At 44.4% G+C, this 72,089-nt stretch overlaps 2 protein-coding genes and 1 long non-coding RNA gene across 6 annotated transcripts; 2 read left to right on the plus strand and 1 right to left on the minus strand.

Moving 5' to 3' along the window:
* The first annotated feature begins 27,012 nt into the window (after positions 1-27,012).
* On the plus strand, positions 27,013-29,730 carry LOC123113987 (uncharacterized). 3 transcript variants are annotated; one of them, XR_006456353.1, is made up of 3 exons: positions 27,013-27,383; positions 27,562-27,707; positions 28,962-29,730. XR_006456353.1 is itself a non-coding variant. In XM_044535334.1 (2 exons), exons 1-2 carry the CDS (start codon positions 27,156-27,158, stop codon positions 29,463-29,465), a joined length of 732 nt encoding a protein of 243 aa, XP_044391269.1. In that variant the 5' UTR covers positions 27,013-27,155; the 3' UTR covers positions 29,466-29,730. The 3 variants fall into 3 exon arrangements, 2 of the variants coding, with proteins under 2 accessions (XP_044391269.1, XP_044391270.1); XM_044535334.1 differs by lacking the exon at positions 27,562-27,707; XM_044535335.1 differs by lacking the exons at positions 27,013-27,383; positions 27,562-27,707 and adding an exon at positions 27,718-28,246.
* A 2,125-nt stretch (positions 29,731-31,855) lies between these two features.
* LOC123117502 (uncharacterized) lies at positions 31,856-36,464 on the plus strand. 2 transcript variants are annotated; one of them, XR_006457390.1, is made up of 7 exons: positions 31,856-32,183; positions 34,089-34,291; positions 34,365-34,436; positions 34,697-34,774; positions 35,424-35,486; positions 35,959-36,004; positions 36,102-36,464. It is a non-coding gene; the product is annotated as an uncharacterized lncRNA (long non-coding RNA). The 2 variants fall into 2 exon arrangements; XR_006457391.1 differs by having other exon boundaries at positions 31,876-32,908.
* A 2,747-nt stretch (positions 36,465-39,211) lies between these two features.
* LOC123115205 (uncharacterized) lies at positions 39,212-45,723 on the minus strand. The gene is made up of 4 exons (XM_044536434.1): positions 45,284-45,723; positions 45,102-45,177; positions 40,554-40,637; positions 39,212-39,729 (listed from the first exon to the last, which is right to left on the minus strand). Exons 1-3 carry the CDS (start codon positions 45,721-45,723, stop codon positions 40,572-40,574), a joined length of 582 nt encoding a protein of 193 aa, XP_044392369.1. The 3' UTR covers positions 39,212-39,729; positions 40,554-40,571.
* Between the last annotated feature and the right edge of the window lie 26,366 nt (positions 45,724-72,089).

Genomic DNA, 72,089 nt, shown 5'->3' on the forward strand with positions numbered 1-72,089 from the left:
TGGCCGATAAATCAACTGCCATACCCATTGGTATTTGTGAGGATGTGCCTGTCATAGTTGCAAATGTTACTATCTTGACGGACTTTGTTATTCTTGATATACCCGAGGACACGACAGTATGTCGATCATCCTTGGTAGACCATTTTTGAATACTGCAGGGGCTGTTATTGATTGCCACAAGGGCAATGTCACTTTTCATGTTAATGGTAATGAGCATATGGTACACTTTTCAAAGAAACAACCTCAAGTGAATAGTATCAACTCTATTGGAAAATTTTCAACAATTACTATTGGAGGTTTTGAATTCCCTCTCACTACTGTCAAAAAGAAATATGATATTCTTATTGTTGGGGACATGCATATCCCCGTTGAGGTAACTTAGTGTTATACCGAGATTCTCCGGTTTCATGTCATTCGGAAGAAGTTTGTTAATAAGACTTGATCAACCTTGTTAATGGATTCCTTTTGACGGGCATGAGATGGATGAATTTAGTAAACACAACTCTCTGTACCCACTTTTTACTTTCTGTTATTTAGAATAAAAAAAACTATTTGCCCTTCTATTTTCTGAATTATCCGTGCAATAAAAAATGACCAGAAAATAAAAGTTCTCCAAATGCCCTGAAAATTTAGTATGATTTTTTCTGCAATTTTAAGAATTTTTGGCACTGAACACACCTCAAGGGGGGGGGGGTGCACCAGTGGGCCACAAGCTCACAAGGCACGCCCACCCCCTAGGCGCGCCTAGTAGGCTTGTGGGTCCCACATGGGTGCCCCTCACTTATCCCAGCACCCATTCACTTTGTCTTCCTCCAGAAAAAATCCCACCATTGCTCAAACCCATGTTCTTGCTCATTTTGCTGCCATTTTTTATCTCCTTGCTCAAAAGCTCCATCCGCAAAACTATTTTGGGGGATTGTTCACCCGTATGTGACTCCTCCAATGGTCCTATTAGTTTTTTTTCTAGTGCTTTATTTATTTCAATTTTTTGCTGCTGTGGTTACCTTGTTCTTGAGCTTGCATGTCAAATTTATATGGTCCAAAATAGTTTTGTTGCATGATATAGCCTCTAGACACTTGTGGGAGTAGTTGCTATTAGTTTTATTGAGTTTGGTTCACTTTTATTTTGAGCGACTAAAATTTTTAGAAATTTTTCAGAGGCAGAAAAATGTTTAGGAAAATATACCAAGGTGGTTCCTCGAAGAAGAAAGCCCCAAGGCTTGCGATATGCGAGCTAGACCTTGAACCACTGAGGGAGGCTCTAGTGCGGCCTTGTGAATGGTCGTCGGATCATTTCATGACTGATGCAAGTTTTAAGGAGGAATTTGATGCATATATACAAAATGCCGGCCTTGAGGACTTCGTGTCAGATAAGTGTTGGCAGTACTATCACCTCACGGATTTCTTTGTACGGAGATTCGAGTTTACATCCAAGCGTAATACACATTCTATTTTATTTAATTTATATGATAAATCATTTCGAATGGACCTTGAAGACTTTAATGAAATATGCAAAATCCCGCAATGGGGCATTCATAGTGAACCCCTTAAATCTGATCGCACTGATTTCCTTGCTAGCATCACTAGGGGAGAAACTAGAAATGTCACACAAGCTACTATAGGGAGCATTCACTTCCCTGCTATACATTATTTTGCTCTCTTTATAGGTAGATGCATTAATGGTAAACATGATCATAGCCACCTATGTGCATCAGATCTTAGTGTCCTCAAGAGAGCGGTAATGGGTGATAAACGATATAACTTGGGGGCTATTATTACAAGGAGGTTACACAATAATGTAAAGATGGAGATTTCTTTGGTGGGATTTATGCCACCCGGTTAGCTAATTATCTTGGGGTACCCATACGAGAAAATGACATTGATTTACCACCTTCTTACCTTGATAATGATGCTATGGTACGTTACCAGTTTCTTGAGAGCAGCGAATAGCCCCTCCATTACCATCTAATCTTTGACAGGGAGCGCATATTCTATTTTACGCTTCCCGCTCCTGCCTTCTTTAACTTTCAGGTAAAACAGAGATACTTCATAACCAGAGAGGAGGCAGAGGAGTATAAGAGAGCATGGGAGGCCGCTCGCCTCCATGAGGCATCCCTCCAAGTGGTAGCTACCGCAACTCAGTACAACCCCAACTACGACTTTGGATACCCGCAAGGCTAGCCGTGGCCCTAGACCAACTTAGGCCAAAAGGCTAAGCTTGGGGGAGTACATATTTCTCACCGACATTACATTCATGATCACACACTCATTCTAGTTGTTGGTGTTCATACTTTTTCATTGTATTATCCATGTTAGTTTATTTCTCTTGCTTTCTTCTTGTGTGTTTCAAAAACTTTGAGAAAATCCAAAAAAATTATCTCTTGTTTCTTTTTAGTTTTCCTTTCTAGTTTAATTATTAGTAGTATTAGAATAAAATCCAAAAAGGTTTCTCATTCTTCTTTTGCTTGTTGGGAGCTTTCCCGTGTAAATAGTTTTTCTCGTTTTTGGTTTACTTTCTTCAGAAAAACAAAAAAAACTCCAAAAATATTTCAGTGTGTTTCTTTGAAATTCTTTTCCTTTTCTTTGGGTTGTGAGGAGAAGACAACGATGAAAATGTTGAGTGGCTCTCATATGCATTATTGTTGATCTAACAAAGAGCCCTTATTACCTTTGTCTTCTCCTCTGAATAAAATGTTTGCAGATTCCGACTTAGTCCAATGTGCGTCCACTCTTATTATTATTCACATCATTTAGTCGTGCAAGTGAAAGGCAATAATGACGATATTTGATGAAATGGTTGAGGTGAAGAAAAGCTGGTATGAACTCGACCAATTTTGTTTTTGTAAATATGATTAGCTCATTGTTCCTGATTCAGCCCATTATGAATGAAACATGTTTGCAATGACAATTAGGGATTATAGTTACTCATGCCATGCTTAATTAGCTAGGAGTGGATAATGGTTTGTCTTGTGTACCAATATGCATTTTAAAATGGTTATGATGTAGTATGATAGGATTGTATCCTCTTCTGAATGATTCAAGTGGCTTGACTGGACACATGTTCACACATGCAGTTGAATCAAAAATAACATAGCCTCCACGATATTTATGTTCATGGTTATTTATATCCTACTCATGCTTGCATTCAATGTTGATTAATCTCAATGCATGTTTATGCCTATTATCGCTCTCTAGTTGGTCGCTCCTCAATCTTTTGCTAGCCTTCACTTGTACAAAGGGGGAATACTGCTTGTGCATCCACTTCCTTAAACCCAAAGTTGTACCATATGAGTCCACCATACCTACCTATATGCGGTATTTACCTACCGTTCCAAGTAAATTTGCATGTGCCAAGCTCTAAACCTTCAAATGATAATCGATTTTGTATGCCCGAATCGCTCATGTAGTGACTGGGGGCTGTCAGTATCTTCCATGCTAGGTGGGTTATCTCATGATGAGTGTTTGTTCACTTGTCATTCATGGGAAAGTGGCTAGTAATCAAGATGCCTAGTTCCATGCTCAAAATCAAATAAAAATATAATAATGAAACAAAACTCCCCCAGGACTGTTGTTGGTATGGACAACACCCGTGAATTCGGCTAGCTGTGGAGTGTTATTGTTGGTGGAGGGGGAGTCAAAACTTTACCATTCTGTTTGGGAACCGCCTATAATGTATCTAGCATGGAAGATAGTGAGATCACTTGGTTGTTATGTTGACAATGAAAACATACTGCTCAAATCATATTCATCTCTGTTTTAAAAGCTTCGAGCTCTAGCACCTCTGCAAATCCATGCTTCCCTCTGTGAAGGGCCTCCCTATTTACTCTTATTGTTGAGTCATCATCCTCTTATAAAAAGCACCAGTTAGAGAGCACCACTGTCATTTATATGCTTTGTTATTAATTGATGTTGAGTATGACTGTCACTCGTTCTCTTTTGCCATGAATTATAATGTCTAGTCAGTCCTTGATCTTCAGAGGTACTCTGCATTTATGTTTTGCTGTCGCAGAAAGGGCTAGCAACATACCATTTTGTCATATTATACCATGATTGTTTTGAGAAAAGTGTTGTCATCAGAGATTTATTATTATTACTTGCTAGTCGATTATGCCGTTGATATTAGTAAATGTGAGACCTAAATGCCATTGTGAATATGGTTAGTTCATAATCTTTTGCTGAAAAAGTAAATATTGGCGATACATATTTGCAACAAAAAGATCAAATAGAGTTTGTAAAAGTTTCTTTGTCACTTTCAGTTTGTCAACTGAATTACTTGAGGACAAGCAATGGGTTAAGGTTGGGGGAGTAACATACCGACGATCGAATCTCGGGCAAGTAACATACCGATGACAAAGGGAACAACGTATGTTGTTATGCGGTTTGACCGATAAAGATCTTCGTAGAATATGTAGGAGCCAATATGGGCATCCAGGTTCCGCTATTGGTTATTGACCAGAGAGATGTCTCGGTCATGTCTACATAGTTCTCGAACCCGTAGGGTCCGCACGCTTAACGTTCGTTGACGATATAGTATTATATGAGTTATGTATGTTGGTAACCGAATGTTGTTCGGAGTCCCGAATGAGATCACGAACATGACTAGGAACTCCGGAATGGTCCGGAGATGAAGTTTAATATATGGGATAATGTTGTTTGGTCTCCGGAAGGGTTCCGGAATTCACCGGAAGGGGTTCCGGATGTTTCCCGAAATGTTTGGGTACAAGAACACGTTATTTGGGCCAAAGGGGAAAGCCCACAAGGTTTTTGGAAAGTGCAAAAGGAAGTTTTGCAGAGTCCAGGGGCCATACGCCAGGGTCCCTGGCGTCTGGGTCCAGACGCCGGGAACCCTGGCGTCTGGCCCTGGAGTCCGAGAAGGACTCTTGCCTTTCGGGTGAAACCGACTTTGTGGAGGCTTTTACTCCAAGTTTCGACCCCAAGGCTCAACAGATAAATAGAGGGGCAGGGCTAGCACCAAAGATACATCAAGAAACACCAAGCCGTGTGCCAGCAACCCCGTCCCCTCTAGTTTATCCTCCGTCATAGTTTCCGTAGTGCTTAGGCGAAGCCCTGCGGAGATTGTTCTTCACCAACACCGTCACCACGCCGTCGTGCTGCCGGAACTCATCTACTACTTCGCCTGTCTTGCTGGATCGAGAAGGCGAGGATGTCATCGAGCTGAACATGTGCAGAACTCAGAGGTGCCGTGCATTCGGTACTTGGATCGGTCGGATCGTGAAGATGTACGACTATATCAACCGCGTTGATAAATGCTTCCGCTTAGCGATCTTCAAGGGTATGAAGATACACTCTCCCTCTCGTTGCTATGCATCACCATGATCTTGCGTGTGCGTAGGAAAATTTTGAAATTACTACGTTCCCCAACATGCAAGGCCTCCTGCCCCGCCTGCCGTCACCGTTGCTGACCCGGAAGTCATTGCTGCCGCGGCCATAGAGTTTTGCCCAGGTTGCGTGCCAGCCATGAAGATCCCGACTCTGTTTAGCGGCTCAAAGGGGTCCCGAATACTGTTGCCATCGGAATAGCCCCCAAGCCCACCATCTTGCAGTTGATACAATGAATCAGTCTCGCTCGTGGACAACTCACCATCAGAGTAGATGCCGTCTCACCGCCAGACATAGATCCTTCAGAAAATTCCCCTCCATGGATGCATCCCACAAAGGCATGCTTCACGCTAGGCTGAGCTCGGGCGGGTCTCGCACGCTGAGTCGTCTTGATGATGTCGGTGCAGATGTCCAGCCCAGGGACCGACTCGCCGATCTTGCTGATGAAGATGTGGATTCCGCCGAAGGGGACCCGGTACCCGTACTCAATTCAGTCGGCCTCGGGGCCCCAGCCTACATCGTCAATGTAGTGTTTGCCGCGATGACTCTTGGTCATCTGGCCCACAATGTATCCCTTGAGCCCTTCGAAGCTGCCCTTTAATAACTCAAATCCACCATGCGTTGGCCCCACGGTGGGCGCCAACTCTCATGGAAAGGTCACGGCAGATGTCCTAGCAGAAGGACTTAGTCGTGGAGGCATCGCAACTAGGATGCTTAAAGGGGTTAAAACAAGACAAAGGACATGGGAGTTTATACTGGTTTGGCCCCTTGCGGTGAAGGTAAAGGCCTAATCCAGTTTGAGGTGGTATTTCTTAGGTCTCGATTACTAGGGAGCGAATTCGCTTGACCTAGCTTTTGATCTGATGCTACTTGTCCTGAACCATCGCCAGGTCGTCCCTTTATATGCAGAGGTTGACGCCCAGCGGCTCACAGAGTCCCGGCTGGCTCATAAATAGTGTCCGGCTCGGTGACTATCTATTCTTGCCTTACAATACAAGTCATACATATATGGCGGTTTATCTCTACAGGCCTTGAGCCGCCTTTGGGACTTGGGCCCTTAACTGAACCGCCATCTTCAAATATCGTCTTGGGCTTCATATGATGAATCACCATAGGTATAACCTGGCACCTCCTGGGCGGGTCATACCTGGTAGTTATATCCCCAACAACCCTCCTTAGGAGAAATGCATCGTAGAAACACCCCTGTGACACTGCATCGGTGTAGCTCACCATTGACAATAGTCATTGACTTAGATCTCTGGGTTATTTGCCTGGCCAAAGTTTCATCATCAGGTAACTCGCCCTGGGTCATATAAGCCAAATATGGAACAGTCCAATTAGGAATAACATGGAGAGCCACCACCAATTATGCCTCCGGGTCGGGAACTGCAAGATCCTCCTCCATGGGTAACTTAACTGATGGATTATGCAAAACATCGAGGAAAACATTAGGGGGTACCGGCTTATGCTGAGACCCCAGCCGGCTTAAAGCATTAGCAGCATCATTTTTCCTGCGATCCACATGCTCCACTTGATAACCTTTGAAATGACCAGCAATAGTATCAACCTCTCGGCGATAAGCCACCATGAGTGGATCCTTTGAATCCCAAGTTCCTGACACTTGCTGAGCCACCAAGTATGAGTCGCCAAAACACCTCACCCGACTTAGATTCATTTCTCTAGCCATCCAAAGACCATGGAGTAAGGCTTCATACTCAGCTGCATTGTTAGTACAAGGGAACATCAACCTTAAAACGTAACAAAATTTATCACCTCATGGGGAAGTCAATATAACTCCAGCCCCCGAGCCTTCCAATTGCCTGGGTCCATCAAAATGAATAGTCCAATATGTGCTATCCGGCTTATCCTCAGGCATCTGCAATTCCATCTAGTCATTGATAAAATCCACAAGTGCTTGGGATTTTATAGCTGTCCGAGGCATATACTTCAAACCATGGGGTCCAAGCTCAATGGCCCACTTGGCTACCCGACCTGTGGCTTCTCTATTTTGAATAATATCCCCTAAAGGGGTAGAACTAACCACAGTGATGGGATGACCAAGGAAATATTGTTTCAGCTAACTGCTAGCCATGAACACGCCATAAACCGGCTTCTGCCAATGTGGGTATCTGTGCTTAGATTCAATAAGCATCTCACTGACATAATAAACTGGCCATTGAACCAGATATTCCTTGCCCGACTCTTTCCATTCCACCACGACGGCCACACTGAAAACTCTATTGTTAGCAGCCACATATAAAAGCAAGGGCTCATTCTTAATAGGGGCTGCAAGAACCAGTGGTTCAGCCAGCTATCTCTTAAGCGCCACAAACGCCTCATTAGCAGCATCACTCTAGACAAAGTTATCTGTCTTCTTCATCATTTGATACAAAGGGATAGCCTTCTCTCCTAGGCGGCTTATAAACCGGCTCAAAGCCGAAATACGACCCGCCAAACACTGGACGTCATTCATACATGCTGGCTTAGCCAAAGAAGTGATAGCCTTGATTTTCTCCGGGTTAGCTTCAATGCCTCTCTCAGAAACCAGGAAGCCCAATAGTTTACCCGATGGCACGCCAAAGACACACTTGGCTGGGTTAAGCATCATCTTATAGACCCGGAGATTGTCAAAGGTCTCTTTCAAATCATCTATCAAAGTCTCTTTCTTCCTGGATTTCACAACAATATCATCCACATAGGCGTGAACATTGCGTCCGATCTGGTTGGAGGCAATTCTGAATGCACCGCTGATAAGTCGCCTGGGCACTCTTGAGCCCAAAAGGCATAGGCACATAGCAGAATGCTCCAAAGGGAGTGATGAAAGCCGTCTTCTCCTGGTCCTTAACTGCCATCTTGATCTGATGATAACCAGAGTAAGCATCCAGAAAACTCAAACGCTCACAACCCGCCGTAGCATCAATAATCTGATCAATACGAGGGAGAGAAAAAGAGTCAGCCGGACAGGCCTTATTAAGATCTGTATAATCCATAGACATACGGCAGGTGCCTTTTTCTTAAGTACCAGCACCGGGTTAGCCAACCACTCATGATGAAAAACTTCAATGATGAACCCAACCGCCAAGAGCCGGGCCACCTCTTCACCAATGGCCTTACACCTCTCTTCATTAAAACGATGAGGAAACTGCTTGACCGGCTTAAACTTTGGATCAATATTGAGAGTGTGCTCAGCGAGTTCCCTCGGTACTCCCAACATGTCAGAAGGTTCCATGCAAAGATGTCCCGGTTCTCACGGATGAACTCGATGAGCGCGCTTTCCTATTTTGGATCCATATTAGCACTGATGCTGAACTGCTTGGATGAGTCGCCAGGAACAAAATCAATAATCTTAGTAACGTAAACTCTTTGGATTCACTTCAGCGATCCTCAAGATCGAAGATGAGAAGATTTGTTGAACCAGTTTTCAAGACCGATGACCGAAGACGAAGAACAGTTTGGAAGAATCAAGGAGCGTCCCCAACTTGAAGACCGGTTCAGGGGCTACTGATAGTGTCCTGAACTAGGAGGTACTCACCACGTCGTCTCCTGACCAGCTGGATCGGGCTGAGGACCCCCATGGCGATTCACTAATGGGCCACTTTAAGTAGCCCATGCTGCATACAAGGAAGACTCCACAAGACTTGGCGCTCAAGCCAAGGACTCTCCTAAAAACCCTAGGCCTTTGGTGTGTTATATAAACCGAGGCCAGGCTAGTCAATAGATCAACTTATATTCATTAGAACAATCTCGTGGTAGATACATGCACTCTGTACTATCCCCCCATATGAATACAGTCAAAAGTAGGATGTAGGGTATTATCTCTTCGAGAGAGCCTGAACCTGTGTAAAACCCTGTGTCCATGTTACCATCTCACCAAGACGCTTAGCTTAGGACCCCTACTACGAGATACGCCGGATATAGAACCGACATCGTGCTTAATTATGAAAAAACACTTGTCGTCATTCTGTACCGTTTCAACATCGAAGGTCTCCTGGAGCTTAATACTGAAGAACCAACCTTCTACGAGGTGAGGCCTGTCGCACAGACCCCGGTCATCGCCGCACCAGTCCCACTCCGGGAGCCTATTTTCGTCGTCAGACATTTCCTATGTTCATAATTCAAAGATTAAACTTGTACAATTCAATATATGTACTACAAAAACTAAATTAGATCATTATTATTCATCACAGGTTGACTATCGGTCTGTCAAGTCTATTCTTAAAAACTCTCAGCTCACGTGGAGTCCCGACAGACTTAAAGTCAACCCGAAATGTCATTTATTTATCTTTCTACAAAATCTGGACCACTCGATATTTCCTACATATTCTAGCACAAGTCATTTAAAAAATCACAGAAAAAAGATCTAACATGACCTTTGCTAAAAATGACATATATCGAGCACCTGAAATTTGTCGGAATGGAAATAAATCAACACTCTGGCAAAACATAGGCCACTGTGAGGTGTTCCATGCAAACATAGGCCACTTGGGCAAGCACTAGTACTACAGAACACTACATATCACGTGTCTAAATCTCCATCATATTTGAAAGACCTATATTAAAAAAATCTATTCCATGAAAATTGTCACAACTACTCATGTAGCTACTACTCTACTGCAACTATCAAAACATCTACATCATCATCGACATAGGGATTTGGTTGGTCTCACCTCGAGGTCGGAGGGGGTCGATGACGGGGACGACGGCGGGGAAGATGTAGGGGCTCCTTGATTTCTCCAAAAACAAAATATAAACAAAAACATTGTTATCCTCATCTTATATATGACTTAGTGAAACCCTATAAGCTATCAACTAAACCTTATTATGTTGATTCAAAAGACCTACATTTACTAAAAATTTGTAAACCTAGTTCTAACCCTAAAAATTTGTACTGCCCATCTATCCATCCATTTTTCTAAACCTAGTTCTAACCCTAAAAATCTGTAAAACCTAGTTCTAACCCTAAAAACTGAATAGACATATACATTTACTAAAAATACACTAGTTCTAGCCCTAACATCTATCCATCCATCCATCTATCTATATATCCATCAATATAACCATCCATCCATATATCCATCCATTTGTCTATCTATGTAATATATCAAAACGTCTACATCATCATCTATTCAAAATGTTCTATACCTAAAACATCTACATCATCATCCACTATTACTATTTTTTACTAAACCCTAAAAATATGCTGTAAGTTCAGAATATAACAAGTACATGACTTTTTTTCAAATTCTACCAACTACAAATTTCCATTACTAAATTTCTAATCAAAAGACCTAAGATTTAGTATTCTATTCAAAACACCTAAAATAATCAAAAAACCTACATTTACTCAAATGGCCAAAAAAATTATTCTATTAAAAAACATATATTCTACAATGTCTACATTCTAAAACCTACATTTAAATTACCTACATTCTACAAGAACAGAGAGAAGGGAGGGAGGGAGGAGGGGTAGGAAGGAGGGAGGGAGGAGGGGGAGGAATGAGGGAGGAGGCTGGAAGGAGGGGGAGGGAGGAGGAGGGAGATAGGAGGAGCTACCCCGGTGGCGGTGATGGGGGCGGCGGGGGGAGGGGGGCGATAGTGGCGGGATGGACCAGGGAGCTAGGGAGGGAGGGGGCGACCGCTGCAGGATGGAGGAGGGAGCTAGGAAGGGAGGGGGCGATGGCAGCAGCAGCTGGCGGCAATGCGGCAGCGGCGGCGACGATGGGACATGCGGGGGAGTGTGAGAGTGGAGTGGAGAGGGGAGAGTGAGGGGCGGGTGGAGAAGATATGATGGCTTTAGCAGTAGCTTGCGTTAGGATAAAGCGGCAATAGCGCCTTATGAGAAAACACGCTACTACTAAGGCTAAGCATGTAAAAAAATAAAAAATACATTGGTCATCAATGGTCTTTTTGTGTAGAATCTAAATTGTCAGTATGAATCCTCACCGGTTTAGGAACCGGTGAAGATTCATATTGCGACCACAAATCCTACATATAGAGTTCAATGAAGACCAAGTGGTTGTGATGGTTTGAGAAGTAACACATTTAAGGTGGTAAACACCCTGTCCGCGAAGCGAGGCGGGACTAAACTTAGTTGCAAGGAGTGGACTAAACTTAGCAGCAGCGAGGGTTGGCGAAAAGCGCTACTGCTAAGTTCAATAGCAGTAGCGTGGTTACGAAAACGGCGCTACTACTATAGCTAGTCTGGCGGCAACGTCGTGGCAATTGTAGTAGTAGCGTTGTTTCCTCCTGACGCGCTACTGCTATGTGGGTATCAGTAGTGCGGTTTGTTTTCCCGCGCTACTGCTAAGTAGCAGTAGCACCTTATTTTAAACCGCACGGCTGGTAAAATTCTGTGTATAAAGTTTTCCCTAGTAGTGATACTATATTTGCTAGGGAGCGCGTTGGGGGCATGTCTAGCTATGACATGTTTGTGCTGCAGGAAGCACTTAACCCCCATGCGGTTGCTAAACCGAACTTAGCAGTTTTTCTTATGATTCACTTTCGGCGGCAGGCCAGACGACCGTCGGGACATATTCAAGTTGGTGGTCTTGTTACTCGTATCGCTGAGCGCTACCACTTGGACCTGGGGAGACTTAAGCACATCACCGACCGACCCACTGAGCTTAATTGGGGATTTATGATTAACTGTCATTTTATTGGTCCCAATTGGATTCATGGAGGGGACCACTCTTATAAGCTAAAGTTCCTTTGTAGCTCAGGCTACATGGAACCTCTTATCTTCAGCCCTCCAACATTGTTTTGAGATCCGTACTCTTCAACTAACTTACAGAAAGAAGATCTCTCTTTTTTGTTTCTCTTATAAGTGCCTCATGCCCGGCGGTGAGACTGTGACTGTTTGCTTGTCGTTGCCGCAAGCCCTTTCTGTGCCCACTCACAACATGTGGGTACTCACTATCGACGAGCTTAACGAGTTTAGAAAGGCAGCAGTCTAAGGTACCTTCCTCTCCTAATCCTCCATTCACTCCCAAGCCTCCTACCAAGATTTTTCATGATGGGGAGGGTGAGTGTGAAGAGGAGGAAGTCTTGATAAGGCGCATGGGATCATGTGCTCTCTTAAAGGGAAGAATCTCACAATCTTTCATTGTCTCATGGATATTATGGGTAAGCACACAAAGACCATCGAGGAGCTCGAAACCCTTCTTGTTGAGGAAAAGGAGATAAATGATCTCCTTGAGTGGAATGTCCAAATGGGGAAGCACATGATGGTTCCTTATGCATAACTATCAATCTAATGATAAGGAATACATGACTTGGATTCTTTGAAAAAGACAACTAAAACTTGAGCTAACTATTTCCAAGTGCAAAGTCGAAGTAGCTTATGCTTTTCTCTAAGATTTTGTGATCTTTGGCATGTCTTTCAAAGCTAAGACGGGGGGCTCATCAAACTTAAAGAGAGTCATGAGAAACTTGAACTTACTCATTTTGTAACTCATTTACAGCTGATATTGCGGTCCGGTTATATGTTTTATTCGATTTTAGTAAATGAAATTGGGGAGAAACCCTTGATACAAAAAAATCACACACGGGAAAACCATAAGCTCAACACACATTTACAAAGTAGAACATGAGTTTTGCTAGTGCCTTCAAGTTGTTGTTTGCTTTGCTACAGTTGGAAAAAGGTGCACAAGTGATGGTAAGATGAGATGACAAAGCAATGAAGGGAGAAAAGAATGAAGTGGATTGGAAGGAGAGGTGAGGAGAAACATGCTTACCTTTATCACCCACGAATGAGAGAAAAATGGTCAAAGTGATGCACATTGGGCGAAGAGGTAAGAAGCGGGGTTTTTCTTTTCCGAAGGAGGTTAAAAATCCCGACAATGCATCATTATGATGCACACAACTATTTTATGAATTATTAAGTAGAGCATAGAATAAAGGCAACCACCGTCAAGCCATTACAAGATATGAAATAAATACCTATGACTAAGTCGATTTCTAACACAAAAATGCCTTAAAGAAGATATGAACATCATCGCGCTATCGTCGCCAAGTCTAGCCAGAGACAACATTGACAAGGATTTCCATCCTAGTTGCCAAGATCGATCAATGAAGCAACACAACAACAAGTCAACAAAACCTTCAATAAGGTAACAATGCAAATTCATCACCTTTCAGTTCGACCAATAAAGGTGGGCCAAATACATCGATGCGCGTGCACATGCATCAACCCCCCCCCCCCCCCCCCCCCCCCCCCGCGATCTCCTTGTTGTGGCCATCGAGGGTCGCCACCCCTGCCGCAATGACCCAAGTTCAGGTTGGGATGACATCATGTTCAACGCACATTTTGAATTAATAAAACTATTTGATTGGTATATGTATCTATATTCGGGTTTGCTAATTCTCATCTAGATGAGAATCAAAAAAGTCTTATCTAACTCCTGCATCATTTGATTAATTAAACAAAAAAACCTACACAAATCTTCATGTAAAAATCAAATGGTGTAGAAGTTAGATGGGACTTGATTAATTCTCATGTAGAACGAGAGCTAGCCACTCCAATCCATATTTTTTTCATCCGGTGGCAACGCACTGCCATTTAACTAGAGCATTTACCTCAATTAATTATCATATTCTTAAATGGACGGTGCTGAAACTCAGCTTGGCGGTGACAGAGCAACAAGGTCGTGGTCCTTGGTCTAAAAGCTAAAGAAATGCTTAACTTCTCCTGGGTGCATTCCACGTCAAACGACCCCGGAGGATATTGACTAGCACAGTAGATGAACCCACTTCGCAAAGCCCTATATATAGCTTGCACGGCCGAAGCCGAACGAGTATCACACCGGGCAACTAAGCGCGTGACCGTCTACGAGTCATTGTGCGAACGTAAGTATACGTACATACACGCTGACCACGACCACGACCGACCGCCAGCCCACCGATCATCATGGCGATGCCCCCTCCTCCTCCGCCTCCTTTTCATCCTGCGACGGCCGGCGGCAAGCCTGAACGGAAGACGGTGGAGCGCAACCGTCGCAACCAGATGAACGCGCTGTACTACCGCCTGGACACGCTCGTCCGCGCCGGCGGCGCCGCCCCTTCTCCCGCAGTTCGTGCACATTTTACATCGATTGACCTCATATGTATATGTGTTTATATATACGCACCACGCGCATGCACGGACTCATGATGTTTATGTATGTACAGCCGGCGGCGGCGACGAGACCTGACAGGCTCGGGGAGGCGGCGGCATACATAAGCCAGACGGCGGAGCGGGTGGAGAGGCTCAAAGATAGGAAGCGCGAGCTGACCGCGGCCAGGGCGGCATCGACGACCGAGCTGGGCTCCGGCTCTGGTTCCTCGTCGGGGGCGGCGACCGTCGTCGTGGAGGTTCAACATCTTGGCTCGGGTCTGCACGGAATCCTCGTCACCGGTGCCCCTCCCAGCGACGGCTCGATGTTCCACCGTGCCGTGCGCGCGGTGGAGGAGGCCGGCGGCGAGGTGCAGAACGCACACTTCTCCGTGGTCGGCGCTAGGGCCGTGTACACCATCCACACGCTGGTGAGCTCGCGCCGTTAACCATTAGACATTTTGGGTTACAATATGTCCTTCAAATGAATACAATCTAGCGTCATGATATCTTTAACGAATATCGATCTTGTAGGTTGGAGAGCAGCAGGGCAGCATCGAGAGGGTGGTGCAAAGGCTCAAGGAAACAGTACGTTGACGCTAAGATCCCGTCGTGAACGAGAAAATTCTCCTTAATCCCAGACAGAAACTAAACTATTTCGTGTGAAACTGATGACAAATTTGTGTGTTGCATTGTAGTGCTACTACAGTAGTAACGCTAGTCGGCCAGCATGCATGCATGCATACATAGCGCGTGCAATTCTTCTTGAGAAATTAGCGTGTTGGCTATCAGTCAACGCGGCATGCATTGGTTTACATAGCTCAAGATGTGTTACAAAACCAGTAGCCCTATGCAGATTGCAGATGATCTACGAATATATGTGTGGTTTCTTATTGTTCACGCTATTGAAAAAATTGTACTCTTACATCGAGTCTAATAAAGAAGATATATGTATGTATATGCTATATCTCATGTCTTACTTTTGTTGACTGTTTTGATCTACGACATGTTGCAGGCCTTCGTAGGGCCGTCTCCAATAATTTGGAGCCCTAAGACGAAATATAAATTGGGGCCTAAAATTTGACGAGTCAACTAAAATTCATGTGCCTGCTCGATATAGATGGATGTGTTGTTCTTATCCTTGAGCAGCCAAGTGAATGAAGTGCCAAGTGGCATGCTTTGCAGTTCTCGAACCTAGAGAAGTAGAGATGCGGAACTTTGTACTTCAGCGGGTTAGGGTTAGAACGTGGAGACCGTGGTGGTAGCCAGATTGGGATGGGGATGTGGTTAGGGAAATTGGTGGAAGCACGAGTGAGTTGGACCAGGTGGCTCCAAGATGTTTTGAGGGTTTTTAAGGGGAAAACCGACATGGGATGGAGGTGGGTGAGGCAGAAGAAGTGATCATGGAGAGGGCTTGAGTGAAATGCTCAAGAGCGAGACAATTTTTTTACCCCTAATGTTCTACGGTATAATTTTCGTAAAAGTATAAAAGTATAATTTGCAAGTAGAGTACATCAAACTCCAGTTTTCTCTGACTTGAGAAACATCAAATAGAAATGGAATCAAATGAATTCAAGGATGCAATCCACTCACTGAGATAGTCAACATTCTTTGCCTTTGTCCTATGCTTGACCAGCAGAAGATTCTGTTTGTGTCTATGCTTCTAAGACATAATTCCTGGCACTTCATTTTTAAGAATCTTTCCATTCTATTCCATCCAAATATTCCAGCAACCCGTGATGATAATATCTAAAGCAATCTACTTGGGAAAAGTCTGATGCAGTAACACAACTTCATCAAAGAATAAGATTCCCCTGTGTCTATTTGGAGAGATTGAATGCCAACAAGATTGAGCAAAGGTACAGTCCCAAAGAAGATGACAAATTAAATGATCTCCTCTATGTTTTCATTACAAAGCACACATTCAAAAGAATCCATGTGAAAGGATTTCCTATTAAGTAGACCCTTGGTGTTGAATCTATCATACAATGACAACCAGAAAAAAATTGTGTTTGATCCTGCTTGCACACTTCTAGAGCCAATTAAAGAGAAAGCAAACACTAGATTGACCCATGATGTGCCTTTACATTTTCCCAGAGGAGTATACATTTGTTTTCTAGTTGTATGACCAAGTATTAGCAGTTGTAGAGAAATTGGCCTGAATGAGTGTCTGCTCAAGCTATTAAACTGTAGAAAAAGCTTGTTTTGAAAGTGGCCCTCTGACATTTTTCAGTGATATTCTGATCAACTAGCATTGTTGCCAAGGAGACTTTTTTTTATTAATGGCAAAAGAGTGAAGCTCTGGGAATTGTTGAGCAAATGGAGGTCCATTGCAACTATCTTCCCAAAATAATACTAATTGTCCAGTGCCAACAATGCAATGTGCCACTTCCTTGTATAGTGGAATGAGCTTTAAGTGTGATTGCCACTAAAATGAACCCTCCAGTTTTCCATGAGGAGGGGTTAATGGATAAATATGATTCCCAAATTAGACTAACCCAAGGAAGATTCTCTTTGCTGTGAGACTTGTGCAGATTTTTAAGGAACAAAGCTTTATTTTGTTTGGCAATGTACAAAACTCCTAAGCCCCCATGTTTTTAGGTTTGCGAACAATCTCGTAGGCAATCAGAGTTGGTCTAGTTTCTTCAGATCCAAGTTTCCTACACAAACGCCTGAAATACTTGTTGATCTGGTCCAATACTCCCAAAAGGAGTGGCAAGACAACACATGAAATATGTAGGCAAAGACGAGAAGGCAGTCTCGATGGGTTGTAATCTGCAATCGTATAAGATTAGAGTTGAGCATCCTGAAATTCTTCTCTCAATTATCTGCATCGTAGCATTGAAGTCCTCAATTCTGAGCTTGCTTGTGATGAGAGCCAGTCCCAAGTAGGTAAAAGGGAAGGATCCCAACTCACAACCAATAGTGGTTATAATGAATTCGATCTTCCCAGGAGCAACATTAATGGGAATTAACACAGATTTGATATAACTGACCTTAAGTCCACTTTGAGCAGTGTGCAGTAGGAGGTATTTGACTTGGAGCAGTTGCATATCTTCAGCAGGCAAGGCCAATTCATCTACATATTGGATGGCAGGGGAATCATAGCATGAATCAACTTGGAGTGGAGCACATATGATGTTGTTTCGCATGGCTTCATTAATAATTGACTGTAGAAAATCAGCAAACGGGACAAAGAGTAAATGAGAGAGGATATCCCTCCTCACTCCCCTTTACAGTGGAATTGTATTCCTAAAATCCCATTTAGTAGAACAACACAGGTACCAGACTCAAAGATCACTTTAATCCAGCAACTCCATCTTTTCCCAAATACTCTAGTCTCCAAAATGTCTAAGATGAGGTCATGCTCAATGAGATCAAATGTTTCAAAATCCAGTTTAAGAATGATAATCTCCTTCTTGGACTGATAGCATCGGTTAAGGTATTCAAAAGCCCAAGTCAAGCAATCTTGAACCGATCTAGACTTTTAAAAAACCATATCGATTGACATGAACCAAACCGAGAATGATTTTCTAGAGCCTATTTGCCAAAAGCTTGGTTATAATCTTAATAGTGTAGTTTAGCAGGGAGGCCTGAAATCACTTGGAAGCATTGGGTTATCCTTCTTTGGGATCAAGGTGATGAAGGATGTGTTGATACTTTGAAGAATAATATTACCTTGGAAGAAATCCTGAACTAGATTATAAAAATCTTCAGAAATGATATTCCAGCAAGACTTGATGAAGGCTCCATTGAAACCATCAGGGCCTGGTGCTCTTTCTAAACGAAGTTGGTCCACCACAATATCAATCTCTTCTTTAGAAAAATGAGCTTCCAAATCTTGAAATCCATCACAACTCTCAAGCAAAGTGCTAAGATCAAAAGCTTCATAAATCTGAGTTGCGTTACTTAGTCTCTGCTTGAATGGCCTCCAAAGAGCAACAACTTTTGCATGATGATCAGTAACTTCTTTTCCTAGTACGTCTAGCAGGGTGGAAATATGATTTGCTCTGTATTTCATGATTGCTTTGGCTTGGGAAAACTTGGTATTTTCATCCCATAATTTCTATCATCTAATAGTAGCTCTCTGTTTCCAATAAGTTCTTTGATAAGATAGTAACTTGGGATAGTGCTCCCTAATAATGTTTCAGCTATTCCATTCCTCATTTGTCCGTACTCTGAATTCCTCAATTAGATCAAGCATAAAATAACTTCATTGCAAGCCTTAATAGTAGCAGCAAGGTTGAAAAAAGTTCTTGGACCAAATGTGTAGACCTTTCCTAAGTCTCTTGAATGTTGTAGTAATTCTTTCAGCACTATCTTTCTCATTTATATTTTGATTCCAAATTCCTTGAACTACGTCTTTGAAATCATTGTGCTCCAACAAAAAATTCTCGTATCTAAGAAGCATGGATCAAGAGAAAAACATAGGTAATCTCATTCATTTTTTAAGATCAAGATAATTGACTGGTCACCCACTCACTCATTCCCGGCCAAGGAGTGGAGACCTTGGAAATCGTTGCATGCGTGTAACAATGTGTTAGCAAAACTACAAAAAAAGAAGACAATGCGTGAGAGAGGGATGTTTTTAGAAGAAAATTTATGGCACCCATGTCTCTGAAATGGAGATTTCGCAAGGCCTATCTCGCGTCTCTAAAGATACTAAGCTCTCTAAAAAAAGGAGCTATCTGATTGATTGGGATTGTAGGGAGTGCTAGGGCCACATTGTCAGCCGATGAGGTGGCTTGTTCACCGCTGAGTCCACCTTCCATTCCACATTTCAAAGAGGAGAAATGGTGCAAATTATTGATACATGCAGCCAACAAGCTCATAAACTCTACTATGAAGTTAAAGGTTATACAATAGAAACACTGATACGCCAGTTAACTGCAATTCTTTTCAGTTTTATAGTCAAGTAGATCCAAGCCGTTGGATGTTGGATGGAAACAAACAGATGAATGTCTTTTTTCTTCCTCTGAAACGTTTTCTGAACAGATGACGAACAACGCACCCTCTTTCTCCCCTAAACATTTTCTCTCCCTTGCCTTGCTCGGGCGGGCTCCTGAAACCACTTAAATTTATTTTAGACTTTTTGGTGATGTCCGTTCAGTGGGAGGAGACATTCCCCTCGACAACAAAATGCCTATAATGATTTCATCAATCTCAAGATGTTATGCTGGCTCAGTATCTCGGATGTGCTCATAGGGTGTCCATGCGTGTTTTCAAGTGGTGAGTGTATGTGCATGTTGTGAGCATCTGCGATTGTACTGTGTTAAAAAATACGCCAAACTATTGTGTTGTGCTATGTTGTATCTCTCTCTGGTATATGTATCTGTTGTGTTGTATCTCTCTCTCTCTCTCTGGTATATGAAATGAGCTTGCGTATTCGCGAAAAAAATATGCAAAACTCATGCACGTTTGATGCTTCACATCCGCTAGATGATCTCATCCTTTTGTCTCTAAGATCAAGCAGAGTCTCCGAGCGATATATAGGATATAAGATTAGATCATTTGAAAAATCCTCCGTTTCTTACAGTGACTAAACGGAGATAGCAATAATACACTGCGCTGGCCGGCATGTCTAAACGCCTATAATTAATTATTAACCGGAGGTTTTGATGCTTAAGCATTTAACTATTTCGTGATAGTAACATCCGTGATAATACACACGTTGCATATATATGCATGCCCCACGGGCTGCGAGTCACAGCAGTGCGCCCAGAACACAAAGGACAAGATGAAGAAAAGCCCTGCCGCTCTCGGCCGCCGGCAGGCCATCACCGTTCTCGTCGCCTTCGTTGCCGCTGCCAACCTTGTCCGGTCCTCCATCGCCCAGGTATGCCCGCCGCCGCCGCCGGAATCAATCCAGCGAACCGACGTCAACCGGCCCGTGACGATCGAGAGGTTCGTGTGCAACATCGAGAACCGCATGGGGAACAAGGACTACGAGATCTCCTTCGGCGGCTGCGACAACGGAATATCGTTCGACGTACGCGACGGCAAGTCGACCGAGTCCCTGTGCTACTATTCGGCGGCCGGCCGGGTGGGGAAGACCGTCAAGAATTTCGGCCAGCCCCTCGTCCTCCCGGCAAGCACCAGTGTGGCGTGCCGGTGGGTTTACGCCGGGAACTACATGGACGGGGTGGAGGTGTGGAGCGAGGACTGGCCGGAGGCGGGGTCGTGCAAGGATGGGGCCGGCGGGAAGTGCAGGATCGTGTTCGACGAGCACAAGGTGGTGACCCTCGTCACGGCCAAGGGGAGGAGGGTGCTGGGCGACGTCGCCGTCAAGGAGTGCAGCAAGAACTGGTTCGGGTGGCTGCCGTTCGGGCTCGGCTGCACCTACCCCAAGCACGACCACCGCTACGTTGGCCGTATCGTGCAGTAACTAGCAAGGACCGTGGTATATAACTAGAGGAACAGGCGCGCTTTGCGGCGCCGGGTTAAGAGCTTTGTTCGACCATCCTTGTTGCCGCAGTGTTGCGTCACATGCAAATCTAGTTTTGAATGAAGTGTCGTTGTTTGTGATGGCGTTTTACATGAGCTTTCAGATGTATGGTCCTCTAATTTGAATGGCATTTGGATGTATGGTCATTTGTGTGACTTGTGTTCTCCAGGGGCGGAGCCAGGAAATTTTGCTAATGGGTTCACTAAGGGTTTAAGTATGAATAACTATTGCATGCAGTGATGGAGTTTGCTAGAAATTTCCAATATAAGCTCACCAAAAAAAATATCTGATGCAAGGTTGGGGGCCAATGCCCCCCCTCATAACATTATTCGATGGGGTCATTCTAGACTTTCTATTAGGTTAAAGTCAAGAAAATACATACCTATATGTAGGTGGCAGATAAAATTCATTGGGTTCACTTGAACCCAACCTTTCTACGCTGGCTCCGCCGTTGATTGTCTCCATGTGCATGGGTCTCCTATAGTCCGATTCAATATTTTTTCGGAAAGAGTCCTGTTTGGTAGGAATTGGTTTTTACCTCAAGCCATTGACGCCCTGTATCTCAAACCTTGTAGCTCAAATTTGTTTCGGTTACCAATGATAGTATCTATGCAACATGCAAACTGCAAGCCAAAATCAGATAGTAAAATATACAATTATCTACTCCTTCCGTCCCACGTGTAAAAAACGCTCTTATATATTGAAAGGAGGAAGTAGGTGCAAACAATGGATCTTCAACACTCGATTATCAATAAATTTTGATACATAATCCAGAAAACGAACCTAAAAAGATAGTTTCCCAGTGTTAGGGTCATAATAGGATAAACACTAACATGAAGTAAACAGAAGGAAATAATGTAGCCTGGACAAATTTAAATAAAGGGATGCATATCATCACCTTACCCAAAGCTCTACCTAAAATTAGCCAAACTCTTTCAAAAGTAAGAGCGGCTAGAGGATGAGCTACATGTACAGTCTAATGGGTCTCCATATATAGGCAGAAATTACACATGATGTGGGACCGATCAAGTTTCCATAGTGGCAACTTTTTTGAGCCCCCTCTCTATCATCAGTTATCATAGCCTGGTTGACATGCCAAATTGTTAGTTCCCCCATATATCACTGCATTTACCTGTTTGAAGAGCGACTATTGAATTCTGCCGCAGGATGCAAGCCACATAGGACGTACAACTCATGACCACAACATAAGAGTATCTATAGCCGGGGGCCCCCAAACCTACCTCAAACGACCAAACCAACCTCAAACGACCGGACGGCCCGCTCGGTCACTGACCGGTCACGATTTTTCAACCCAGACGCCCGCCCTCAAATGGGTCTCAAACGCCCGGGCTGACCGACACCCCTCTTATCCAACCAAAATATTGGGCGGATACGGGGGCGCCAGGGCACGCCCGCCACGTCGGTCCGCCGCGGTGTGAACGCTGCATGACACCGCTCCGGCTCGCCGGCCGATACCAAATCCGGCTATTTACGCCGATCGGCGTCCCTCAACCCTAACCCATCCACCTCCCCCTGTCCACACCGCCAGTCCGAGCCCATCCACCTCCTCCCTCTCCCGTCCCGATGCTCTGCCCACGCTCCGGCGCTCCGCCATGGTCCAGAGGAAGATCACCTACTACGCAATGCTCACGCCGGAATGCCGGTACAAGATCCAGCGGGAGATCTAGGCGAGACAGGACGCGCACGCCGCCCGCATCGCTGTCGGGCTGCCTTCGGACACGCCGTAGCCGGAGAAGGAGGAGGAGGAGCCGGGGGAAGAGGAGAGAAAGGAACCGGCTTCGATGGAGGTGGAGGAGGCGGAGCAGCCTGAGCCGGAGCTGTCGGGCTTCAACATGGAGCAAGCGAAGACGGAGTTCGCCGTCTCCCAATGGGAGGAGATGGCGGAGCAGCAGGCCATCCTGGAGTCCATCCAGGATGATGCCTATGTGGAGGCCAACAGGGCGTTCCTCCAGCAGGAGCGGGCGGCGTCCGACACGCTCTTCGCCGAACTCGACGCAAAGATAGAGGCGAAGGGGGCCAGAGCGGAGCAGTCGGAGGAGCTGGAGCTGCAGCTCCCGCCCATGCCGCTGGAGCCGGGCGCGGAGATTGTCGGCATCTCGATGACGAGTAGCTAGGTGATCAGCGTAATACGTAGGTTTATTTATTTGCATATCTTTGTATGAATTTGAGAATCTAGTATGAGATGTCCGGATGTAACTCTTGAAATTTAAAGGGTCATATTTGACATATCCGGCTGTAGATGTTCTAAGCTACTTTACCAATGAGATATTGAGATGTCCCAGCATAGTGAAATTGTTTCAACCGTCAATCTGTTACCAGCTGATATAATGAGGCACTCCCTCTGTCTCGAAATATAAAACGTTTTCTTGCATGTCTTATATTTTGAGCTAGAGTACCTTGTATCCGTAAAACCGTGCAATCTCAGTCAATGGTAAGCATTCCAAAATGAGGAATAATCTAGAATATTAAAAGATATCATTAAGGTGGTAGGCACAAAACTGCCAAATGGTATAAGAATGAGATTATCAGCTTGATTTCTTGAAGACTGGCAGGACTAATTACTATATTTAAAAAAAATACTTAAAATGCTAGTATTGTATGAGATCACATCATGAATAATGCAAAATCAATGTACAAAATAATAGTGAAGGTAGTACTATATGATTGAGAGAAACATATTGACCGGAGCACAAAGTTAAGCATATTCATTCTCGGCCTCTGCTTCGCTACCACCTCCAGACACACACAAACCATAGAAGGGCAGATGAGTCATTTCAAGAAAATGTATACCCACCTCGTATTGTACACGTACCCGCCGGTCGTACCGATACATGCGCCCATGCAAAAAAAAAGTCCACGATCACGCCCGCCTGCTGCCCACCTAGGTCGCCGGCTTCGGACGCTGTTCCAACCCCATCATACGCCGCTTCTCACCGTCCCTATCCCACGCGGCGGATCCTGCAGGCACTGACCGCCCCGACGTCCCACACCGCGTTCGCCTCCACTAACCGCAGTCGTCCCCCGCCGCGGGTCCGTCCCATAATCCTGCGGCTTCCTCATCTTCCACGCCGCCGCTGGCTAGAATCACGCCAGAGACCCCTTCCCCAAGGCCTCGTCGGCCTTGACCGGTGACATCAACACTGTCGCCCAAGGTTTGCCATCTAAACCTAGCATGACCGATCGAAGTGATTTAGTTTTTGTAAAAAATAATTTAATTTTTTTCAATCTTGCAATTTTTTGATCGGCATGACCCACTATATGAACTTTAACACGAGATAAAGTTTATTTATCAATGTTGTGCAATGTTGCTAGTTAGGTGTGTTCACATGGATGAAGAAACCGCATTCATGGGCGATGAGAATGGTACTGGTAAGGTCACTCGGACCTATAACGATAGTATTAACGAAGATGAGGATAACAGTGACAACGAATCATGCTCGTCATATGATATCTTACCTTCGGAGGATTTTGAAAATAATGAACTTGGTGCAAACAATGAAAACGTAAGTGATGTATATTTTGATTACATATTTGAACTTGCAAAGTACCGTATGGCTAATTATTTGTCTATGTATATTAATTTACAGGAAGATGTGGATGTTGAGAATGAGCAAAACAATTTCCAGGAATCATTCACCGATAACTTGAGCCAGGTTCGTTCAATCATTTTGTACGGCGCGAAGTAGTATGAAATAAATGATGGTAATTGACATAGTTTCATATGTAATTTTGTAGGAGGGGTCAGCTGGTTCTGACGATGATCACAACAAAGCAGAGATGGACAACGAGGAGGCTCAAAACCAGCAACGGATGCGGGAGACACATTGAAAGGTCATGGCTTTGACATTTCGGTTCCAAGGGGATGCATTCATATTCTACAACAAGCACCCCAAAGAGTGTGGGTTCAGCATCAGGAGGGAGAAGGTGAAATGAGGGAAAGGGCCTTCAGGAATTATTCAGTTCAGGCGGTTCTTTTGCTCCAGGGCAGGGAAATGGCAAAGCAAATTCATAACCATGGAGGGCCGCACCCACAGGCTTAGACCTAAGACTCGTTGTGAGTGCGGTGCATAGATGACGGTGAAGTTGGACAGAGCACGTGGAGTTTGGTTCGTCGCGTCATTCATGGACGATCACAACCACGCGCTGGCGCAACCCGGCGAGGTCCCATTTTTGTAGTTACACAAATGGATTGGAGATGGCACGAGGGCAGAGATATTGGCGATGCAAGGGTCTGGGATCAAAAAGCAAATAATGGTCGACAACTTCATCAACAGCTATGGTTCGAACGATAAGTGCGGACTTAGAGCATCTCCAACAGTCGCCCCAAACGACGCGCGCGCGTGGTAAACACAGCTTTTAGCGCGCGCGGGGCGGTTTGCCGCGCTCCAGCGGCCGCGGGAACCGTTAGCGCGCGCGAAAAGGCGCCAGCTCGCGCGCAAGATTTGGCGCGCCGCTTCGCGCGCGCCTATAAAAGCTGCGCGCGCCACGCGCCTTCTCCACACACATCTCTTCCCCTCTCCCTCTCCCTCTCTGCCATGCGCCGCTCCAGCGCCCCGCCACCGACGCGCCGCCATGCCGTCGCGCCGCCGAGGAGCGTCCGGCTACCGTGGCGTCCGCCTGCGGCCCAACGGCAGCTACACCGCGGAGATACGCTCCGGCGAACTCCGGCTCGCCCTCGGCACGTACGGGACGGCGCGACAGGCCGCCCGCGCGTACGACGCGGCAGCGTGGCGCCTAGGCCGGCCGCGCGGCCAGATGAACTTCCAAGATGTGTACACGCTCGAGCAAGCGCTCAACCTCGCCCCTCTGCCTTGTCTGAACACGGCCGAAGACCATGCGGAGCACGCCGAGCGGCAACGCCGCCTCCTCGTCGCCCAGGAGGACGAGAGGGTCATGGCGGACTGGCGCCAGCGCCACCCGGAGGACGTCGCCTACGAGCAAGCCTACTGGGCAAGGCGCCGCGAGGAGGACACGCAAAGGCGCCGCGCGTCGCGGTTGGACAGGTGTCGGCGGAAGGCGTTGGCGAATGCGCAGACCGACCTCGTTGCAGCAGGTGGGCAGTCGTTCTTCACGCCGAACGATGAGCGGTGGCTGGACATCTGGCTATCTACCTCGGACGACACCGCCGAGGATGATAGTGGTGATGATGATAGCGACTTAGAGTAGTTTTTTTTGTTAATGCAATCTATGTTTATCGTTTGTCGTTTTTATTTTATGCAATCTATGTTTCGGATGTAAAATACCTTTGTATCGTTTAATCTATGCAATCTATCTAGTTTTTTTAAAAAATTCAACTTTTAAAAATGCATACATTTCTAGTCGCGCGCGCTGCATTTCAGCGCGGCTGCTGGAGCCAGCGCAGGCGGGCGCGCAAAACCAGCCGCAGCGCGTGCGCTAACAGGTTTTTTATGCGCGGCGCTTTAGCGCGGCTGTTGGAGATGCTCTTACTAGGTGAGATGCTTACAATGTGTGCTGCAGAGAGAAAATGAAGGTCATTGCAAAGGGTGATGCTGAGACGGTAGTGGACATTATGAGGAGCAGAAAGTCGAAGGACCCTGACTTCTTCTTTGAGTACGTGCTTCATAAGGAAGGACGGTTGAAGAGTATGTTCTGGTGCGATGCACAGTCACGGATGGACTATCAGGACTACGGAGATGTGGTCGTGTTTGACAACACATATAAGATGAACAGATATGGTATGCCATTCCATCCCCTTTGTCGCTGTTAATAACCACCGTTGCACCACTGTTTTTGGTTGCGCCATTATTTCTGAGAGACCAAAGAGACGTACATGTGGCTTCTCCAGACATCTATGAGGCAAACTGTCAGCAGACACTACAACAAAACATGTCAGTAGGCACGTTTTTTCTAAGACGCTTTTATATTCGTCTCTATGCTGAAAGCATCTAATATGTAGGGACGTTTTTTGAGACGATGTAAGTACCGTCACAAATCTTATTTTTAAGGTATATCTCATTTATTATATTTTACATGTGTAAATAGGTATAGACGATTTTTGAGACGTTTTAGGATACATAAAAGAGTTTAACAAATAAATAATAAAACCAAAGTATTTTTTTGTCTCCAAAAAAAAACCTTATCCGCCGCCACGTCCTGAGCCGCCCATCTATGCCGCCGCCGCCGGGCTGGCTCCTCCTCCACCCCTGCGCCCCGTCCCAATCTCCACAGCCTCCAGCGACCAACTCCATCTCCTGCCTCCTGCAACTGGTCCTGCCAGTGCGCTGCGTCCGCCGCCGGTGAATGCCCTCCGCAAGGACTGCCCCTCTTCTCTGGCGCTCCTCGGCCGTCCCCGACCCTTTGCCTGGTCGCCAGGGACGTGCTGCTCCACGCCTGCTCCAGCCGGGGGCCGTCGCCCGCCGCGCCGGCTCTGGCGCTTTGCTCCGGCCAATCCCGGGCTGCTCGCCTGCTCGGCCGGGCTCTGCCGCCCAGGACTTGCTGTCAACAAACAACAATCAGGCTGGGACAGGGGTAATTTTCTGAGAAATCTCTCTCTTCTGTTCTTCCTATCAGTGTATGATGAAAATGAAATTAAATTTGAACTGAAAAATTGTGTATCAGCGTATATGCAGGGGACTGTGTATATGTATAATGTATTGTTGATTTGGAAGGGAATGCATTTTAGTATCAATTTCATTTCATTCTGTAGAAATAGAAGAGGAAGATATATTTCATTAGAAGTTTCAACACCCGGTGTTTCAGTTGGACTGAATCAACTCCACAAATTGGAACAACCATATATCGGACCATTGTCTTTGGCTTCAAACAACCCGCCTTCAATCTCAACTCGAGAAAGTACCTCGTTTGTATCTTGTACTTTGTATTGAAGTTTTCGGCATGTTTTTATATATTTCGTTGTATCATTAAGAATTAAGTTTAAATTCTAATTTATGGTGCAATTAAGACTTATTTTGTATGATTTAGTATATTTTTAGGTAGCTATAGCCTTATGGACGCTAAGTTTTTCCCTTGCGCTTTTTTTCTAGGCATACTGATGATATATTCTTAATGAAGTCTGTTAAAGGTAGTTTTCACCATATTTTTGAAGCAGATCCATATGCTAGGATGAACTGAACTGAACTAAGCTTTGCCTTTGACTTTTTGATCATTTTCTGGTTGTCCTGGTGAACATAGAGACACTTAAAATGTTTTAATTGGATTCTGGTACAAGCTCGCTGCCTTGCTCCTCACCGAGAGACATACCATTTGTCCAAAAGTATCAAGCATTGGACGTAAAGTGGACAACCTATTCGGTACTGAAACAATATATGTAGCATGTATGAAGCTGAATCATGCTTATAACACTGAAGAACAGAGTAACTTCAATAAAGCAAGTAAGTAGCTGCAGTCTTCCCGGATTTTTGATAAAGAAATCAGCAAGTGCCACTCACCCAAGTTGTCTTTTCAGCGTATCCTACCATGCGCCAATGAGGCAAGTGGTAGTGTTTCCTAAAAATCTCTTTTTCCTGAAGGTGTAAACACATGCAGCAACTGACCGTGTGCATTAGAAATTTAGAATGCACTGTTTGATAATTACTCTCTTAGGCCCTGCTTGCTAACTTTGAAAAAATATGCGACCGGCTACCCTTCAACAACTGCCAGTCACTTGGGGACTGTTTGATTTCCAGCCAAATGTTGCCAGATATATGGTTAGGCACACATAACTTTCTGAGGTGAGTGAATGTTCGGCTGGCTGACACAGTTGTGGCTTGCGACTTTACTAGTCACATGTAAGGAGTATATTTTGGCCACACTTTTGTGGCAAGCCACACTCTGTCCCGAGGGGTAATAATTACTACTTTTGGCTTAGCTGTGTCAAAGTAAGCTTTTAACCAAACTGGGGTGTTAAATTGGTCTTAAGTTTCAATCTTGTATTGTAGATCATCACATATGTTCTCTGTTTCTTATTCAATGATGTCTTATCTGACTCGTTAATGAGTCTACTTAATATCCTTTTCAACTTTGCTGACTGGTTGGAACAAAAGGTACATTTTACCGTATTCATGTACTCTGAATTATGCACCTGAATTTAACTAATTGTACATACAGGTTTTACAAAGCGATGGACCAACTATTACAGAAAAGGTAAGAGCTTTGGCTGGAAAACCCAACATAGACGGGGTGTGCTATAGTGGCTATGTCATCAACAACTTCAGGTTCCACACGATGAGTCATGAGTCAGGGCATGTCACACAAAATAGTGGTGTAGTGAACATTGCAGAAAATGGTGTTAGACATTATGGCAGATTAAGTGGCATCTTTGAATTGTCATACAATGATTACAAGGTGGTGTTCTTTAATTGTGATTGGTATGATGTCTACCATGAAGTTGGCATTCAAACAGATGAGTTTGGGTTCACTCTTGTGAACAAGTCTGGGAAAATACACACAGGGGATGAGCTAGAAGATGATCCTTTTGTATTTTCCTCCCAAGTGCAGCAGATTTTCTTTGTTCAAGATCCAAAAGCTGAACTATGGAATGTAGTAGTGGAAGTCAGGCCTCATGATCTTTTTGACATGGGTGCTGAAGAATCATTGGATGAAACAGATTAGAGCATTGTGATTTTGGTTCAGGCTGAAGTATGGTGGAAGCTCTTTGCTCGTGTGGTTCTTTGCATGCAACTACAATTTTAGTTATGGTTTCAGTAGCACAAAGTCAGAATGCTTTATTATAGTTTATGGTTGTATTTTTTGTACTAATTTAGGGCACAGCCCAAGTGTACTTGGTTGTTAATTGCAAGTTGATTCTGCAGAATTTCTGTTCTGGAAAGTGAAGTATCACCTTTGGTTTATTGATTATTCCCACATGTTACAGTTATCTGGTGTTATTATATTACATGGCTGAGAAATGTTTAATATACATTTGTGAATTCTTCTTTTTTAAGATCATGCCTTCAACACTCGTCTTTTACATGACTGCATAATTGGGAGGTGCGTAGTTTAGCTAAATGGAATTAATGTGTGTTTGAATGTAAGAAACTAGGTTATATCAGACTGATGTGCTTTTGTCTGTCCATTGTCAAATGTGTTGCCACAATGTCACAAGTGCAATTTTCTAAGACTATTGACTATCAGAATTCAGAAGTGGCAAACTGGCAATGCAGTCTAGACAGAAACATTCTGTTATGTCCATGGACCAAGTCATTTTGTTCGGATTGTAGATTTCTTTTACCTTGCTAGGATCCAAATGGTGGGTCCAACATTACCAAATTTGGCAGCTTTTTGCTACCATTTTAGTACCAGCTGCCAAATTTAGAACCGAAAATTTGGCCTAAAACTTGAACGGAAAAACAAAGTGTCCATAAAATTATGAATTATTTACACAACGACAACCATATGATTATTACTCTGGGAAATTTTCAATCATTTTGGTTGAATCGAATAAAATTGGAAAACCAATTCACTACCTATTTGGCCAAAAAATTGAACCCAAATAAGTATCCAGACGGATTATGAAATTTTAACACAAGGACAACCATCTGATCACTTCATCGTTTTTTTCAAACGGATTTAAAATTAAGAGGAGGCCGACGAGGCAACAACCTAATTTCGTGCAGACCCCGACCTCGCAGAGGCCTAGTTGAGTGATCGCTCGCTCACCACCACGAAGGAGGAAGCGGAGCGGCTCCTCCGCAAGCGCCAGGTGGCGGCCGAGCAGGGCGGCCATCCTGTCACGCCTTTCCGCTGCTCCGACGACCACCTCGTATGCATGGCCATCCTGTCCTTCTGCATCGCCGTCATCATCCATATTGTCATCGTCGTCGTCCCTCCAGCGGTGGAAGGTCGCCGGAGGACCGCAACAGCCTTGTCCGATGGTTGCCTACCGCTGGCGGAGGAGCTGCTCCACCTCCTGTTGCGCGGTGATGAGGGCCGCCTTGGCCATTATCGGCAGTGCTGACGAAGCCCCGCTGGCGGCCTTGCCCCTGCCGGCATCGGTGGAGCAGTCGCTAGGCGATCACTCCTCGCTGATCTCGCTGAGCCTGCCGTCAAGGATGCGGAACTTGGCGGCTTTCTCAGCGGTGGTAACGAAGCGGTCGAATGCCCACATAGCAGCAAGGTCCGGGTCATTAGGGACACATTCCGGCGGCACGTTGCTCTTAGCGGATGCAGAGCGGGGAGCCGCATTGCCCCGGTCATACCGAGCCTGCTGCCTCGTCGTCTGCCCCTCCTCGGATACGATGGCCCTCGAGCCTGAGGCACCACCATAACCACCTCCTCCTAGGTAGTGGAGGATGCGCCACACGCCTTCATGATCATGGGTGGAAGCTCCTCCTTTATCGTGTGACGATGGCGGCGTGGCGGTGACGATGGTCTGTCAATGCAGGGTCATCCTTCACGTGGCAGAGGCGTGGGGGGATGCTGACGCCCGTTTCATGCGGACGCGCGTCGGGAACGATGGCTCCTCCTTCAGGCGCGCCGCGATGGTGGCGTCGGGCCCATCTGATGGCGCGAATTATTTATCTGTCAGAGTGGCCTCCACGAGAAGATGGGTCCGCTGCTACGGCTACTGGTCCTCCTTGTAGCCGGGGGAACCCGCTGCCGTGGATGCGGATGTTCTAGGAGAGGGAGGCCGGACATATGCGGACGGTTTGAGGGTCGGCATTGAAGATGCCCTTAGACCGAAAAATCCATTATACATTACAATACGATGGATTTCTACTTTTTTAGGATAAAACATTTTACGATGTATATGCTAATAACAATAATAATAGAGGAGGTGACCTGGCCCATTTTTTGGTTGTTTGTGTATAACAAAAATAAATAGGCTTTTTCTAATGATACATACTTAGTTTTCCGCATTTCATTTGGAGGAAATCATTTTTCTCTAATTCTTTTGTTGGAGGAAATTATTTGGGTGTTTGGCACAACTATTTTCCATTTGCCGCTAGGAAATAGCACGCCAGCGCTCTTATTATTGAAAATAAATCCCCGTAAATCACTCCGCCACGCCGCCCTCTTTCCACTTCTCCTCACCCACGCCGCCATCTCTCCACTTCTCCTCTTCTTCCACCTCCTAATCCATCCCAATCCATCTAATGGGATCCCTCCAACCCGCTGGCCGCTGATGTGCATCACCTCAATCAGATGAACAGAGATCCATTGGTTTGGATGGCAGTCTGACGGATACTCGGCGGGCGGGCGGGCGATTGGAGGCCGTGGAGGTTGGGGGACAGAGACTGGCCGGCGTGTGCATTGGGGCCAACGGCGGCGATTGGGCGAGAAGGTCGGAGGAAGTCTTCTGCAACGAGCAATTTCGTCTTCAGCTTACAGGTATATTAAGCAGAGCAAGCACGTTGGTACAGCAGCCATCCTGCCTAGGGTAGTTGCGCCCCAGGTTCGTATTGTTCCTACCATTGTGCTGTACTCTCTCAGGTCTTGGTCCAGAAATTACTGAAATTCTTTGATCCTCAAACTCAAGGCATAATTTGATTTCTTGTGGCTTAATCGGTGTAAAGGTTTGCTCTCTGATTTTTTAGAGTAACATCACTTTATTCAGATAGCAACATCAGTACATAGAGTATTCCTAATAAGTTCAGGGATTACACCACGATAGATCTGACTAGGAGGATGCTCACAGCTACAAGCTAGTTTATCTGCTGGTACATTCGTCAAACGTTTTACAGGAATAAAAGAGCAAGCTTGAAAACTTGCTGCCAACGATTTAATGTCAGCAATCACCATCCCTACTCTAGATCGATCCCAAAAGGCAGCACCAATGCCTCAGCAAGTTCAGGCGTCATGATCACTTCAGACTGCTTGTTACAGGCCAACAAGCATTCTCCGTTGTGGTTCCGTATCGCGACGCTGATCCCCATCCTTCGTGAGCTCGAGAACAGTGCAGCATCCATGTTAATAACAACCGATCCGTCCGACGGTGGAGTTCATAGAGCAACTGATAGAGAAGACTCACACCTAGAGGGCAAACCAGTTTTGGGAAAATGCTGAAATGGAGGTTTGCTGTCCGGTTGTGCAAACTGCAGGAGCTCTGCTCCATGGTAAGAGCAGAGTAACTATTAATCCACATTAAGCCACATCACGCATAGTGACTAGTAGCACAAAATATCCAAAAGCTTTGTTGGCAGAACCATTTGGGAAGAGTCACATCCCAATTGTTTTTTTGTAAACTGTTTGGGTGAGCAGTTGCTTTTGTGTAATCTGTACTAGTGAAATCACTAAACTGGTGACTGTTTCTTTCATATTCTTCCTGTGCTGGTTTGCATTAGCGTAACTTCTAGGCAGAATTAAATCTCATTGCATGCTTGATATTTGATTTGCTGCTTGCATGTTTTTTTGCTAAAATAATTATGTGTCAGCCAGTCTTATCATAGATTTAATCCCAACTGTTATATGCCGGTATAATGAGTGTAGAAGATTATTTAGTCTATGTAGACAAATGTGGGCATCATGTCCAATTCATGCGCATAATCAATTCTTCAAATTTTTGCTCATTAAGATTACTAAACGTATAAAAATTATGACTAATATATAAGAAAATTTTAATCAACCGAACATCATGAATTCCCATGTGTAGTAATGATGAAGTTACATCTAAGCCAAATTATTTCACCTTGCTTTGGCAGTACTTAAGTTGCTCCTCAGATAAGGTAATCCCTGTGTATTTGCAGCCACTTTGCCTGACCACTTGCACTGTTAATCTGCCCCAACCACTACCAACTTCAAGGACATGATGGTGCTGCTCCACTATGGCCTTTAGTTAGTTAGTACATAATGGTCATATCATTTGTGTATGTATGTTATACACGCACACGATGAGTCCATCTTGTTATTTGTGTAGTACTAGTAGTATTATCTTTTTGAATGGGAGTCCAATTTTACACAGCTGGCCCACTTCTAAGCTTTCCTCCATCAGCCAAAATAATGGTGTATGTCAGCCACATCTAATCCATCACAGGTTGCATGCACACTTAGTATTCTATACCACTTCTAATCAATTCTATTAGCAAGACTTGAAAATGGGACATGAGTAAAGTCATCGTTGGATTCATAAGTTGCGAGAAGAAGACAATCAAACATATGAAACTAGTTTCATACTAGCTACTTGATGACGGTCATTTCGATCATGTGAATTGCTATAGAATGAGGCATTTTCTCTCTATACATGCCATGCCGCACTAAACTTTTGGTTGAGATCTATAGTTTCTGTTACTTTGGCAGATTAACAATGGCAAGGATACCAAGACGACTACGGGACTTGGACCTTACAATTCATGATCCAGAACATGTGCAGCTTGGTGAAGAAAATCTGCAAGGTCCTCCAGAGATTGATAATATAGTACCAGGAAGATCTCATGAATCCACTAGCCAAATCAAGATAATTTGCAAGTCTCGATGTGCAGGAGCCACGAACTACTATGCAGGTAATGTAATGGGCTTTTCATGTACTATTTAATGCAGGTCCATTCTAATGTCTTACAACTATTGCTTTAATAGGAGCTGCAGCAAACCAAATCAAAAGAGGGTTGTGGCAGTGCGCCTTTACCACATGAACATGTGATCACTAAGGTGTGCCAACTAACCGGCACTCAGTTATCAATTATTTCCTGCCGGTAATTTTGTTATTGATTGAACCCTTATACTAGTCAAATATTGGAAAGCTATCTTATCATCAAATTAAAACTTTGTGAAATATTAACCTTTAATTAGAAACTATAACCTGATTGGGTTCGTATATACCATCCTAGTAATCTTAACCTATAACCTGCCAGTATTTATCCAGCTTTTTATCAATGATGCCGATGACACCTTCTCCTATTAAATTGCAGAATGCCCATGCTGAAAATAATCTTCTCGTGCAGCAAGGCGGTCCTGAACCAAGTTTACGACTTCAAGTCGCTAACCAGGTAAACATATGCTACATATGTAAATGACAATGATTGTACAAAAGGTTGTCTAATTTTGTATTTAAGTGCAAGGTAAATGACATTATTATGAAATACCAATCCCATTTTGATAAGCTCGTTTCAAATACCATCGTGACACTACTAGCAGATCATAAGTCAGATTTAACCAAGTATTAAAAATTGTATTGCATACAAGAATAACATGATTTGGCCCGATGGAACCAAAAGTTAGTCACACACATATCATTGTTGCTCCAACGGGTCTCCTATTCAAATAAACTAATTAATTACTTCTGAAATAATACATGAGTACTAATAAAATACCAATCTTTCATACATGTTCTTTTTGGTGGAAACCCTGCATAGATGTTGAGGAACACCTGGCGTTGAATATTAGGTGAATTCTGTTTTAAGTGTATAGATTTACATGACGTCAACTTCATTTGTTTGCATACTGAATTCATGCTTAGTTTTCACAATAGATAATTTTGTAATAGGACCTTAATCTAATTTGATAGTGAAATGTGCAGACCAAAAGTACGCGTAGAATAAGGCTCCTCGGCGCATGTATCGGAACTCTTCAAAACTATCATTCTTGATTGTAGTTGATCATGTGTCTCCCTTCATGCGTATTCCTATTTAATTGCAGAATGATCATGCTCAAAATAGCAATGCAACCAAGCCATGTGGTCATCACCAAGTCACTAAGCAGGTACATATAGGCTACATATCCAAATGACAATGATTGTATAATAGATAGTTGGTCTAATTATTTGTGAAATTGTTCTTATTTGTCTAAAATAAAATATTCTCAAGTTCATCAATAACAAATGTTTCATTTCTTAAAAAATTGGATAAAGTTGAAGTTGTGTTGTATTCAATGAACTCGAGAAACAAAGACAAACTCGTGGCCAAAGGAACTTTAGTGAGTAAAGAGAAAACATGAGGTTGGAAGAAACATGCTTGGAGTGCAATACGTTGCAGTTCTTGTTCGCGGCTGTACATATCTAGGAGATGAGAAACTAGTTAGACCATATGAAAAATTCCAAACAGTAAGGGATGCTATGGGTTCTATTATTGCTTGGCCTCGCTCACATGTAAGTATGTTTTCATTCAAGCATTGTGTATGCTCCAATCTGCACATGTGTGATATGTTATTTATCCAGAATCTTTTTGGTGTTTAGGTAAAAATAGTTAAGCCAACTCCTCCAGCACAACCACAAAGCATTGGTATGATACATTTCTTATAATTTCATCAAAGAATCTCTTATCTTGCAGTTCTCTATAAACATATGTTCATGTAAATGGTTTTCATTCTCCTTTTCAGGGCAGTGAGGAGTTGAAAAGTGAGTGCATTAAAGGAGCTAGGAGTGGCTAGTTAGTTGAGGATTTGAAAAGGGGGTGCACTGGACGAGTCAGGAGCAGTTGATGAATCTATCTTTGAATGAACAAATATTCTGGATTATGTATAGATTTTAGCTTCATAGAGAAAAATAGTTCCAGTCTATATGATCTTTTCTTATTTATTTTCAACATTGCATGTTTCATATGAATGTTTGATATTATTCAGCTGTGAACTCCACGTACTTTTAGTGGAGACATTGTTCGTGCTAAATGCATTGGATGTTGTTACCGAGGCTGCCAATGTTTGCAAATGCAATCTATGAAGTGGAATGATGCCTTCATATCACAATATTATTTCACCAATTTGCATGTGCAACCATGACATAAAAATAATTGCATTTGAAACAATGAAACAAAATTGAAATTAATCAAATATTTGAAGTAAAATATTCCATTAGTATAAATATTCTTATGTATATTTAGAGAGGGGTATAAGAGGCGAATGAAATGTGTCTATGAGTAGAGACGTAATATGAGCATGCCTAACCTAACGTCTCTACATGTAGACACGATTTTTGAGCATGCCTAAGACAACGTGTCTATACATGTAGACACGATTTTTGAGCATGCCTAAGACAACGTGTCTACACGTAGACACGATGTTGAACGTCCCAAGAAAGCGTCTCATTCCATGTAAGACACGCTTGGCAAGCGTGTCTATCTGTTTGAGACGGTCCGTGGGGAGACGCTCCAAGCACGCTTTACTAAAACGGCTCTATAGTTGGCTAGAGATGAAATAACGCGTCGCTAGGTATGAAATTGCGCGTGTCTAGTGGTTGTTTTTGTTGTAGTGAGAAGCCAAAGTCAATAATCACAGACGGTGACGCTGCAATGATCCGAAACCTGCGCAAAATCTCATCTGACTCCTACGTCATTTAATAATTAATCATGTAAAAAAAACCTGCGCAAATCTTGGCGTAAAATCAAATGATGTAAAAGTTAGATGGGACTTGGTTAGTTCTCAAAGGGACAGATGAGAGCTAGCCACACCAATCCATATTTTTTTTCATCCGGTGGCAGCGCACTGCCATTTAACTAGAGCATTTACCTCAATTAATTATCATATTCTTAAATGGACGGTGCTGAAACTGAGCTTGGCGGTGACAGAGCAACAAGGTCATGGTCCTTGGTCTAAAAGCTAAAGAAATGCTTAACTTCTCCTGGGTGCATTCCACATCAAACGACTCGGACGGATATTGACTAGCACAGTAGATGAACGTAAGCATATATATAGCTCGCACGGCCGAAGCCGAACGAGTATCACACCGGGCAGCTAAGCGCGTGACCGTCTACGAGCCGTCGTGCGAACGTAAGTATACGTACATACACGCTGACCACGACCACGACCACGACCGAACAGCCCGCCGGTCATCATGGCGATGCCACCTCCTCCTCCGCCTCCTTTTCATCCTGCGACGGCCGGCGGCAAGCCTGAACGGAAGACGGTGGAGCGCAACCGTCGCAACCAGATGAACGCGCTCTACTACCGTCTGGACACGCTCGTCCGCGCCGGCGGCGCCGCCCCTTCTCCCGCAGTTCGTGCACACATTTTATATCGATTGACCTCATATGTATATGTGTTTATATATAAGCGCCACGCGCATGCATGCACTCATAGTGATGATTTTGTATGTACAGCCGGCGGCGGCGACTAGGCCTGACAGGCTCGGGGAGGCGGCGGCATACATAAGCCAGACGGCGGAGCGGGTGGAGAGGCTCAAAGATAGGAAGCGCGAGCTGACCGCGGCCAGGGCGGCATCGACGACCCAGCTGGGCTCCGGCTCTGGTTCCTCGTCGGGGGCGGCGACCATCTCCGTGGAGGTTCAGCATCTTGGCTCGGGTATGCACGGCATCCTCGTCACCGGCGCCCCTCCCAGCGACGGCTCGATGTTCCACCGCGCCGTGCGCGCGGTAGAGGAGGCCGGCGGCGAGGTGCAGAACGCGCACTTCTCCGTGGTCGGCGCCAGGGCCGTGTACACCATTCACACGCTGGTGAGCCAGCTCGCGCGTCGACCATTAGACATTTTGGATTCCAATCTGTCCCTCTCTCCAAATATGATCTAGCGTACGTGATGATATCTTTAACCAGGAGCTATATATCGATCTTGTAGGTTGGAGAGCAGCAGGGCAGCATCGAGAGGGTGGTGCAAAGGCTCAAGGAAACAGTACGTGGACGCTAAGATCCCGTCATGAACGAGGGAAATTCTCCTTAATCCCAGACAAAAACCGAACTATTTCATGTGAGACTGATTCCAGATTTGTGTGCTGTATTGGACAAGACCCTAAAATTAGTACTACTAGACTTACTAGTAGTAACGCTAGTTGTGTTGGTTATCGATCAGTCAACGCGCGCGGCATGCAAGGAGAGCTGCCTACCCATACTGTTCTCTCTGGTTGCTGGTACTAGTAAGATTGCACGTGCAATGCACGTCTTTTGTATTGTTATCATATTGAAATAATAATAATAATCTGTAAACATTCTTGATATGAAAATTGCAACTATAAAACATACAACCATTCAACATGGTACATTTCACAATAGCCACGCCAAATATGCTCCTTTCTAAAATTTGAAGTTAACTCTCCAAACTCCTCCCAACTCTCCAAAAATCCAGCTTCCCAGCGCAGCTTATATCTCCACATAGCGAAGGGATTAAGTTCGGCAACCTCGCTAGCTTCTCCATCGACGCCATGGGCTAGCAGGGCCCCTGGCCTGCCTTAGCGCCATAACGGGACGTATGGAACCAGCCCAGGATGGCCAGCCTGTCTACGAGAGAGGGGGGAGCCGCTTGTTACGATAGGATTTTTCTGTTTCAAGGGGGATGTGAACAAATCCTTGGCGGCGGCAACTCTTTTTAAATATGGCGAACCCTTAGCTTCTCATTTCGGTGCAGCCGGGCTTTCCCCACCTTTCATTTTTGCACTACAAGTTGCCTCAGCATATCAGATTCCGCTTCTTAGTGCTAAGACGTTCAACCCGACTCTAAGTTTGGAGTTTGTGGAGTTTGAAGCTGAACAAACACTAAGTATGTTAAGCACATCAAATATGAACACAATACATTTCTGAACAGTAATTTTTTTGCAGACACATCAAATATGCGCTTTTGGGTGGCATGCATTGAAAAAGTATTCCAATAGCAAGAACTTCTATCCAGTGCTTCAGTGATGAGATAAGTTTGACATATGCCTAAACAACCAACGCATATATGATTATAAAATATCATGGCGTAGTAACTTTAAAAGAATCAGAAATTCTCAGTATGAAATCAATTTGTCATCAACATAACAATGTTTGGAAGAGATTTTTACTTCCATCTTCTTTGCTCTAGCTCAAATATGCTCAGTCAATAAACTTTCTTGAGAAACAATACATCAACATTTTATAGGAACAATACATCGACATTTTATAGGACATGATAAAGGGCAAGCAAAAGAATTAGAACTTTTCGTACCAAGAACCTTTCACCAATAATCCGAAATGTTCCTAACCTAATTGAACTGGAAAAAACCCGTCAAGTATCTACAAGACCCCGCACATCTCCATTGGATATCTGAAACACCGTCAATAAATCCTTGTTAGCTTTGAGAAAAGAGCACAAAATTATAGTAAGATGAGATCATGAGAGCTCCGATAGGTATGGTCCAGCACATACGTACAAAATTAAATCAAGCATGAAAATCATAGAACATTTATAATTACATCAAAATACAATGTAGGTATATGAAAAATTAAATCAAGAAATTCTTGCACAATATAAGGATTGTTCTGTTCCAAAGCATCCCCCCCTGGACGTAAGTAGGTATTATGAAAAAATCCCTTCTCATTACTTACCCATTGGCCATTAGAACCCTTACTATGATTGACTAATAAATTTTTGTTGTATTTGCAACAGTAGCTTTTTACTCCCTCCGTCCGCGAATAAGTGTACATCTAGCTTTTGTCTTAAGTCAAAATTTTAAATTTTTGACCAACTTTATAGAAAAGAGTAGTATCATATATGACATCAAATTGGTACATTATAAAACTACATTTTAAAACGAATCTGGTGATGCTAATTTAGTGCCATAAATATTGCTACTCTTCCTTATAAAGTTGGTCAAAGTTTTAAAACTTTGACTTAGGGAAAAATCTAGATGTACACTTATTCGCGGACGGAGGGAGTATTATCTATGCATATCTCTTACCTATGATAATGTTTATAAAAATCAATCAAATGATATACATAATGTATCACATTTCTGTCAAATTGGGTGCACAAGGTTTTCTCCCATGCAACAACGATACATGGTGAAATATCGAGATCGAAACAGAAGAGAGACACTAAATTGCAAAATGCAAACAGAGCGGTAAGAAGATATGTTTTCAAGAACCCACTCAGCCTCTCACAAGAGATCAAACTATGATGCCTTGGCGCAAACAATAGTCCACTTGTTGAAGGATGGAGCAGAGCATGTAAATCTGACATAGAATGCACATTCCCTGAAAGCATTGGTGCGGTGAACTTTCCACAAGAGTGGCCAGTTGAATATATATGTGTTCATGTTAAAGGCATGAGCAAAGATAAAAAAATGTCCAGAATTTCAGAGCTATTTCATTGGTGATTTAATCATCATAGATGCACACAGATGATTAATCATAGTTCGTACAAGTTTGGTCCATAGAATTTTCAATTAAAAGAGAAATAAGATTACTTAGCAGTGCCAAGAGTATAATGCATAGACTACAAGAAGGCAAAGATCAACAACATAGTTTGCAAATGATGAGGAAACACAGTAGCAGTTTAATCCTTATTTAAGTGAACGATAAATCTAACCACCAGTCGGCTGGTGGTTTGCAACAGATCCGGACGACCGCGACCTCCTGCAATTGCCCCACCACGGTAACCAACTCACATAGGCTTTGTTGTTGTCAAAAGCGCCCAGGCTATGAATATATTGCGTAGTGGCTATTTGTTCAAGATTTAAAATGTGAACGACTCGCTAACTTTGATTGCGAATTTAGTGGGAAGAATCTGAAGACTATGCCGTTGACTGTCGCGATTTTTCTTTGAATTGTATATGTCATTTTTTTTTGGTTGCTAGATCTATTGGAACGCCCTCATTACATTTTTAGTCAAAAAAAATCATGCTGAATATGGGATTTGAACTCACATCTAGCAGCTAATGTGAAACACACACTAACCAGCTCAGCTGGACCATTTGTTGCGAAAAAGAATGCACGCCATACTATTTGAGCATTCCATGTTGCTTTATTTTCTTCTTTTCTGTGAGGAGTTGATCAAATATACCCCGGGTAACTGTTATGTGAATAACATGGTCACTCACACATCGCAAATCCGATAACTTATATATCCCTGTCCTGATAACTTTGGCGACCGAAGGGGGAGGGGGGAGTTGACGAACTTTTGTGTAAATAGCATGGTAACTCATACATCGCAGACCTGATAATTTATGCACCCTACCCTGATAACTTTGGCGGGGGGGGGGGGGGGGGGGGGGGGGGGTTGACGAAATATCCTCTCGATAGTTTTTGTGTCAATAGCATGGTAACTCACACATCGTAGTCCTGATAGTTGATGTACAAATAACGTAGTAGCTTTTTTGACACAAAAAAAAACTAGTGTAAACATACCTTCGATAATTTTTTGTATGAATAGCATGGTAACTCACACATCGCATACCTGATAACTAATGCACCCCATCCTGGTAACTTTGACAATGAGGGGGGGGGGGGGAAGTTAATGAAATATCCCCTCGGTCGCTTTTGTATGAATAGCATGGTAACTCACACATCGTAGACCTGATAACTTATGTACCCAGGTCCTGATAACTTTGGCGACGAGGGTGGGGGGAGTTGATGAAATATCCCCTCGGTAGCTTTTGTGTGAATAGCATGGTAACACACACATCATAGACATGATAACTTATGTACCCAGGTCCTGATAACTTTGGCGATGGGGGTGGTGGGGGGGAGTTGATAAAACATCCCCTCGATAACTTTTTGTGTGAATAGCATGGTAACTCATACATCGCAGACCTGATAACTTATGTACCTGACCCTCCTGATAAAAAAGTCATAGAGGAGTCCCTCTACACATTCACAGGTATAGTACATCATCATTTATGCAGTGATTTGTTTTCAAGAAAATACCTTTCTTTTTGTCATCTGACAATGGTGAAAAAGAGTTTTAAAAGACTTTTGTTTTCAAGTATTGAACAACAGCTTGGGTTGGTGTAATGGTTGTTGCTCATGGTATTAGGCGTGCCCTATCTACCTGATGCAGGTTCGAATCCCATGTAGCGCACTTTTTTCTTAATTCACCTTTTTTTATTAGTGTCAATCGGGGGAGAACGGGAGAAGCGGGAGCCATCGAGGATAGCAAAGGCAGTGGTGTATAAATTTCAGGTTAGGAAGTTTTTTTCTTAATTCACCTTTTTTTATTAGTGTCAATCGGGGGAGAACGGGAGAAGCGGGAGCCATCGAGGATAGCAAAGGCAGTGGTGTATAAATTTCAGGTTAGGAAGTGAACAACACAAAATTCATCTACACCTAACGAACAATTAAGACTTAACAACGGTGAACAACGAAAGCGAACAAAATTCTACATCAGCCATGTTACAGAAAATTCACATATGCTCTTCTAGAGGAACCTATATTGATTGCCAAATATTAAAGTAGGATATGGAAAATAATAGTACTGCTGACCCATGATGAACTGATGTTGTTACTTAACATGTTATAACTGCTTATTAAGTGATATACTTTAGGCTTTTGTCTTCTTTCGTCAGAAATGTGATATCTCAGAGTTAACTAAATTGATTCTGAAGCGACGGTGACCCATCGGTCTCAGCTCTGCTAGCCCTTTGAAGCTTCGATTTTGAAGCGAAATGACTTGTACTGAATGAGTGTGGAAAAAACTGAATGATGAGCATAGCCCCTAAATCCTCATCCTATTCTTTTTCTACTGAATGTACTGCTTCCCTGTATTCAGCATGACTTGAGCATGCACTGATAATAATAGAAGCTCTGGTTTCTCAAAACAAAAGCATAATCGCATATGATTATGCCTCTATACACTGACATGATACAAATCTATGAGTAAGTTGAGCTTATTTTTACACTTATCTGCATACCTACCTATCCAATGGAGAAAAAAAATTGAGTTGATTCAACAAAAGAAGAAAAAAATGAGAAGATGCATTACACTAAAAACAAAATAAGAAAAAAGGAGAAGATGCACTCTCGTATTCAGGGGCGGAGCTGGAGCAAATGTTACCCGATGCACCGCTTTAATAAGGCGTAAAATTTTCAAACAACTTTCTATTGAATAAAGGTTTGTTTAACAACTTCTAGCACATATTATAGGACATAATAGAAGGTGATGTGTAAAAAAATATGTAGCAATCAAAATGCTCACAATAATGATAAAATGAGAGACAAAATTACCTGAAAATGGATGTCTTGCATTTCCAAATTCCAGAATACATCATTGGACAACAAGGTTCAGTAACCTACAAGATAAAAATAGAATTGAACTTTCTAGTCGAACATAATAAAATGCTAGGATGAAAGTACTTAAATGACTAAAAACCTGTAAATTACCTTTAGTACATCCTACACCTCCGAGCGACGAAATATTCAACAACTTGAGCATTGCTGGCCTTTTTCATTCATTCTTTCAATTTTCTCTTGCCCGGATCATATTGAATCCTCTCTCCCCAAATTATGTTTTCCAAAACATCTTGTGATGGCGCTTTTCTTTTGAGAAGAAACTTCTCAATATTATCTGCATATAACAAATACAAATTACATATGAGAGATAAAAAATGAGAGTGGATTTAATCTATCAGCCGCAAGTTTATAACCCTAAAAAATGCTCCAAGTTTTGCCAATACATAGGGATTTAATCTATCAGCTGCAAGTTTATACACGTAACTTTTGCAACTTGCAATTCGTAGAAAGATTTAGAAAAGGTAGGGCAAGGACACTACCAGAATTGGGGTTCCTTCCTATCCAATCTATAGACAGAACGGAAGATCTCTCGGACAGGTCGCCGAATTGCAGAGAGCAGGAGGGCCAGCCGAAGACGAAATTGCGACGTGCGGTAGGTGTCGCGCGGAACTCAAGTGTGGCTGTGGTGCTGCGGCCTGCGGCGTCCGACGTCGCCGGTTCGCTGCCGCCTGTGTACGCGAGGCGTATATAGGTCGTATGGATCGATTGATTTCACGGCCGCTTGGTACGCGCACGTACGTCTACACGGGAAACTGATCGATCGATTGATTACAGCGTGCGTACGTGACTTGGGCTGGGGAACAAACAGCAGGTGCGTGTGTGCGTGGCCTGTATTGGCCCATTGCGGAGGCGTGCGTGCGTGAAGTCTGGACACCCTGATGCACTGATGTTGGGCCAACCTGATGCACAGGGCCTTTTTAGGTGGTAGGTAGCACTAAAAAATTAGATGGGCCCGTATTCCTGTGCATCAGGGTCAGCCCAATGGGCTCCGCCCCTGCTCGTATTCAGTCATCTGGTCGCTATTTCTTTGCTTCAGTCTTATGGAGGTTCAGAGGGAGGTTTAGAGGAACCTTCTTTTTTCCATGGAGTGTTGGACTAGTATGTAGGAGTAGAATCTGATAAAGAATGTCATTCACCTCCTACCCGCAGGAATATATCTGGTAGCAAATATTGTCATTGAGGCCTTGCCAGTAATGACTATGCAGCACTGCAGATCTCTACTTTCATTCCAAAAAAAAGCAGTGCATTCCTACTGCATTTGAATTTGGTTGCATCCTAATCCAATTCACATAGTTACAGTTTTATACCCAGACAAAATAATTGATTGACCAGGCACGCCATCATCATACTATACAGGAAATAGGCAACAGACAGTACGGCAAAAAACAGGAGATGCAGAGCTAGGCTCACCGTGGGTGGAGTAGTCGGGCGCCGCAGCGGGTAAATGGAATCGAGGAGGGCGGCCGAATTTGACCACGGCGATATGCTGACCAAGCCAATTCACAAAACTTTTAGCCACACAAACCACGAAATCTCTGAATGGCAACAAACTTAGCAAGGCGCGTGCTAGATAAATCGTTAAGGATGTGTACCTTTCAATGGAGGATTCAAGGAGGGAAGTCCAGAAGCAGGTCGACCCTGACTCAGACTCCTCTTTGGAGAGCTGACGTACTCCTCTTGGCTCTAGATAAGGGAGCACATCGGCGCGTGGATGACGACGGTTGGGATGGCCAGGGCAGTATGGGGAGGGGGAGTAGTTGGCGGCGGGCGGCGGACGGCCGCGGATGCTGAGAATGGGCGGGCGGCGGCGGCGGCGGAGGCGGAGGAGGAGGAGGATGGGCTGGCGGCGGAGGCGGAGGATGGGCGAGCAGCGGACGGCAGCGGAGGCCTGGCCGTGCTCTGGTCGTTGGGGGGAGGAGGTGCGGGGCGTGGGAAAGATCGTGGTGCAGGGGCGTGCGTGCGTGAGCAAAGCGTGGTTTTTTTCGAACGGGATGTGCGGGGGCTTAATTGCGTGGCTTGTTGTGCTAACCATGAAGGATTAGGGACCATCAAATTTTATAGATGAACGGATAGAATTGTTTGGATCTGCCCCTAGATTAACTAAAGCAATGGCATGGTGGGTAATTAAAACGTAAAACACGTTTAGTATGCTGGAGGGATGTAGACCACCAGATTGCAGGTTTCGATGGATAGGATGATCTGGTTCTCCGCTCTCTCTTTCTTTTATAGTGGTAGTAGATGATGGCTCAAAATACCAGTCCTCGCGGCGTGGGGACGCAGGACAGATTATTCAGTTGATAATTTAGGACATGTACAATGGTCGATGAGGTAGTCTTATTTTAAATCTTGCATGTAATTTAGAGATGATAAAAAAATATGTCTACAATGGGTCATCTCTTAGTGTTATCTTCAATAACTAGTTATTCCTAAAAATATGGTGAGACATATTGTGCTAAGAGATCATCTCTTGCCTTCTCTTAATTAAGAGAAGCCAAGCCTTTTCTTATAATTTTTTTCTCCTCCATCTCATCATTTAACCTACGTAGCATTGCTAAGATAGAACCATTGTACATGCCTTATCTAGCGGTCTAGCCCTATGTATGCAGATTGCAGATGATCTATGAATACGGTGTACTACGTGGTTTCTTTTTCTTGAAAGATGCGTCCAACATTCTTGGCGCATCTCTAGCGGATCCTAAAAATGGTAAAGTAAACCGCCGAGTAAAGCTTGACTATGGTTGGTCATTCCCGGTACCAGCCGAGCAGTGTAGTAACCCTCGGAAATCGTTGCACCCAGCAGCGCGTACGTGGTAAATGGATGTTTCTGCAAGGAGATTCGTGACACGTACCCAGGTGTCTGAAACGGAGAGATTAGTAAATGCACTGCCGGCCCAAACGCATGTAACCGGAGGTGCGTTTTGCAAACTACTATCCTCCATGCATGCATGCACGTTTCCTAGTCTGTAAAATTGAACCTGAGAACGCACGACACGACCAATAAATAGAGAGATCGATCAATGTGCGTTGCATTGCATTCCCGGCCAAACGCCACACAAAAAAAACAAATAACCACGGCATGGAGAAAGCCTCGGATCACCGTCGGCTGGCGCCCGCCATAGTCGTCGCCCTGGTCGCCACCGCCGTCGTCCTGGCCCCTCTCCCAGCCGCCGCACAACGACGCCCAGCGGCGCCGCCACCACCACACACGCAGACCGAACCAAGCCCAAAGCCGGAAGCAGCAGCGGCGACAATCGCCGGTGACTCAGCGGAGACACTGTACGCGTGCGACATTGAGAACCGCATGGGCAACGACGAGGAGGTCATGTTCTTGGACTGCGACGGGAGCGACGACATCCGGCCGTTGAGTATCGACAACGGCAACACCTTGACGTACCGGGCATACTGGGAGTGGGAGCCCAAGGTGACGTGCAAGTGGAAGTACGTCAGGAACATCATGAGCGGGGTGGTGGTGTGGGACCTCTAGTGGCCGGGGGCGAGGTCGTTCAGGGTGGCAATGCAGGGAGGGGACGCGCCGTGCAAGGTCGTGTTCGAGAACAGGGCGGTGACCTTCGTGACGCCAGCGGGGAGGAGGGTGCTGGGCGACGTCGCCATCAAGGAGCGCAGCTGGGGCGGGTTCGGCAGTTTGGTGCCTTTCGGGCTCGGCTGCACCTACCCCAAGCACGAACACCCCTACGTCGGCACCATCGAGGAGTAATTACTAAGGACCCAACAAGTAGCATATATTGATCCATGTACCAATCCCTGCTATTGGGAAGGTGAATCTATGAGCTTCATGAGTTTTATCAGCATATAAATATATTCATCGATGAAAAACAGTATATCTGGTGCATCTGGTCGAGGGGCGTTGGTCGGCGTGAGCCCGACACGGCGTGGTGGTCGGCGTGGTTCGCCGCCGATGTGAAATCGGTGACGACCCCCAAGTTCACCGGGGCACGGTGGTGCTTCGCCCGCACACCACGATGGTACACCTCATCGACGAGCGCGGATGCACGATTGATAGGCGTTCGGGGGGCGGGTTCGTGTTGGCCTCTGGGGCTACGGTCGCGCTCCCCTGTCACGTCGCGCATATCGAGGAGGAAATCACCGGCGGGGATGGCGCTCGGGAGACGGCGGCGGAGGTAATGTGGCCGGTGGGAGGGCAATTAAGGCGGAGGGGGGATTAAGATCGAAGGAATTCGCGCATGTTATTCCCCACCCCACTCTTCCTCTCCCGCACGCCTCATCCACTGCTCTGTCTGCTCGAGTTCGCGGCCGAGATGGAGGAGATCAACAAAGAGAAGATGCAGAGGTTCGCGGGCAGGGATGCGCGCCTGCAGATCCGCCTGAGAGAGATCGGGGCCTGGTATTTGAGCAAGCGCGAGATGTATGCGGAGGCGGAGGTGATTGTGGAGAATCTGATGGGGGAGGAGGAGAGGTCACTGTTCGGGCGCGGAGGGCGCAAGCACCCACTGCAGGTGCTTCTGTGGGCGGCGGATCAGGCAGACTCGCCGGTGAGGGCGGTGGCGAGGAAGTGGGTGGCCTTCACCATCTTCGCGACCGCGAATCTCGCCCCTGCCATGAGGGAATCGGTGCTCCGCCCTCGAGAGGGGGTCCTGGCCCTCCCCGCTCCAGGGTCGGCCATGGCCCCGGTCGAGATTCGCGAGGATTCGGTGGATCAGGCGCCGCAGGAGGCGGCGGGGGCACCGCGCCGCTCTGCCCATCTCACCGTAAGACCATCAACCTCGGAGACTCCAGAGCCTCGCCGTTCAGCATGCCTCGCCGGAAACAGAGTTGGAATCCTTTGCTGGGTGGCAACCGCTTTTGGGTGCTAGCTAGTGAAGATTTAGATGATGTTTCTGACGAGGATCTCATCGTTTCAGGGATGATTTACCCTTCTATTCTTAAATACCAGACACATACTCGCGATTATGAGAGTAGTCAGGGCAAAATTGATACTCAGCGTCGAATTAGGCGAGTTAACCGTAGGTTGGCAAAGAGGATGAACAGTTATGTTCAAAGCCTTTTGCTTAAAAATGAAGAAGTTAGTGATGGAAAACAGAGAGATGTAAATCAAAATGATTTCATTCACATTGATTCACCCAACTTGGGGAAGTTTCATAACCAAAAAATTGATATGGCGTTGATAAGGATTAGGGATAAGATACCCAAGATATGGGATCTACCCAGATTCCCTGAGTATTTATCAGATATTGACACTGATTATGGGGGTTTTGAGGTTGAGGATAGTAAAATTGATAAAAGAGACATGATTCTCTGTGAAGAAACACTGGTTGGCATAAAATTTAGGGTGAACAATATTCCAGGAAATTTTATGTTAGAAGAAACAATGGAAGAAAGTCAGGACAATAAAAATGGATATGAGTCAGGAGCAGAAGAGATGCAGGTGGAGTGGGTGGACAGTGAGGGAAAAAAGAAGGACGACCAGGTGGGCTCCGGAGGAAAATGGCCCAGTAGTGGGGTGAGCAAAAAAAGCCCAGCTACATATAGTGGGGGAGTGGGCCTATATATAGGGGGGATCCCATCCTTCATCCCTGATCCCGATTTCCTCCACCTACCAAACCCTAGCGAAACCTTGACGGCGACAAGTGAAGAAGAGGATGCGGAGAAGAGGGATCTACCTTGGGAAGAAGAAGAAGCTATGACTGGCAGACAAGAGAGTTGGAGGCCAAGGCCTGGAAGAGGAACCAATCCAGGAGGGAGAGGTAATTTCTATGGCAGATCTGAGAGTTTTGGGAGAGGTTTTAATAGGCAAGAAGAGAGAGAGTTGGATGGATACGGCTGGAGAAACAAAGAGGGGAGCTTCAGAGGAGGATCAGGGACCAACAGCAGTGGTTCTGGTGGGGATGGAAATTCCACAGGAAGCGGTAGAGATGGAGACAATAAGTTTGGCAGATTTGCATCGGACAGGGGTGGAAATCAACAGGAGAGGTACCAGGCTGGGATGGGTGAGAACAGGCAGGAAAGTGGGTCTGTGGCTAACAATACAAACATTACACAGATGGAGACACAGGGAGGACCAGTTCAGTTGGCAGGGGGGTTCCCTATGATGAGCAACAGTGGTTTCCCTCAGCTTGTGCCAATGGGGATGGGGCTTGGGCAGTTTGGTTTCATGCCACAAGAACAAATGGCCTAGCAGTATCAGTTTCTCTTGTCCAATATGCCAAAACAAGAAACTCTGCAGTCACAAGTAGGTGTTAGGGTGGAAGGAGCTAAAGAGACAGCCAAAAAGAAAGAAATAGGAAATCCCAAAGAACTTTTCTGTGTAAAATGCAAAGAACAGGGGCATGTAAAAAGCGACTGCAAAAATAAGGTCTTATGTGTGGTGTCTCAGAGGCCATCTCACAATACTGAAGAATGCACTATTCTGAAACAGCCCAAACCAGTTGCCAACTATGTTGGATATGGGGGCCAGGGGATTGGGATGCCTTCTGGTGCGGAACACCAAAGAGATTGTAGCTACTGAGCACATTAATCCCATGGCCTTGGTTACTGTGCAAGAGGGACAGCTGAATGACACCACTGTGGCCTATGGATTTAGCAAAATGTTTGATTGGGGGTGGACATGGAGAGCCAAGTTTCAGAGCCCAAAAACTTTCCTTATGAGATTTCCTAGCAAGGCCAAATTGGTGGAGTTGAAAACCTTTGGCAAATTCACCTTGCTTGGCACAGGGGCTATGGTGGAGGTAGACTTCTGGAGTCCAGATGATAAAGCAAAAGGAAAACTTTATTCAGTTTGGATCAAGATGTGTGGGGTCCCTGACACTCTGAGGCATTACATGGGTGCATGTGAAATTGGTTCAGCTCTGGGGCCAGTGGTTGAAGTAGATGTGGAACACATTTATTCTAAGGAAGAAATTAGGGTGAAAGTGGGAGTGAGAGACTTACACAAAATACCTGCTGGCACTGAGATAACTACTAAAGACTTGCTGATTTATGATATTGGTTTTGAGTTTGATTCCATTGCAGAACAGGGGTGGTACAAGTTTGAAGAGGGGAATAAAAGGAAAATCTTTGACTACCTTGACTTGGAGAGCTCTGAAACACAGAGGGAGAATGAGATGTAGAAAAAGAGCAAACAATCTGAGTTTGGGAAGTCCATTGTTAGCTTGGGGAGCCTGGGGTTGAAACAATATGAACAAGTGGTGCTTAAAGCAGGAGACATGGGTCAAAAAAATGAGATACCCAAGAAAAAGGCAGGTGCAGGGTTTGCTGGAGAGGTCCAGGGTGAAGAAGAAAGTTTGAGGGCTAGGTTACAGAAAGTAGAGGAACTTGCAGCTAGAAAGACTGCTCAACTTATGCTGGAGGAAAAAAGAGGAAAGAAATGGACATCATAAGGAAAATCCTAGAAAAGGAGGTCAAGAGACAACATGAACTGCTGCAAATCATTATGAAGGCAAGTGAAGAGCTGAGAGGGTCACAGTCAGGGAAGAAAATCATTGGGACTGAAGATGAAAAAGAGGACACTGAGGGGGGAGCAGTAGCAGAAGACAAGCAGGAAGAGGGAGAGGGAATGACAGACTTGGAACTAATGGAACAGGCTGTGGGGCTAGGATATATGGAACCTGTGGGTTACACTGCTAGTCAGGAGACTGAATCTTTTGAAACAAAAGTCAAGAAGGCTGGAATAAGAGAACTAGAATCCCAAGAAGAAGAAGAACTGAGAAGATGCACTAGACTGAAAGGCAAAGAAGACAAAAAATCACTGATTTAGGTAAAGAGAGAGTAGCACAGAAAAACAACTATGGTGAGTACACTCCTTCTGGTATTGTTTCTAGACCCAATAATGTTCTGCAGCAGATTGCTGAGGGGTTGGGGTTAATTTGGGAAATAAGCCTGATATTGTTAATCATAATTTGGAGTTGATAAAAATGTCTGAACATGCAAGGATTGATATGTTGTTAGTAGATTATAGTAACAATCAGAAACAAACCTCTCTGCCTAAGGAGCATAATATCATTGATACTGGAGAACATTCTCTGGCAGATTTGTTAGATAGTGGGGAAAATGAGAGAGAAGAGGAAGAGAATGAAGAATGGGAAATAATTAAAGAGCTTTTCTCATAAAAAAGAGAAAAAAAAGAGGTAAAACTATTATAGGTTCTGGAGTTAAAATTGCCTCTGCTATCAAAACCCTAGAATCTTCTGATAGGAAAAATAAGAAAAAAAGATGAGGGGGATCTTTTGGAATATGAGAGGATTTGGGGGAGACATCAAAAAAATATTTCTGAGGGAAATGATCATGGATATGAGAGTAGATTTCTTGGGCCTGCAAGAGACCATGAGACAACAATTTTCTAGAAATGATCTGCAACAAATTTGTGCAGGAAGGGATTTCCACTGGCATTTTACTCCAGCTAGGGGGAAATCTGGTGGCCTTCTGTTGGGAGTTAATTATACCACATTAGATGTGATCTCTCAGGATGAAGGAGACTATCACGCAAAAATGACAGTCCAGGATGTTAGAAATAGGTTTATTTGGGATTTAGTGGTGATTTATGGAGATGCACAACCAGAAAGGAAAGCTCTGTTTCTGGCTGAGTTGTCCAGAGTCTTTCAAAATTGTGTTAATCCAATTTTGATTGGAGGTGACTTCAATATTATTAGAAAGGCTAGTGAGAAAAATAAACCAGGGTCTCCTGGGCATTGGAGTTTTCTTTTTAATGCCATTCTGGAACAAACTGGGGTGAGAGAGCTTGATATGAATGGGAGACAATTCACTTGGGGGAATAATATGCACAACCCTACTTTTGAAAAGCTGGATAGGATCCTCCGTAACACAGAGTGGGAAGAGACATACCCCTTAACCCAAGTAACAACTTTGACTAGAGAGAAGTCTGATCACACTCCTCTTTACTTGGGTTCTGGAGATTTCCAAAAAACTGAGCCAATTTTCAGATTTGAAAATGCCTGGTTTTTGAGAGAGGGAATTGATGAAATTGTACAGAAAGTCTGAAATGATCCTAACATTAAAGGGGACAGCATAGATAGATTGTTGGGAAAAGTTTAGAAATCTAAGACCTAAACTTAAAGGGTGGAACAGAAATATGAATGCATGGTATTTTGAACTAAAGAAAGATATCCTGCTTAAATTGGATATTATTGATAAAAATTGTGAGGTTAATGGCCTTCCATCTGCTGATAGAAAAGAGCAGATAGAATTGAGAGCTCAGCTTGATAGACTCCTTAAGCAGGAAGAGGCTAAATGGAGACAGAGAGCCAAAATTGATGAGATACTAGAAGGGGATAGTAATACTAAATTCTTCCATGCCAAGGCAAATGGGAGACTTAGAAGAAACAAAATCAACAGTTTAGAGCAACCTGAGGGGATAATAGAAGGGGATAAAAACTTGATAGATTATATTACCACTTTTTACAAAAACCTATTTGGTCCAGCAGATAATTCTTCTGTCTCACTTAATATTGATAATCCCACTAGGATTCAAGACGGATATGAAAAATTTCTAATTGAAGAATTTTCTTTGGAGGAAATCAAGAAGGTTGTCTTTAAAATGACACACAATAAATCCCCTGGACCAGATAGCTTCACTGCTGAATTTTATCAGCATTATTGGGATCTGGTGAAACATGATTTAAAAGCTATGTTGGATGACTTTGCTAGTAGGAAAATTGATATTAGCAGACTGAACTATGGGATTATAACCCTAGTCCCAAAAGGGATAGATGTTAATCAAATACAAAAATTCAGGCCAATTTGCTTACTAAATGTCTGCTTCAAAATCATCACAAAGGTGTTAATGAACAGGTTGAACTTGGTAGCTGCTGATGTTATTTCTCCTGTTCAGACTGCTTTTGTTAAGGGAAGGTATACTATGGAGGCTTTGAATAGTATAAAAAAGAAAAAAAGTGCTCTGCTTTTGAAAATTGATTTTGAAAAGGCCTATGACAAAATCAAATGGTCCTTCCTCTTTTAAATGTTGAAAATGAAGGGGTTCCCAGATAAATGGATTGATTGGGTTATGGAGACTATTAGAGGGGGGAAAGTCTGTGTCAAGGTTAATGAGAACCTAGGGAAATACTTTATTACTCATAAAGGATTGAGACAGGGGGATTCTCTATCCCCTCTAAACTTTGATTTGGCTACTGATGCCCTGGCAATTGTGTTAGACAAAGCCAGGGAAAATGGGCTGGTGAAGGGGGTTCTAAATGAATACATACCAAATGGGGTTAATATGTTGCAATATGCATTGTTGGGGAACGTTGCAGAAAATAAAAAATTTCCTACGGTTTCACCAAGATCCATCTATGAGTTCATCTAAGCAATGAGTGATAGGAGAGAGATGCATCTACATACCACTTGTAGATCGCGTGCGGAAGCGTTCAAGAGAACGGGGTTGAGGTAGTCGTTCTCGTCGTGATCCTATCACCGGAGATCCTAGCGCCGAACCGACGGCACCTCCGCGTTCAACACACATACGGTCAGCGTGACGTCTCCTCCGTCTTGATCCAGCAAGGGGGAAGGAGAGGTTGATGAAGATCCAGTAGCACAACGGCGTGGTGGTGTATGCAGCAGGACTCCGGCAGGGCTTTGCCAAGCTACTGCGGGACGAGGAAGAGGTGTAGCAGGGGGAGGGAGGCGCCAAGACTTAGGTGCGGCTACCCTCCCTCCCCCTCCTTTATATAGGCCCCCAGGGGGGGCTCCGGCCCTGGATATTAGATCTCCAAGGGGGGCGGCGGCCAGGGGGGGTGGAGTGCCCCCCAAGGCAAGTGGGGTGCGCCCCCCACCCTAGGGTTTTCAACCCTAGGCGCAGGGGGGCCCAAGGGGGGGGGGACGCACCAGCCCACTAGGGGCTGGTTCCCCTCCCACTTCAGCCCACGGGGCCCTCCGGGATAGGTGGCCCCACCCGGTGGACCCCCGGGACCCTTCCGGTGGTCCCGGTACAATACCGGGTCACCCCGAAACTTTCCCGATGGCCGAAACAGCACTTCCTATATATAATTCTTTACCTCCGGACCATTCTGGAACTCCTCGTGACATCCAGGATCTCATCCGGGACTCCGAACAACTTTCGGTTTGCTGCATACTCATATTCATACAACCCTAGCGTCACCGAACCTTAAGTGTGTAGACCCTACGGGTTCGGGAGACATGCAGACATGACCGAGACGGCTCTCCGGTCAATAACCAATAGCGGGATCTGGATACCCATGTTGTCTCCCACGTACTCCTCGATGATCTCATCGGATGAACCACGATGTCGAGGATTCAAGCAACCCCGTATACTATTCCCTTTGTTAGACGGTATGTTACTTACCCGAGATTCGATCATCGGTATCCCAATACCTCGTTCAATCTCGTTGTCGGCAAGTCACTTTACTCGTATCGTAATGCATGATCCCGTGACCAGACACTTGGTCACTTTGAGCTCATTATGATGATGCACTACTGAGTGGGCCCAGTGATACCTCTCCGTAATACAGAGTGACAAATCCCAGTCTCGATCCATGTCAACCCAACAGACACTTTCGGAGATACCTGTAGTGCACCTTTATAGTCACCCAGTTACGTTGTGATGTTTGGTACACCCAAAGCACTCCTACGGTATCCGGGAGTTACACGATCTCATGGTCTAAGGAAGAGATACTTGACATTGGAAAAGCTCTAGCAAAATGAACTACACGATCTTGTGCTATGCTTAGGATTGGGTCTTGTCCATCACATCATTCTCCCAATGATGTGATCCCGTTATCAACGACATCCAATGTCCATAGTCAGGAAACCATGACTATCTGTTGATCAACGAGCTAGTCAACTAGAGGCTCACTAGGGACATGTTGTGGTCTAAGTATTCACACGTGTATTACGATTTCCGGACAATACAATTATAGCATGAATAAAAGACAACTATCATGAACAAAGAAATATAATAATAATCCTTTTATTATTGCCTCTAGGGCATATTTCCAACAGTCTCCCACTTGCACTAGAGTCAATAATCTAGTTACATTATGATGAATCGAACACCCATAGAGTTCTGGTGTTGATCATGTTTTGCTCGCGGAAGAGGTTTAGTCAACGGATCTGCGACATTCAGATCCGTATGTACTTTGCAAATATCTATGTCTCCATCTTGAACATTTTCACGGATGGAGTTGAAACGACGCTTGAGGTGCCTGGTCTTCTTGTGAAACCTGGGCTCCTTGGCAAGGGCAATAGCTCCAGTGTTGTCACAGAAGAGTTTGATCGGCCCCGACGCATTGGGTATGACTCCTAGGTCGGTGATGAACTCCTTCACCCAAATTGCTTCATGCGCTGCCTCCGAGGCTGCCATGTACTCCGCTTCACATGTAGATCCCGCCACGATGCTCTGCTTGCAGCTGCACCAGCTTACTGTCCCACCATTCAACATATACATGTATTCGGTTTGTGACTTAGAGTCATCCAGATCTGTGTCGAAGCTAGCGTCGACGTAACCCTTTACGACGAGCTCTTTGTCACCTCCATAAACGAGAAACATGTCCTTTGTCCTTTTCAGGTACTTCAGGATATTCTTGACCGCTGTCCAGTGTTCCTTGCCGGGATTACTTTGGTACCTTCCTACCAAACTTACGGCAAGGTTTACATCAGGTCTGGTACACAGCATGGCATACATAATAGATCCTATGGCTGAGGCATAGGGGATGACACTCATCTCTTCTTTATCTTTTGCCGTGGTCGGGCATTGAGCCGAGCTCAATCTCACACCTTGCAATACAGGCAAGAACCCTCTCTTGGACTGATCCTTTTTGAACTTCTTCAAAATCTTATCAAGGTATGTGCTTTGTGAAAGACCTATGAGGCGCCTCGATCTATCCCTATAGATTTTGATGCCTAATATGTAAGCAGCTTCTCCAAGGTCCTTCATTGAAAAACACTTATTCAAGTAGGCCTTAATGCTGTCCAAGAATTATATATCATTTCCCATCAAAAGTATGTCATCTACATATAATATGAGAAATGCTACAGAGCTCCCACTCACTTTCTTGTAAACGCAGGTTTCTCCATAAGTCTGCATAAACCCAAACCCTTTGATCATTTCATCAAAGCGAATGTTCCAACTCCGAGATGCTTGCACCAGCCCATAAATGGATCGCTGGAGCTTGCATACTTTGTTAGCATTCTTAGGATTGACAAAACCTTCCGGCTGCATCATATACAGCTCTTCCTTAAGATAACCATTAAGGAATGCCGTTTTGACGTCCATCTGCCATATCTCATAATCATAGTATGCGGCAATTGCTAACATGATTCGGACGGACTTAAGCTTTGCTATGGAAGAGAAGGTCTCATCGTAGTTAACCCCTTGAACTTGTCGATAACCCTTAGCAACAAGTCGAGCTTTATAGATGGTGACATTACCATCCGCGTTCGTCTTCTTCTTAAAGATCCATTTGTTTTCTATGGCTCGCCGATCATCGGGCAAGTCAGTCAAAGTCCATACTTTGTTTTCATACATGGATTCTATCTTGGATTGCATGGCTTCATGCCATTTGTTGGAATTTGGGCCCGCCATCGCTTCTTCATAGTTCGAAGGTTCACCGTTGTCTAACAACATGATTTCCAGGACAGTGTTGCCATACCACTCTAGTGTGGAACGTGTCCTTGTGGACCTACGAAGTTCAGTAGCAACTTGATCCGAAGTACCTTGATCATCATAATTAATTTCCTCTCCAGTCGGTGTAGGCACCACAGGAACATTTTCCTGAGCTACACTACTTTCCGGTTCAAGAGGTAGTACTTCATCAAGTTCTAATTTCCTCCCACTTACTCCTTTCGAGAGAAACTCTTTTTCTAAAAAGGATCCGTTTTTGGCAACAAAGATCTTGCCTTCGGATCTAAGGTAGAAGGTATACCCAATGGTTTACTTAGGGTATCCTATGAAGACGCATTTTTCCGACTTGGGTTCAAGCTTTTCAGGTTGAAGTTTCTTGACATAAGCATCGCATCCCCAAACTTTTAGAAACGACAGCTTAGGTTTCTTCCCAATCCATAATTCATATGGTGTCGTCTCAACGGATTTAGACGGTGCCCTATTTAAAGTGAATGTAGCTGTCTCTAGAGCGTATCCCCAAAATGATAGCGGTAAATCGGTAAGAGACATCATAGATCGCACCATATCTAATAGAGTGCGATTATGACGTTCGGACACACCGTTACGCTGAGGTGTTCCAGGAGGCGTGAGTTGTGAAACAATTCCACATTTTCTTAAGTGTGTACCAAATTCGTGACTTAAATATTCTCCTCCACGATCTGATCGTAAGAATTTTATCTTTAGTTCATGTTGATTCTCTACCTCATTCTGAAATTCCTTGAACTTTTCAAAGGTCTCAGACTTGTGTTTCATCAAGTAGACATACCCATATCTACTCAAGTCATCAGTGAGAGTGAGAACATAACGATATCCTCCACGAGCCTCAACGCTCATTGGACCACACACATCAGTATGTATGATTTCCAATAAGTTGGTTGCTCGCTCCATTGTTCCGAAGAACGGAGTCTTGGTCATTTTGCTCATGAGGCATGGTTCGCATGTGTCAAATGATTCATAATCGAGAGACTCTAAAAGTCCATGAGCATGGAGCTTCTTCATGCGCTTGACACCAATGTGACCAAGGCGGCAGTGCCACAAGTATGTGGGACTATCGTTATCAACTTTACATCTTTTGGTATTCACACAATGAATATGTGTAACATTACGTTCGAGATTCATTAAGAATAAACCATTGACCATCGGGGCATGACCAAAAAACATATCTCTCATATAAATAGAACAACCATTATTCTCGGATTTAAATGAGTAGCCATCTCGTATTAAACGAGATCCAGATACAATGTTCATGCTCAAACTTGGCACTAAATAACAGTTATTGAGGTTCATAACTAATCTCGTGGGTAAATGTAGAGGTAGCGTGCCGACGGCGATCACATCGACCTTGGAACCATTCCCGACGCGCATCGTCACCTCGTCCTTCGCCAGTCTCCGCTTATTCTGCAGCTCCTGCTGTGAGTTACAAATATGAGCAACGACACCGGTATCAAATACCCAGGAGTTACTATGAGTACTGGTAAGGTACACATCAATTACATGTATATCACATATACCTTTAGTGTTGCCGGCCTTCTTGTCCGCTAAGTATTTGGGGCAGTTCCGCTTCCAGTGACCCTTCCTTTTGCAATAAAAGCACTCAGTCTCAGGCTTGGGTCCATTCTTTGACTTCTTCCCGGCAACTGGCTTACCGGGCGCGGCAACATCTTTGCCGTCCTTCTTGAAGTTCTTCTTACCCTTGCCCTTCTTGAACTTAGTGGTCTTATTGACCATCAACACTTGATGTTCCTTCTTGATTTCAACCTCTGCTGACTTCAGGAATGGTCTTCACCATCCCCTGCATATTGTAGTTCAGCACAAAGATCTTGTAGCTCGGTGGGAGCGACTGAAGGATTCTGTCAATGACCGCCTCGTCCGGGAGGTTGATCTCCAGCTGGGACAGGCGGTTGTGCAACCCAGACATTTTGAGTATGTGCTCACTGACAGAACTGTTTTCCTCCATCTTACAACTATAGAACTTGTCGGAGACTTCCTATCTCTCGACCCGGGCATGAGCTTGAAAAACCATTTTCAGCTCCTCAAACATCTCATATGCTCCGTGTCGCTCAAAATGCTTTTGGAGCCCCGGTTCTAAGCTGTAAAGCATGCCGCATTGAACGAGGGAGTAATCATCAGCACGTGACTGCCAAGCGTTCATAACGTCTTGGTTCTCTGGGATGGGTGCTTCACCTAGCGGTGCTTCTAGGACATAATCTTTCTTGGCTGCTATCAGGATGATCCTCAGGTTCCGGACCCAGTCCGAATAGTTGCTGCCATCATCTTTCAACTTGGTTTTCTCTAGGAACGCATTGAAGTTCATGTTGACATGAGCGTTGGCCATTTGATCTACAAGACATATTTTGCAAAGATTTTAGACTAAGTTCATGATAATTAAGTTCATCTAATCAAATTATTTAATAAACTCCCACTCAGATTGACATCCCTCTAGTCATCTAAGTGTTACACGATCCGAGTCGACTAGGCTGTGTCCGATCATCACGTGAGACGGACTAGTCATCATCGGTGAACATCTCCATGTTGATCGTATCTTCCATACGACTCATGTTCGACCTTTCGGTCTCTTGTGTTCCGAGGCCATGTCTATACATGCTAGGCTCGTCAAGTTAACCCTAAGTGTTTTGCATGTGTAAAACTGTCTTACACCCGTTGTATGTGAACGTAAGGATCTATCACACCTGATCATCACGTGGTGCTTCGAAACGACGAACTTTAGCAACGGCGCACAGTTAGGGGGAACACTTTCTTGAAATTATTATAAGGGATCATCTTATTTACTACCGTCATTCTAAGTAAACAAGATGCATAAACATAATAAACATCACATGCAATTATATAATAGTGACATGATATGGCCAATATCATATAGCTCCTTTGATCTCCATCTTCGGGGCTCCATGATCATCTTCATCACCGGCATGACACCATTATCTCCATCATCATGATCTCCATCATCGTGTCTTCATGAAGTTGTCACGCCAATGACTACCTCTACTTCTATGGCTAACGCGTTTAGCAATAAAGTAAAGTAATTTACATGGCGTTCTTCAATGACACGCAGGTCATACAAAAAATAAAGACAACTCCTATGGCTCCTGTCGGTTGTCATACTCATCGACATGCAAGTCATGATTCCTATTACAAGAACATGATCTCATACATCACAATATATCATTCATCATTCATCACAACTTCTGGCCATATCACATCACATGACAATTGCTGCAAAAACAAGTTAGACGTCCTCTAATTGTTGTTTCATCTTTTACGTGGCTGCAATTGGGTTCTAGCAAGAATGTTTTCTTACCTACGAATAACCACAACATGATTTTTTCAACTTCTATTTACCCTTCATAAGGACCCTTTTCGTCGAATCCGCTCCAACTAAAGTGGGATAGACAGACACCCGCTAGCCACCTTATGCAACTAGTGCATGTCAGTCGGTGGAACCTGTCTCACGTAAGCGTACGTGTAAGGTCAGTCCGGGCCGCTTCATCCCACAATACTGCTGAAGCAAAATAAGACTAGTAGCGGCAAGCAAGTTGACAAGATCTACGCCCACAACAAAATTGTGTTCTACTCGTGCAATAGAGAACTACGCATAGACCTAGCTCTGATACCACTGTTGGGGAACGTTGCAGAAAATAAAAAATTTCCTACGGTTTCACCAAGATCCATCTATGAGTTCATCTAAGCAATGAGTGATCGGAGAGAGATGCATCTACACACCACTTGTAGATCGCGTGCGGAAGCGTTCAAGAGAACAGGGTTGAGGTAGTCATTCTCGTCGTGATCCTATCACCGGAGATCCTAGCCCCGAACGGACGGCACCTCCGCGTTCAACACATGTACGGTCAGCGTGACGTCAACTCCGTCTTGATCCAGCAAGGGGGAAGGAGAGGTTGATGAAGATCCAGCAGCACAACGGCATGGTGGTGGATGTAGCAGGACTCCGGCAGGGCTTCACCAAGCTACTGCAGGAGGAGGAAGAGGTGTAGCAGGGGGAGGGAGGCGCCAAGACTTAGGTGCGGCTGCCCTCCCTCCCCTCCTCCTTTATATAGGCCCCCAGGGGGGCACCAGCCCTGGAGATCAGATCTCCAAGGGGGGCGGTGGACAGGGGGGTGGAGTGCCCCCCAAGGCAAGTGGGGTGCGCCCCCCACCCTAGGGTTTTCAACCCTAGGCGCAGGGGGCCCAAGGGGGGCGCACCAGCCCACTAGGGGCTGGTTCCCCTCCCACTTCAGCCCACGGGGCCCTCCGGGATAGGTGGCCCCACTCGGTGGACCCCGGGACCCTTCCGGTGGTCCCGGTACAATACCGGGTGACCCCGAAACTTTCCCGATGGCCGAAACAACACTTCCTATATATAATTCTTTACCTCCGGACCATTTCGGAGCTCCTCGTGACGTCCGGGATCTCATCCGGGACTCCGAACAACATTCGGTTTGCTGCATACTCATATTCATACAACCCTAGCGTCACCGAACCTTAAGTGTGTAGACCCTACGGGTTCGGGAGACATGCAGACATGACTGAGACGGCTCTCCGGTCAATAACCAACAGCGGGATCTGGATACCCATGTTGGCTCCCACGTACTCCTCGATGATCTCATCAGATGAACCACGATGTCGAGGAGTCAAGCAACCCCATATACTATTCTCTTTGTTAGACGGTATGTTACTTGCCCGAGATTCGATCGTCGGTATCCCAATACCTCGTTCAATCTCGTTGTCGGCAAGTCACTTTACTCGTACCATAATGCATGATCCCGTGACCAGACACTTGGTCACTTTGAGCTCATTATGATGATGCACTACCGAGTGGGCCCGTGATACCTCTCCGTAATACGGAGTGACAAATCCCAGTCTCGATCCGTGTCAACCCAACAGACACTTTCGGAGATACGTGTAGTGCACCTTTATAGTCACCTAGTTACGTTGTGACGTTTGGTACACCCAAAGCACTCCTACGGTATCCGGGAGTTACACGATCTCATGGTCTAAGGAAGAGATACTTGACATTGGAAAAGCTCTAGCAAAACGAACTACACGATCTTGTGCTATGCTTAGGATTGGGTCTTGTCCATCACATCATTCTCCCAATGATGTGATCCCGTTATCAACGACATCCAATGTCCATAGTCAAGAAACCATGACTATCTGTTGATCAACGATCTAGTCAACTAGAGGCTCACTAGGGACATGTTGTGGTCTAAGTATTCACACGTGTATTACGATTTTCGGACAATACAATTATAGCATGGATAAAAGACAACTATCATGAACAAAGAAATATAATAATAATCCTTTTATTATTGCCTCTAGGGCATATTTCCAACAGATGATACCATCTTCCTATTGCAAGATGATATAGAAATTGCACACAATTTGAAATACATTTTATGTCTGTTTGAGCAAATGTCTGGTTTGAAGTCATAAAAGTGAGCTTTTCCTGTTTGGAGAGGCAGTTGATAAGAAAGATGATTATGCTAGAATTTTCACATGCCCAGTGGGTACCTTGCCCATGAAATATCTAGGGCTACCTATAGATAAAAATAGAATTTGTAACAAGCATTGGAAACCTCCAAAGAATAAGATGGAGAAAAAATGTGAAACTTGGCAAGCCAGATTGCTTGCCAGTGCAGGGAGGGTTACATTGATTCAGTCATCTCTCACAGGCATATCCTATTTTATGATGTCCTTTTATGGGCTCCCCGTTGGGGTTGAAAAACGCATGGATTTTTTTAGAGCCAGACTTCTATGGCAAGAGAATGATCAAAAAAGAAAATACCATTTGGTGACAGGGTCTGAACAGTGGCGGAGCTTGTACCCGGCGACCCGGGGCAGCTGCCCGGGCTCCTAGCCCAGCAGCACTTGATAGTGACTAATAAACCACGTCCTAATTAGCAGGGTTTGGCGTTATTTGCCCGGGCAAAAAGTTCCTAGGTGGCTGAGCCTTGCACAACGTAGAGGCCTAGGCCCATTTAATTAATAAATTTATGGAGTACGTTGTAGGCCTAGCCCAATGCTCGTGGCTCTACGCCCGCACGTCTGCGCGTAAAGGTTTAGTAAAATCGCCAGGGGTTAGCGAAACCCTTGACGCCTTCTCGCCTCCTGCTCCTCCCGCCGCGATCGACCGCGACGGTTCAGTTTGTTCGACAGTAGCGCTGCAGCGGCAGATTGCCGGGCAATCCACGGAAGGACGGCAATCCACGGCGCCTCCTCCTAGCAGTTTGTGGCTTGTCTTCCAAATTCTAATTAGGAGAGGAATTGAGGTGAGTTTAGGGCTTAGTCTTGTGCAATTGCAGGCACACGCATGAGTAATTTGGGGATTCTAATTTCGGCATGTAATTTGCAGCGACATGTGTAATTAAAGATTCTATCACCCCGAGCAGGTTGATTGAAGGAATATCGATCTCCACTTGGCACAGGTATTGTCACTTTTGTTGTCGACACATCTAACCTGACCATTGTTAGTTAGTTCATTCAATCATTCCAAATCATCCAACTTTAATCTTATGTTATTAATTTCAGATATGAGGGGGTTTTTGGTTCCTAGAGCAAGCATTGAGAATGCAAGTGTTGTGCAGCCGGAATCAGAACAAGACCCTCCTATTCATGTTGCTAACAACAGTGAGTTTAATCCAGACGAAATTCAATCTGATCCTGCACTGAGAAAACAAATTGCTGAATATGCACCACAAATTCAGGACCAAGTTAGGAGGGCATACATACTAAAGGGTCGAACCAAACCAGAATTAGAATTTCGCCGAACGGATTCAAGAGCATTTTCTAAGTCATGGTATGAAAAGTGTAACTGGATAGAATATAGCGACTCCGAGGATGCAGCTTTTTGTTTCTATTGTTTCTTGTTCAAGCAACCTGGAAGGGCTGAACACTTTGGGTTTGAAGTCTTCACCAAAACAGGTTTTAGGGACTGGAAACATGCATATAGAGCCTTACCTGAGCATGTAGGTGGTCTGAATAGTGGTCACAACAATTGTGTTCGGCATTATGATGATTTCAAAAGTCAAAGACAAAGTGTGTCAACCAAGTTCGTGGAACTGTGGAATCTCACAGATTATATAAGATTCGCTTGACTTCTTCTCTAGAGTGTGTAAGGTATCTCATAGCACAAGGTTTGTCATTCCGTGGCCATGATGAATCTACTGCTTCATTGAACAAGGGAAACTTTCTAGATATGATAGATTGGTTAAAGGATAGCAATGAAGAAGTAAGATATGCTTTTGATCGTGGTGGAGAAAACTGCAAGATGACTTCCAGTGAAATACAAAAGGACCTTGCAAGGTGTTGCGCAGAAGAAGTCACCGAAGTGATTATGGGGGAGCTTGGTGATAAAAAGTTCTCTGTTCTTATTGATGAGTCACGCGATATATCGGTGAAAGAACAAATGGCAGTAATGTTGAGGTTAGTAACTATCTTTTATTTTTTGGGTTCTTTATTTACTTCAATTCTTCATTCATCCATGATTTATCTATTCATTCTAATTTTTTGTAGGTATGTGAATGAAGGGAAGGTTGTGGAACGATTTCTATGTCTGCACCACATCAAAGATACTACATCCGAGTCATTGAAGTTAGCTCTTGTAAAGCTTCTTGATCATTACAAATTATCAATTTCAAGGTTACGAGGGCAAGGATATGACGGTGCTTCAAACATGAGAGGTGAATTTAACGGGTTGCAAAGAAAAATTCTTGACGAAAACCCTCATGCTTTCTACGTCCATTGCTTTGCCCATAGATTACAGTTGGTTGTGGTTGCCGTTGCTAGTTCTTCTTGCTCATATATTCATGATTTTTTTGAGTACATATCGCTGATTGTGACCACAACAACTTCATCTTGCAAGAAGATGGAAGTGTTGGTAGAAGAATCTCACAATGATATTTTGGAAAGGCTTGAGAGGGGTGAGATATCTACAGGAAGAGGCTTGAATCAACAGACTAGTCTTGCTAGACCTGGAGATACTAGATGGGGTTCACATCATAAAACTTTGCTTCGCTTGGACCAAATGTGGGCCTCTGTAATAAAAGTTCTTAGCACGGTTGACGCAAATGGGCGTAATCCGAGCCATGCTGCGGGTTGCATAGAAAAAATGGAGTGCTTCAAATTTTCTCTCGTTTTGAAGTTTATGCTAAAGTTGTTTGGTATAACAAATGAGCTCTCACAACTTTTGCAAAGAAGGGATACAAATATTGTGCTTGCCTTGGAATTAATTCATGATGTTAAAGTCCGGTTGGCTACCATGAGAGATAGTGGTTGGGAGAGTATTTTTGACGAGGTCAAACAATTCTGCAATTCCAAAGGTATTCCAGTGCCAAATATGGATGATGAAATACCAGTTCGAGGTCGCTCGAGGCTAGAGGGAAGGACTATCACTAATCTTCATTATTACAGGGCTGAGATTTTCTATGTCGTTATTGACAAAATATGTGTTGAGATGAATCATCGCTTCAGTGACTCAAACCAAGAGGTAATTGCATGTTTCTTGTGTCTTGATCCCAAGAATTGTTTCTCCAAGTTTGATGTACAGAAGCTTTCTCGGCTAGCTGAAATATATAGTGCCAATTTCTCAAATAGTGATCGTGCGATATTGAGGGACCAACTTGAGACTTTTGTTCTTCATTTGAGAAATCATGCTGCATTTTCTACTTGCAAAGATGTTGAAAGTTTAGCTACAAAAATGGTTGAAACAGAGAAACATTTGGTCTTTCCATTGGTTTACAAGCTCATTGAGTTAGCTTTGCTACTGCCAGTGTCCACGACATCTGTTGAGATAGCTTTCTCGGCAATGAAAATTATCAAGTCTAAACTGCGCAGCACGATCAATGATGATTGGTTTAATCACTTGATGATATGCTACACTGAACGTGAAATATTTAAATCACTCGACGATGAAGTTATCACTCGAAGGTTTCAGGCCATGAAGGCTCGAAAAGGGATTTTACCAAGGCATCATTAGTTGGTATGTTTCATTTCCCATGTGAATACGTTTTTACAACTCCACTATAGACTACTAATTCTTAAATTTTCCAATTGCAGGGTCTCTTTTTGGGTGCTTGATCGGACATTTGGATATCAAGTATTGTTTTGCGAGTACTATCATTTATTGAGATATTAGTTGTCGTATTTAATTTTAGTTTTTATTAAAATTATGTGTATGAACAATACAATATCAATTGTTTGACTTTGAAACTATTCCGAATTTATCAGTCTCCAGTTTAGTGCCTTATAGTTTTATAATTTGTATCCAATTATTCGGTTGCACTTAGCCGGTTCTTTTAGACAGTTCGCACTCCGCCCCGGCTCCTAATTTTTCCTGGCTCCGCCACTGGGTCTGAAGTGTGTAGGCCAAAAGATATGGGGAGCTGGGGATTCAAAATCTTACATGCATGAACAAAGCATTGCTGTGTAAATGGTGGTGGAAATTATACACAACTGAGGGGTCGTGGCAAGATATTATTTGGAAAAAAATATATCAAGAATAGGAATCTAGGCACTATTCAAGCCAAACAGGGAGATTCCCAGTTTTGGAGGGATATACTGAAACACAGAGATCATTTTGTCCCTTTATGCAAATTTAAAATTGGGAATGGAGATAGAACTTGCTTTTGGGAAGATTGGTGGATTGGCACCGCTCCACTAAGTAAAAATTTCCCTAGGCTTTATGATCTTTGTTTTGATAAAAAGAAAACAGTTAAAGAAGTTTTTGACAACAATCTAGATAATGTGCAATTTAGAAGAACTTTATTGGAAGATGCTAGAGAGCTGTGGGGACGTCTTAAAGAAGCATGTAGCTCGGTGACTTTGAATGAGGATAAAGATGAGATAAAATGGTCTTTGACCAAAAATGGAGTATATACTGTAAAATCCTTCTACAGGCATCTGATTGAAAATGGTGTTAAATATCCACACATATATATGTGGAGGATTAAAATGCCACCCACAATCAAGGTGTTCGTGTGGTTGGCTCTTAGAAAAAGTATTCTTACAAAAGATAATTTGCTTCGTAGGGGGTGGAAAGGAGATGATAAATGTCATTTTTGTGGACGTAAAGAAAATATAAATCATCTTTTTATGTCATGTTCAGTTGCTAGATTATTGTGGAACATCTTAAAATGTGCTTTCAATCTAAGCGACATTCCAGAAACTCTGGATGCAATTATGAAAACTTGGGTAAATACATTTGGAAAAGATGAAAAAAGTTTGGTCATGATAGGTATTTCAGCGATTTGCTGGACTATCTGGAAGTTAAGAAACAATATTATTTTTGACAACAATAGAGTGAATGATCCCTGTGTACCTGTTAACCTGTTTCTCAAAAATTTAAATGATTGGAATATTTTGCAGACAAATCCCGCAAGAAGTAAGATGATGGAGGCTGGAGTGAAGCAAGTAAGTGAGGTGGCGGAAGAGGTGTTCAAAGCAGCTCATGGGTGGCGCCTGAAGACTGGGAGAATCCAGGGGTGAACTTACTACAGGAAGAACCCGTTGCTGCGATGAAAAAACTTCTGTCACTACATTCTAGCTTGCTTTATTTTGCTTTTCAGTCAGTTTGTGGTCTTGTAAGAATCCATGAGAAACCTTAGTCCTGATGTATGCCTCTGTTTAAATAAACAGACTTGTATGCGCTCCGGGGCTGGATTTCTTTCTGAATCCAGGCCTCAGACCACTCCTGTAGGTTCTTTTTGCCTTGGGGATTTTGGGAGGGGAAAGGGATGGCTTCCCTTCCTTCCTCAGTATGGCAATTGCAATTTCTTAGGGGAGTGGAGTATTATGCTCTATCTTTTAGTTCCTTTCTCTGCTTCGTTGTAAGACATGGTGATTTCTTTTAATGGAAATCGGAGAGAGTGCTCTCTTTTGTCAAAAACAAATCCGGTGCGTCTGCTCCCCCCTCTAGTTCGTTCCTCGTCCCCCACGGGCGACGGGCGAACCCTAGCCCGCCTCCCCGCCTCCAGCCCCCTTCCCCTCCCTCTCCCCTCCCGTCGCCGCCGATGTGATCTGCCAGGCCTCGCCCGCGCGGCCCTGGCGGCGGCGGACTTTCCCCGTGCGCGCGGAGGGTGGCGCGGGGGCACCCAACGGCGGCGGTGCAGCTCGGCCAGCGGCGGTCCGGCTTGGTGGGGTGGTTTCCGTGGGCCTGGGTGGTTCCTCGGTGCGACGGTGCTTCCGTTGGTGGTGGGGCGGTGTGCTGGTGCGGGCGTGGCCGGCGGCGCCCGCTCGGCCCAGATCTGGGCCCATTCGAGCCCCATCTGGGTCGGGGTGGGCCAACTGTTTCATCCCCGGGGGCACGGCTCCCTGGAGGTCAAGGTGGTGCGGCGGTGGTCTCCGGGCGGCGGCGGCAAGGTCGTTGGATGTTCTACACGCCAAGGCAGGGACTTCGCGGGCCTGGCTGGGCCATTAGGGGTCTGGTCCGGTCGGTTGCCGTGCGGGCGGCGGAGGCTGTTCCCTCCCGTTCAACTATGTTGTTGCTAGCCCCGGTCTCACCATCCCCATCCTCTTTCCCCTAGGCCTCGTGTTGGTTACCATAGTGCGGCGTGACAGAGGGTGTCACCACTGGAATCAGCTTCTTTGCCGTCTGCCATGGCGGACGGCAAAGGCACAGATCCTGGACGGCAAATATCTTTGCCGTCAGCTAGCGGACGGCAAACATCTTTGCCGTCAGCTAGCGGGCGGCAAACTGTCCAGCTGAACACGTGCCAGCAAAGGCCTTCTTTGCCGTCCGCTTTGCAGAAATAGACGGCAAAGGATTATGTCGTCCGCCATCCGAGGTTAGCTGACGGCAAAGACGATGGACGACAGTGGTGTGGGGTGAGAGCCCTTAGGGTTAACGGCGCTCTTTGCCGTCCTCTAGCTAGACCGTCTGCCAGCAGACGACATATATTTGGTCACTTTGCCGTCCGCTTGCAGGCGGCAAAATGACCAAATGGGCAGCCAGTGTTCCCAGTTTGCATAGGTGACTGGCACGTGTCCTCTTTGCCGTCTGCTAGCGGACAGCAAAGAGGCTATACATCCCCTGTTTTTATTTAAATCCAATTAACTAGACATGGTTTCAAACACAGATATACATGCATACATATCCAACATATCCTACAACATTTGCAACAACATATTTCATCAAATCCAACAACATAGATCAACAAAGTCCAACATATTCGTATATACATAACCACAAATAAGTTGCCAACAACATATCCATATAGACATACATATCCAAACAAGTTTTCATAAACAACAAGGAAGCACCAGAACAATAGTACACTCCATGAATCCAAGCTTCCTCATGTAAAGCAAATCTGCAAATTGGGAAAGATGAAAGTTAGAAGAAGAAGAAGAAGAAGAAGAAGAAGAAGAAGAAGAAGAAGAAGAAGAAGAAGACTAGTTAGAAGAAGAAGAAGAAGATTTCTTCTCTTTGTTTTTCTCCTCTCCTCTTCTTTATCTTCTTCTTCTTCTACTAAGGTAAGTAAAAATGCCATTTCATTGCTAAGCTAGGTAAAAATGCTAAGTGTAGGTCATTTTAGAGCTAAGCTAGGGAAATAGGTCATTTTGGAGCTTAGTAAGGTTATTATGTCATTTTTGAGGAAAATAGGCTAAGTCTATATCATTTTGGAGGTAACAAAGGTTATCATGCCATTTTTGACCTAAGTATGCTAAGTATGTCATAAATGAACTGAATAAGCTAAATATAGCTCATTTTTTATCTAACTTAGGTAATTATGCCATTTAGGAGGAAAATAAGCTAAGTATTTGCAAAGCAAAACATTAGAGAAAACTTACCCTCATCACAACAAATATGATGAAGATCGCAACTAAGGTAACAATTGATCCAACGGCATAATGATACCAAGCCTCATTATCAATGGCATATTTTCTAATCTTCTTAAGCTTCAGGAGCATTGCATCCATCTTCAAGCGCATTGCATTCATCTTCATCTTGTGATCATCGATGACATCGGCAATATACAACTCCAATGTCATCTTCTCTTCTTCAATTCTTTTAATTTTTTCCTTTCAAATATTCATTTTCTTTTTCAGCTAAATTTAACTTCTCGACAAGAGGGTCGGTTTCAAATTCCGGTTCACATACCTCGTAGATTAAAATATCTCTATGTCAACTTGATGGCCATAATTGTCATAAATGCGAAATGCAACAAATAGTTATGAAAGAGAATTTACCACATCTAAATCATAAAGCGGGCGAGGGCCGACAGAAACGGACATCAAGACCATGGCACTATGTATAAGAAACAATCATACAAAGTAAGAGAATTATACATATCAACTATATAAATCATACAATCATACAAATAACTATATAAATCAAGTACAACATAAAAATTTGAATACCTAATAATCACTATCGGTAATGACGTGCTCATCATCATCATTAATAAATACATCATCATCATCACTATCGGTAATGACATGCTCATCATCATCATTAATAAATGCATCATCATGTGGAAGGCCACCTTTACGTAATTGTTCAAGCATTGACAGGTCATCTGCAACAGTAATTTCTTCTTCTTCCGTCTCTTCTTGTTCCGGCTCAGGGGTGAAGTCGGATTCACTATCGTTGTCTACTCCAATGTTCTGGGGTGGAGTAGAGCGGTTCTTGAAACGTTTTTTTGGCAAGAAGTGTTTCTTGGAAGAATTCTCCTTCGTCATATGTGTCTTGGTTAATGTGAGGTTCATAATCCTCTTCATTGGGGGGAGGTGGTCTAACACGTGGCGGCACTTCATAAACGACATCCCAACCACAGAGATTTGGATCATTTTGATAGGTCCATAGTAGATAGAAAACTTGGGTTGCCTGTTGAGCCGTAATATAGACATCGGGAACATCCAAATGGGTGTTTTGTTTGATTTCGACTAGCCCTATATGTTCATGAGTCCTTCTAGTCTCCCTGGGCTGGAACCAATAACATCTGAAGACTATGATGTTTGGTGGGTTTTCACCATATAATTGAAGTTCATAAATTGCTTCAACTCTTCCATAATACTCGATACCTCCTTCACCGATAGCAGAGACACAACAATTTGTAAACTTTCGGTCCGGGCACAGGGGCACCAGCTTAATTCCTGGCCATTTGCAAATGCGGCTCTAACAAACCCCTTGTTTTTTGTTAAACATTCCTCGATCCAAACTTTCTGACTAGTGTAACTGGTGTACATCCACGCACGATCACTCATATTGACTTCCTACTGGACACACAAGAAATATATACATAATTAAGCAAACCATATCCATCAGTTCATGCAGTTTGTCAGTTTTATTACGTCCATGCAACCTACATGCTAATAGGTAAAGATAGGTCCTAATCCCACCCGAGTATGTGTAGATTGGGTTCGTTTTCCCATGCTCTGCTCCGGATCCGACACAACATTTCGGCAGCACCTCCTCGTTGTTCTCCTGATACACGTCTCGGCAATAAGCAGAGAGGATGTGTATCCGGAGAACAATAGGGAGACACTAACGAAATTCTGCATCGGATCTGGAGCAGAGCATATGGGAAAATGAACCCAATCTACACATACTTGGGTAGTCCATGGATAACGTTGGACAATTCGAAAGAATCACGATTATAAATATGCAAATGCATGCATATTTATGGATGCAACCCTTTCGAACGGGAGACGCATAATGGCTACGCATACTGATGATTGACACCTATAGCTAGCAAGTTTCATCGGCATGAAGACCAGAACAGAGCAAATGAAGGGGGGAGTGTTGGTGTCAAAACCGGCGGATCTCGGGTAGGGGG

Source organism: Triticum aestivum, chromosome 5B (assembly GCF_018294505.1).
Source record: "Triticum aestivum cultivar Chinese Spring chromosome 5B, IWGSC CS RefSeq v2.1, whole genome shotgun sequence".
NCBI lineage: Eukaryota > Viridiplantae > Streptophyta > Magnoliopsida > Poales > Poaceae > Triticum > Triticum aestivum.

What these genes read in the sequence shown, in the direction of transcription:
- LOC123113987 (XM_044535334.1), top strand. Translation starts at nt 27,156, where the DNA reads ATGCCCTCCGCAAGGACTGCCCCTCTTCTCTGGCGCTCCTCGGCCGTC. An exon ending in ACAATCAGGCTGGGACAGGG is followed by an intron (nt 27,384 to 28,961) that starts GTAATTTTCTGA and finishes TTGTACATACAG; the next exon opens with GTTTTACAAAGCGATGGACC.
- LOC123115205 (XM_044536434.1), bottom strand. Translation starts at nt 45,723, where the DNA reads ATGGTTAGCACAACAAGCCACGCAATTAAGCCCCCGCACATCCCGTTC. An exon ending in CTTGAATCCTCCATTGAAAG is followed by an intron (nt 45,178 to 45,283) that starts GTACACATCCTT and finishes TGGCTTGGTCAG; the next exon opens with CATATCGCCGTGGTCAAATT. An exon ending in GCCCGACTACTCCACCCACG is followed by an intron (nt 40,638 to 45,101) that starts GTGAGCCTAGCT and finishes ATTCTATGTCAG; the next exon opens with ATTTACATGCTCTGCTCCAT.